Genomic DNA, 72,089 nt, shown 5'->3' with positions numbered 1-72,089 from the left:
ATTGTTTTATTTGGATATAATAAATATATGTTCAAGTCAAGTTTGACATTTTTGAATGAGTTAATTAAAACTTGACGTCGCCAAAGTGACCTCTCTTGTCTAAATTGCTCGTGAAGAATGTCAAATGGCTGTGTATATGTTTATTCATGCGGGTATTGACCGGCCCAAAGGAAGGTTAATATTTGGCAGAATTACATGGTACACCTGCGATGATAAATGTGTGACAATTATTTGGTATACATGTGAGCAGTAAATCGGCCCAAAGGAAGGTTTATTGTTTGACATGTCTTATTGTCAATATTTGATCGTTGCAACAAGAGTACCACTAGCAGTTGGTGTTACTGTCCAAAGACTTGACATCAATGGTGCACTGGGTATCTTGAGATGGGTTAAATTCCATGATTTGAACATATGTATTTATTTATTTATTGATTTATTTTCTTATAATGTGAGTTTCTAAGTTTCGTTCTTTATCTAATTTACAGCATCGGTTGCTTCCATATCTGCAAATTTGAGTTCTATTCCTGTCCTTAATGGGACAAATTTTAAGGAATGGGAAGAGAACATTCTGATTGTTCTTGGCTGCATGGATCTAGACCTTGCATTAAGAATTGATCGACCCTCTACTCCTAAGGACTCTAGTTCTTCTGAAGAAAAATTAGAGTATGAGAAATGGGATTGCTCAAATCGCATAAGTCTTATGATCATAAAGCGTGGGATTCCTGAAGTCTTTAGAGGTGCTGTCTCGGATGAGATAGATACAGCTAAAAAATTCCTTGCTGAGATGGAAAAACGCTTTGTAAAAAGTGATAAGGCTGAAACAAGTTCTTTGCTTCAGAATTTAATTTCCATGAAGTATCAAGGCAAGGGAAATATAAGAGAGCACATTATGATGATGTCCAACATTGCTTCTAAGCTTAAAGGTCTAAAGCTTGAGTTGTCAGATGACTTACTCATTCATTTAGTATTGCTGTCTCTTCCTTCGCAATTCAGTCAGTTTAAGGTGACTTATAATTGTCAAAAGGAGAAATGGACTCTTAATGAGCTCATTTCATTATGTGTGCAAGAAGAGGACAGGCTGAAGCAAGATAGGACTGAAAGTGCTCACTTTACTAGCATCTTTAGAGACAAGGGCAAAAGGAAAAGAATTGAGGAGCCCAAGAACAAAGCTGCTGCTAAGGGTCCAGAACAAAAGAAGCAGACTAAGGATAACAACTGCTTCTTCTGCAGGAGTTCTGGACACGTGAAGAAGGATTGTGCCAAATATCACGCTTGGCGTGTTAAGAAAGGTATGATTCTGTCTTTGGTCTGTTCTGAGGTTAATTTAGCTTCAGTACCTGGAAACACTTGGTGGTTAGACTCTGGTGCAACTACTAACATCAGTGTTTCAATGCAGGGTTGCCTGAACTTCCGAAAGCCTAGTGATACTGAAAGATGGATCTATGTAGGAGATGGGAAGAAGGTAGAAGTTGAAGCCATAGGAAAATTTAGATTATTATTAAGTTCCGGTCATTATTTGGATTTAAAAGACACTTTTGTTGTACCGTCATTTAGACGGAATTTGGTCTCTATTTCTTATTTGGACAAATCAGGATATTATTGTTCATTCGGGAATAAAGAATTTACTTTGTCTTTAAATTCGAATGTTGTTGGAACCGGTTTACTTTCTGGTTATGATAATCTTTATTTGTTGGAAACTGTGGCTAACTATAATGAAACCTTGAATGTGGAATCACGTGGTACTAAGCAGAAAATTGACAATTTCAATTCAGGAGTGCTTTGGCACAAGCGTCTAGGTCACATCTCTAAAAATAGAGTTGAACGACTTGTGTCAGATGGAATTTTAGATTCCATTGACTTCACAGACTTTAACGTTTGTGTAGCATGCATTAAAGGAAAACATACTAAAGATAAGAAATTAGGCGCATATAGAGCTACAGACGTCTTAGAATTGATACATACGGACATCTGTGAGCCATTTCCAACTCCTTCTTGGAATGGTCAACAATGTTTTATATCATTCATAGACGATTACTCTAGATATGCCTACCTTTACCTAATTCACGAAAAGTCCCAATCAATAGACATGTTCAAATCCTTTAAGGCAGAAGTTGAGAATCAACTTAATAAAAGAATTAAAAAGGTCAAATCTGATCGTGGTGGTGAATACTACGGAACAACGTCCGAGACCATTTGCCAAATACCTAGAGGAATGTGGAATCGTCCCATAATACACTATGTCGGGGTCACCCAGCATGAATGGTGTAGCTGAAAGACGAAACAGGACTCTTAAGGATATGGTAAGGAGTATGATTTGTCATTTCACCTTGCCAGAGTCACTCTGGGGAGAGGCATTAAAAACAACAGCATTCTTAATAGAGTACCAACTAAGGCATCGGCTAAAACACCTTATGAGCTTTGGATTGGGCGTAAGCCTAGTCTGAAGCACCTTCATGTTTAGGGATGTCCAACTGAGGCAAGGCCTTATAGGCCGAATGAAAAGAAATTTGAACCCCGAACAATTAGCAACTATTTTATAGGGTACTCAGAAAAATCAAGGGGCTATAAATTTTATGATCCTAATTTGAGAACAATTTTTGAGACGGGAACGGCAACGTTCTTTGAGGATATTGAGTTTGGGGGGAAGATTAAGGTTAAAGATTTTGTCTTTGAGGAAGAATCGGTAACAATTCCAGAACTGATTCTTCCACCAATTGACTTTCCCATTATTGAACAAACTCAAGATGATCTGGTTGTTCAGGAAGAACAAAATCCAGATCAAATTCAAGATCCTCAAGAACAAGTGCCTCAAGAGCCAGCTCCATTGCGGAGATCCACTAGAGAAAGGAAAAATGCTATTTCGGATGATTATGTAGTATTTATCAATGAGGTAGAGGAAAATGTTGGCATGACGGAAGACGACCCGGTCAACTTTCATCAAGCCATGCAAGATTCTCGTTCAGATAAGTGGATCGAAGCAATGAATGAGGAGTACAAGTCTATGCAAGACAATTCAGTTTGAGAACTTATCCCATTACCTGAAGGAGTGAAACCCATTGGTTGCAAATGGATTTTTAAAACCAAGCGGGATTCCAATGGTAATGTGGAGAGATATAAGGCACGTCTTGTAGCTAAGGGTTATACTCAAAAGGAAGGGATTGATTATAAAGAGACTTTCTCTCCGGTTTCATCGAAGGACTCTTTAAGAATAATCATGGCTCTTGTTGCTCACTTTAATTTGGAGCTTCATCAAATGGATGTAAAAACAGCTTTTCTCAATGGCGACATTGATGAGACGATCTATATGGTGCAGCCAGAAAACTTTGTGTTGGGAGACCCAAAGAATATGGTGTGCAAACTAAGAAAATCCATTTATGGGCTAAAACAAGCTTCTCGTCAATGGTACCATAAATTTCATCAAGTAATTCTCTCATTTGGTTTTGAGATGAATACAGTTGATGATTGTGTGTATCATAAGTTCAGTGGGAGCAGACATATTTTCCTGGTCTTGTATGTTGATGACATACTGCTTGCCACTAACGATATAGGCATGTTGCACGAAACTAAGAAATTTCTATCAAAGCATTTTGAGATGAAAGATCTTGGTGACGCCTCTTTTGTATTAGGAATTCAGATACACCGAGACAGATCTCGAGGTATTCTTGGATTGTCACAAAAGAGCTATATCGATAAGGTTCTCAAAAGGTTTGGGTTACAGGATTGCAAACCAGGGGACACCCCAGTTGCTAAGGGAGACAAGTTTAGTCTCAAACAGTGCCCTAAGGGAAGTTTGGAAATTCAAGAAATGCAAAAGATCCCTTATGCTTCAGCTGTAGGGAGTCTTATGTATGCCCAAGTATGTACGCGTCCAGACATAGCGTTCATAGTAGGGATTTTAGGCAGATATTTAAGCAATCCAGGTCTTGACCATTGGAAAGCAGCCAAGAGGGTCATGAGATATTTGAAGAGAACAAGAAACTACATGCTCACATATAGGAGGTCAGACCAGTTAGAGATCACTGGGTACTCTGACTCGGATTTTGCGGGATGCCAAGACAGCTTAAGATCAACTTCAGGCTATGTCTTTCTGTTAGCTGGTGGAGCAGTTTCTTGGCGTAGTGCCAAGCAAGGTCTTACTGCTTCATCAACCATGGCAGCAGAATTCGTAGCAATTCATGAGGCATCTGACCAGGGCATTTGGCTGAGAAATTTTGTCACGGGGCTGCAAATAGTTGAAGGGATTGAAAGACCACTCAAGTTGTATTGTGACAATAGATCAGCAGTCCTGTATTCTAACAATAATAGGAGCTCAACCAAGTCAAAGCACATTGACATTAAGTTCCTAGTTGTTAAAGAGAAGGTACAAAGTGGACAGATATCCATAGAACACTTAAGGACAAACTCCATGATTGCGGATCCACTCACTAAAGGTCTACCACCCAAGGTCTTTCATGAGCATACTGCTCACATGGGTGTGCTACAGTTTGAGGAATCTTGATTTTAGTGGGAGTTTCGTCCATTATGTAATTCATGTTCTATGTTTAATTGTAAAGTACAAATACATTGTATTTGGACTTTCTGATCAGAAATAAAGTTTAAAGTATTCAGTTTTTGGTTACTTTGTACATTTAAGTTATGGTATGATCTCATTCGATAAAGTAGGACCAGTTGAAAATTGACATGCATTGACCAACTTCATGTAATTTTCATGCTACACTTTTCATAATGGGTCTATGTCATTTAGTTGTGTCAGTACGGGTGATCATTGATGGGTTTAGTTATGCTTATTATGACGAAAGCCTCTTTGGTTCCATGTGCTGATATGATTAATGGACGGGACAATTTGGATTATACTCAAGGTAATTATAATGACATTTTTTACGTCATAAAGTCTAACACACTCCTAAGGATACATGTGTGACCAGTGGGAGATTGTAAGATTTATGGGTCACATATGTAATTAATTAATAAAGTGTGTTGGGGTCATTATATAATTAGCCAATAAACTAGGGGTCAAATAATATATAATAGTTTATGGCTAAAGAGCATAATAGTTATGAAAATTAATAGTGTAGATACCAGGCAGTTTCTAATTTAATGAGGGGCTGAATTGGAAATACTGCAATTTGGGATATAACTAATAACAGTTATATATAGGGGTAATGGTCCCCAAGGCAAACACAACTAGACTATTCAGTTTCAAAACCCTAAAGGAGAAAAACTCTTTGGTTCTCTCTATCCCCATCAAGAGAGCAAGGTCTTCAGGGTGTTTTGCTAAGGAAGATCACCCAACCCATTGACTCTATCATCATCATCCCAGGATTTCATCAATGGCAATTCCCACAGGTACGCTTCCGCCCTTGGTTATTCATCATGTAATTGGCATGGATAGTTAACACTTAATTGATGTTGGACACTTTAAAATAGGTTACATGAAATTGAAGAAGAAAAGGGAAATAAAATAAAAATTTAAAATAGTAAAGATAATTTAGTATTTTTTTCATGTTTGTGTGGAGCATTATTTTAGTGTGGTGTATGAAACACTTGTGGAAGACAATAATTAGAATAGTTTATCAAACCTTTAAAATTCAACACTCACAACTTAAAAAAGATTGGTATTGTTTATATGTGTCATTGTGAATAATAATTATTCTGAGACTTTATTCCTTCTACAATAAAGTTATTTTATTTCAATCAACTTAACCTTATAATTACTAGTTTAGCTAATCACCATAGTAAGAAATTGGTACTCAATACAAAGTCTCTGTGACAATTTTTTTATCTAGTGATACAATTGTGCACTTGTTGTAGCTACCAAAGAATCTAAATGTGTAATCTATCATTCTTTCTTCTACACTCCAAATAATAATAGTAGTGATTAATAAAAGCTACTAGCAAAATCATCAAAATCTAGTGCCAATTATAATAGCTAACGCCCACATAGCTGTCAGTCCTGAAAAAAATAAATTATCACATGATTTAGCAGCAACAACCACTCCTTTCCTTCACCAGAAATGTCAGATCCTAGTTCTTCAATTTTTCTGTTTAGAAGCTTGTCAAGCTCCCCGCGTAATTTCTGCATACCCAATGACCATGAGTGTCATTTTAGAAATACACACTTCTTAAAAAGATGATATTATTTCCGCCTTTCATTACAAGCAAAAAAATCTTCTTCTTTTTTCACACTTACCAAGGATGGTAGTAAAAAAGAATACAATTACAAACTCACTCCTAACTATTATGGTCAACTCCCACAATATTAAAGAATTAATGCAATGATAGTTTTGAAACAATTTCATTAAATGTGTATAGATTAGTTTTTTTTTTTTTTTTTGGAAAGACAAAATCCAAAATGTAGATGGATTAATTGACTTTTGTTTATATTAAGATGAACAAAAACATGCACTTTTATGCTTATAAATGAGTCCAGAGAGAGTAGTTATGTTAATTTTATACCCTAACACACCTATATTAACTAGAGTGGTTAAGAGTAGTAGAATATATGTGGTTAAATGAGGGTATTGTTGGAAACAGCAAATAAATGCTGTGTTAATATTTTAAAGTTACAAATAATTTAAGTCAAATATTCTAAATGTGACAGAGAGTATAAAGCAAAAACAATGACACTCTTTGGAAAAAAAATCGAGAGAAATTACTGTTATCAACTCAATGACACTCTTTGAAACAGAAAAATGAAGGTAACCTCCAAGCATCTAAAAAAATTATATTAATAAAATAAAAATAAATAAATTTTATAGAAGAAAAAAAAATATATAAGTAGTTGAGTAGATGTTCCAAAACAAATAAAGTGTTATATTATTTTAATAATTTATTCCTATTTTGCAAATAAATTATCAACTTAATTCTATTTTATTAACAATTTTCTCGTAATAAATAATAATAATAATAAATAATAACATATAATAAATAAATAAATAATTAATTAATTAATTAAATTAATAAAATCAAATAAAATATATTAAATTATTTTTTTGTTTCTTCAATTTTATGTATTTTATTTGAATTTATTAATATAATTTATTTTTTTATTACTATTATTTTTTATTTATTATATCCGGAGTAAAAATAGGAGGGACTTGTTAACAAAATAAAATTAAGTTCTAATTTATTTGTAAAATATAAGGGAATTGTTAAAATAATAAAGCACGTTAATTATTTTGTTACATCTATTCAACTGCATTAACTTTGATGTATTTTTTCTATTATATGTATTTTATTTTATTTTATTAATATGATTTTGTTTTTTAAAATGTTTTTATTGTTTTTTATTTATTAAATTAACTATTATTCTTTTATTAAAATAAAAAAAATTAAATTGTTATAGATGGTTGGATTTGGAGGGTGCAACCTCTTGCACAACAAAAAAATTATTCGATGGTCGATGCGACTTCTTTAAGGTGAAAAAAATAGAACATTTTGATATATAATTTTTAATGTAGAGTATAATAAAGAGTTTTAAATGAAAATATAATATAAATAAATAAAAAATCACCAATTTAGATTGACATCCTCGTGTAAAGTGAAGAACAACTATCAAAAGTAAAAATTTACAATTCAATTTACATATACTTTACTAATTACAATATTTCAGACTTCAACTTAGACGACGATAAATTTAAACGGAAAATTCAACCATCTATTGACATCATATTTGATAGGCTTAATTGCAGTTTTGGTCCACATATTTATACTAATTTACGAAATTGTTTCCTCTATTTTAAAAGTCGACAATTTTGGTTTCTCTCTCATATTTTTGAACTAAAAATAATAAAATAATAACAATTTAAGATATTTTAAATGATGTGACATATAATTATATGATATAGAATAATATAGAAGCATTAATTATTCGTATGTCATCAATTAAATTAAAAATATGAAAAATATCATAAGTTGAAATTTTAGTTTTCACAATGTTTTATTTCAATTTCATGGGTGTTAATCACTCTACATCATCGTATCATATGTCACGTTATTTAAAACATATCACGTCATCATTTTTTAGTTAAAGAATCAGGGAGAAATCAAAACTATTGACTTTTAAAATAGAAGGACTAATTTCGTGAGTCAATATAAATAGATGGACAAAAACTGCAATTAACCCTATTTGATAATATTGCAAAAACTTTTGAAAACATATAGGTTGTTATTAGCATTTTATCAACAAGAATAATGCTTATGCAAAAATTTATGTTTAGGATGAATTTAGATGAATTTTTTTACATTTAATCTATTAAGGACTTTTTTTTAGTATTGTATTTGAAAATAGTAAGTACTCTAAAAATTAACAAATGAAGCACTACTGTTAAAAAATTAATTATGGTAGTTTAGTAAACTAAACTTGTTGGTGAGTTATGTGTAATGATGAAAATAATGTGGTTGACCAAGTAGCAATGCTAGCTGTTTTCTCTTATTTTTCCTTTTACCTTTGAATTCTTTTAACTATATTATTGTTGAGGCAAAAACTTTTTTTATGTATGTTTTAATGACAATAAATCTTATGAAATAAATGATTAAAATTTATGAATTGTGGTCTACTAATGATTTCACTTGAGTTTTTGTTTAAAGAACATGAATTGTATAAGTAAACAAGCAAAAAGTCATTCACTTCATCAAAGTGCATGAGTATCCACTCAATAATGAAATAATCTCAAAATGAATGTATCATATATGAATCATTCAAGAGAATGATTATTACATCTTCAAGATAACATTTTCATGAAAAAGATGATCAAATACATTCGTACAACAATCAATGATCACTCTATGCTATAAATCAGAAGCAATATCATTTGATAAAGCAAGATCAAATTTGAAAAACAAAGAATGTTATGATTATTAAACAGAAAAAAACGAAGAATATTATTGACAACAGTCTGAAGAACGATGATCATTCTGGACAACAGAACGAAGACCATTATGGACATCAGTCTGAAAAATGAAGAATATTATGGTTTTGACAGCGTTGATCCAATAACATTCTGGTTTACAAAAAACAAAGTATTCTTTAATTCAAGATTGATTTGGGCTACGAAAATAAATCAATCTACATTGCAAATCACCAGTATTCATTACAAAGGAACATAACTATATACTCAATATCATTTTGGATAGATTCTTTCCATAAGATCAACAAAAAAGCAAAGGAATGCATCAATAATAAAAAGCAAGACTAATCCCTAAAGTTGATGGTTAAAGTATGCAAGTACAAACTGGACAAAAATGATAAAGTCACTACATCACTGACACACGTACAAAACAGAAAAGCTTGACACACAATAAATGTTAGAAAATTCAAAATCCAGCAAATCACTCAAATAAAAAACGAATAACGTTCTCCGTTTTCATAACTTTAATCCAATAACGTTCTGGTTTTGCAAAATAAAAATCTAGTTATTCTATTTTAAAGACATAATTAAAACATATCACTTTTCACAGTCCAAACCACGATTTAAAGAGTATTAAAACTGCTCAAATCAATGGTGAAACCCAAAACTCGAGCTGAATGCCCAAAGAAGGAAAACAGCCTCAAGATTAATCTCCAAATTAATGAGTTGTGAGCAAGGACACAAGTACATTGTACTTACAATATTATGCAGAAAAGCTCTGTATAACTCTGACATGGAAACAATATCAAAACTGACATTTGACAGCTCACTCACTCACTCACTCATTCACGTTTTCCATCAAACCCAAAAGCAAGAATGTTTTCTGATTGTCAAGAACGTTCTGAACAACAAACAAACACATGTTTAATTGTTTTAAAATATATATAACACTTGTGAAGTGTGCCCAACGACTATATTCATTTTAAAATGAATATTCAAAGTATTTTAACATATATAAATTGAAGATCAATTGGAAGATAATGACAAAAGTTCAATCTAAAAATCTACCAACCCTTGTTCAAGTAAGAACAAGTCAAAAAATCTTTAAGTAAACTTCAGCTTTCTCCACTATATCTTTGGATCATTATTTACTGAGCTTGTCTTTAATTATCTCAAACAAGTGTTGAGAAGTTTCAAGATCTCAAACACTTTTATCATACACATCATTTGTAACTCAAGTTTATCTTTTATGTTAGATTTAGTGTGTTTGTAAAAATCCTTTCATGGCTGAAAGGTGGTTGTAAGAATCATTTCTAGGTTGAAATGTGAAGATTGTAATTGATCCAGTGTGATCAAAATAAAATGTGTGAAGGAGAATATTTTTGGTTTTGAAGTACATAGTGAAAATCTAACGGTTGTGAGGGTTGCACTAGCCCGAGTTAAGTGAACCATAATATATTGATGTGTGAATTCTTTCTCTTTTCTCCATTTATTTATCACTCACTCGACATTGATCACATTGTGAAGTTTTTATTGTTATATTACTAACCAAGAACGCTTTCCGTTTTCATAACCAATAACGTTCTATGTTTTCTATTTTCCCAACCAAGATCAATTTTGAGTTAAAATCTTTCAGTTTTAATAGGAAATTTCAACATAGTGAGTTTACAATTCAAACCCCCTTCCATGTAAATTGACATTGCTACTTCAGTTATTGCACAAATTTGAGACAAATGGAACAAGTACAAGAAGCTCCTAATCAATTTGTTCCACAAGCACAACAAGCTTCATCACAACAAGCACAAGATTTAGACCTCTTATTATTTTCGCCAACTCAAGGAAACGAAGTAACCAAAAGAAAATCTAGTAAAACCTATTCTAGTGCTTGGTTACATTTTAATAAGAGAAATGATATAGGTACATGTAAATATTGTGGGAAAATATTCGCAGCCTCAATATATTTTCCGTATAATAAAAACAGGTTATTATTTATGTATAACCTGTCAACTCAACCCGTTCTTGATCGGGTCGGTTCAGGTTAAATGAAAAAAATACGAATTTATAACTTAATCCAACTCAAAGATAATCGATTAAGTCGAATATCAGATTTTGTCAAAACTGGTATAAGTCAACCCGCGTACACTCTTAGATGCAATAGATGTATAGATGGAAAGAAGATTTTATATTTTATCTTTAACTATAATAATTCTTATAACTTTTGCTTTAAATAGATGTTATAGAAGATCTAAATACTAAATAATAGAGTTGTTGTTGATATAAATACTAGTAAAAAAAACTTAAAATAATTAATCACAATTTTTATGATATTTTAAAGCAGAAAGTATAAGTACTATAAATTTTTTAATTAATATTTATATTAGTTTATCGTTAATTAATTCTGTCAATATCTATATATAGGATATTAAATATTAATTAAATTAATAATACTGTTATATTTATCCATATAATTCAGTCTCTAACAATCATATAAATTATTTATACAATTAAAATTTTCAATTAAAAATCGTGAGAAAACTTAATTAAAAATGTTTTCAAAAAAATCATTTGAAAGTTATAATCATGAAACTACCATCATTATTAAAGTTTGATTCATTAAAATCATATTATTCAATTATTAATTAATTAATTTAATAATACAAAAATATATTAATTTAAAAATATACCGTAACAGTTGAATAATCCAAAAAGTTAAGAGAAAAATAATTGTATTCGAAAAAGAATTGTGTTATCAAATAAAAAATAATTGAAAAAGAAACCTCTCGAAAATAATCAAAACCACTTTGTTTCGTTCCAAGTCCCAACCGATCCCTTGCCTAAACTAAACATTGTAGTTTGAATTCTACTCTTCTTTCCTTGTATTTTTGTATACTATTATTAATTTAGTATTATTTGAGATGGATCCGATCCAATCCAATCCATGAGCAAAATAGAAATGATTTTTTAGCATTCCCTCCATCAATTGAAAAAACAATAAGCAAACAAGTTACTTACTAGCAAGCAGTTTTGCGTTATTTAGGTTACTAGATGGCAAAAGAGCAAGAAAAGCAACACCCTTTTACTTCACCATCATTCACTAACTATTTACAAAGCCAGAACCAAAACCAAAACAACGAGTATCAAGGATTATCGCCTCTCAATGTTACTTCTCGGGTATTCTTTTTCTATTTCAATTCATTCTGCAATTGAAAATGTTTCAAACTTTTTCAATAAAAAATAAAAATAAAATGCAATGAATGCAGGTTTTGTATATGTTGGGAGATATCACCGCAGGACCTGCTTTTATGTTCACTCAATGGCTTCAATCTGTTCGTAAACGCACCTCCAGTTATCGCTCCTCTGGATTCCCTCGCTCTTCTTCCACCATGCCTTCTTGGTTTCTTCTATCTTTCCAATTTTACTCTAATTTCTTATTCTCTTCATTTTAATTGTAAATTTAGTTTTTACATAGAGTGCATATATATACCTTAATATCTAATGTGTACCATAGATGCTGATTCTTTTTTCTTTGAAAGGAGAAGGCTAATTTTTTGTCATGGATTCAATATACTTTCTGAATTGGCTGGTAACTGATTTTAATTGTGTCCAGTGATGGAGATTTTGTAGAGGATGCAGAAATTGATAAGCTTCCTGAGCAAATCGAAATTAGTTTGTGGGATAGGCTTGGTAAAGCTGAAATGTTGGACATTGAATCAACCTCCTTTTCTTGGAATACGCTCTCTTCACTTCACCACACAGAACACACGAGCAACGAACAGTCTGGGGATGAAATGAATAGAGCTTTTGAGGTTACCTGTTTTCCTATAATCATAACACTGTTTACATGCACAAACAAATACCATGCGTATGAAGAATGTTTATTTTCAGACCCCTTGTTTTTAGACCCCGTTTACTTTTTTTTGTTTTGTTTTTAAGATGTTATGTTTTCATTTTCTATAATTATGTTCATTTTAAATTACTAACAAGCAATGAAAGACACGCGAACAATTGTGTTAAAAAGAATATGGAATACATAGTAAACAGGCTCGTATCAGCACTTCACTTATTATTGTTAATGCATTCTTTCTAATTGCCAAATCAATTATATTTCAAGCTGGTTAAGTTTTTTAATCAATGTTTTGTTGCTATAGTAATTGTGTTTTATTTTCCTTTTGTGGTGAAAAAACCTATGTGCATACTGTTTATTTTATTGGCTTCTGTCTCATTTATTCTCATTTGTGTCCACATAGGTGACAGTAAATTCTGGAGGGGTCGTCTTCTTTGCCTTTTTCAATGTCCTTGGGACTAACGATGGTTCTCCAAAAGAAGCAGCAGCTGTCTTAAAGATATCTTCATCAAGAATGGCAACACAGTCTGAACGCCTTGGATATGAATTCGCCAAGTGGTTGGGAGTCCAAACTCCACAGGTTCTGTTGTGTACCTTCTTACTTAACTCAACCAAGACATCTGCAACTTAATTTTTAGTTTATCAAATTTGTTTTTTACTTTACACATGTAAGATACAGGCTAGAGTCATTCACAATACCAATTTAGAATGGCTCCAAATAAAGAATGCTGCAGAAAAAGCAAAGGATGTAGCAAGTTGTGAGAATGATATAATTGGCGTAACGACATGTTCTGAACTTTTGGAAGCACTCGAGCTTAGTCGATGTCTCTTGTTTATGAGGTACAATTGAAATCTAGTTTTCATATGATAAGGTTTTCAACATGGCTCCGATGACAGCATGAGATATCTTTGCTTGCCTTGTTACTTTAGTCACCTCTTGAGGATTTTCTTTTATTTCTGAAAATTTTCATGCTCCACTTTTCATGCTAAGGGCATGACATGATTGTCAATAGAATTAACAGTTTTGTAATCATTAATTGTGTAGATTTGATGATATTTGTAATTATGTAATTATTATTACAATTAATTAGTTAGCCGTTATAGTAAGACCCAAATCATTATGTAACAACATTGTCTAAAGGAGAATTCTCTAATAGAAATGACACAGTTTACAAATAAGAAATTCTGAGTTTGACATGGTATCAAACTAGGTTGCGATCCAAATCAGATTTCTCTGTTTTTTGCGATCAAATCTCGAGTTCCTCGATTTTTTTTCTTCTTGAAATCATAGTTCCTTGCCGACGTCAATCATAGTTTTCCTTGTTGTTTCTGCTCTATTTTTTCTTGAAATCTTAGTTCTTCGCCGCCGACGATCATAATTTCGCTGTTGTTTCTACATTCCCGGTTTTCACGTCTCCTAAGTTCTCTTCATCTGTTTCCCTCGGCATCATGTTCACCGAGAAGCATGATACCTTTTTTGTGCGTCTTAATGGAAAAAACTACTCTACATGGGCGTTTCAGCTCCAGATTTTTGCCAAAGGAAAAGAGCTTTGGGGTCATGTCAATGGAAGCGATTATGCCCCTGAGAAGACGCGGAAGGATGTCTATGCCAAGTGGGAAGTCAAAGATGCACAAGTCATGGCATGGATCATAGGTTCTGTTGATCCTAATATCGTTCTCAATCTCCGACCTTTCGCTACGGCAGCAAAGATGTGGGACTACTTGAAGAAAATATACAGCCAAGACAACGCTGCTCGGCGGTTCCAGCTTGAACATGAAATGCAATTTTTCAACAGGAAAGTCTTTCCATTGCTGAGTTTTATTCTCATTTTATGAATCTTTGGACTGAATACACTGACATTGTCTATAAAGATTTGTCAAGTGAAGGGCAAATCACTGTGCAAAAAGTTCACGAGATTACCAAACGCGATCAATTTTTGATGAAATTGAGATCTGATTTTGAGGGACTAAGGTCCAATCTCATAAACCGAGCTACTGCCCCATCCTTGGATACTTGTCTCAATGAGCTACTTCGTGAGGAACGACGTCTTCTCACTCAAACAACCATGGAACAACAAAAGGTTGTTTTGCTCCCTGTGGCATATGTGGTACAAGGCCGACCTTGTGGGCGAGACACGAGTATTGTTCAATGTTTCTGTTGCAAAGGACATGGACATTTTGCTTCCAACTGTCCTAAAAAGTTTTGTAATTACTGCAAAAAGGATGGTCATATCATTAAAGAATGTCCGACCAGACCACCAAAAAAAACTGCAACAACCTTCACTGCATCTGTTGGTCCTTCTGCAGCTCCTATTTCGGTGAACCAGAATCCGCATTCCACCGTTCCAGCCTTAACCCCTGAAATGGTTCAACAAATGATCATTTCCGCATTTTCTACTTTGGGTCTTTCAGGTAATGTTACTTCCCCTGATTCTCCTTGGCATTTTGACTCAAGGGCATCTAATCATATGACCAACAATGTTGCTGCCTTTACCAATGTTACAAGTTACTCTGTTAATCTCCAAATACAAACTGCTGATGGAAACAGTTTGCCTATTACAGAAATCGGTGATATTTCTTCATCTCTCACCAATGTTTATGTTTCCCCTGGTCTTACTAGTAATCTTATTTCAGTTGGTCAATTAGTTGACAATGATTGTACAGTTGAATTCTCAAAATCTGGTTGTCTTGTGCAGGATCATCAATTAGGGAAGATGATCGCGACGGGGCCTAAAGTTGGACGTCTTTTTCCTCTTTATTCACTGAAGTCCCCATGTTCTTTTATGTCTTTTATTTCTTGTAATTCTCCAATTGTTGATTTTCAAACATGGCATAAGCGTCTTGGTCACCCAAACTCAAATGTCCTTTATGACTTGATGAAATCTGCAGTTCTTGGCAATAAAAATTCCCCATCTCTTAGGGCTATTCAATTTGATTGCATTTCTCGTAAACTTGGGTAAAAGTAAAATTCTACCATTTCCAATTCATCAAACAAATGTAAATCAACCTTTTGACATGATCCATAGTGATTTATGGGGAATAGCACCTGTTATATCTCATGCTCGTTATAAGTACTTTATCACTTTTATTGATGACTATAGTCGTTTTACATGGGTTTATTTTTTGCACTCTAAGGCTGAAGCATTTTCTGCATTTAAATTTTTTTTATGCCTACGTTCAGACTCAATTTTCATCTACCATTAAAATTTTGCGTTCTAACAATGAGGGAGAATACACATCTTCTTTATTTCAGGAGTTCTTGCAGACAAATGGTATTATATCACAAAGGTCATGTCCTTTTACACCCCAACAAAATGGGGTAGCAGAAAGAAAAAACCGCCATCTCCTTGATGTTGTGCGTACTCTCCTGTTGGACTCCTTTGTACCCTCTCAATTCTAGTGTGAAGCTCTCTCCACCGCTGTCCATCTTATTAATCGGCTCCCTCTCAAGCCTTAAACAATGATTCCCCATTTTTAAGGCTATATGGACAACAACCATCTTATAGCAATCTTTGTACCTTTGGTTGTGTTTGTTATGTTCATCTTCATCCCCAAGAACGCACCAAGCTGACAGCTCAATCTGTTAAATGTGTTTTCCTTAGTTACTCAAGCCACCAAAAAGGTTTTATATGCTATGATCCTAATCTCAATAGGATACGAGTTTCTAGAAATGTTATTTTTCAAGAGAATGCATTTTTTTTTCTTCTGCTAACCAAGATACTTATTCTCCTACATCCGCATCTATTTTGCCTATATTTTCTAACAATTTTGTAGGAGAATCAGCACCTAAGCCCCTTTTGGTGTACCAAAGACGTCCGAAACCTCCACAGCCTCCTCCCGATCATTCTCTCGTTGCTGATCCGATACTTCAACAAGAACCAGTAGCATTACGTCGCAGTACTCGCACTCGTAATCATCCAAAAAAGTATGATCCATCTTCACTTTTATCTTTGACAACAACTTTAGCTCCTGTTTCTATCCCTTCTTCATATAAACAGGCTATGGAGCATAAATGTTGGCAAGATGCTATAGAGGCAGAACTTCTAGCACTAGAAGAGAATCAAACATGGGATGTTGTTCCTTGTCCCTCATCTGTTAAACCTCTTGGCAGCAAATTTATATTCACTATAAAGCTTCGTTCAGATGGACCCATAGATTACAAGGCTCGGTTAGTGCTTCTTGGAAATAAGCAAGAATTTGGCCTCGATTATGATGAGACATTTGCACCCATGGCCAAAATGACTACAGTGCGCACTATTCTAGCCATTGCTGCATCTAAATCTTGGCAAATACACCAGCTAGATGTTAAGAACGCATTTTTTCATGGTGACCTCAAGGAGGAAGTTTACATCAAACTTCCTACTGGTATGACCTCCACTTTATCTAATAATGTTTGCAAACTAAAACGTTCTTTGTATGGGTTAAAACAGGCACCAAGAGTGTGGTTTGAGAAGTTTAGAACAACACTTCTTGGCTTTTCCTTCATCCAAAGCAACTACGATCCATCTCTATTTACACAACGAACATTAAAAGGGATTGTAATACTCCTTGTTTATGTGGATGACATTGTTATCACCGGTTGAGATCAAGAGGCAATCCATAAAATCCAACAATTGTTGCATTCCACTTTCCACATGAAAGATCTTGGGCAGCTCACTTACTTCTTGGGCTTAGAAGTACACTTCCAACCAAAAGGCATCTTTGTTACTCAGCACAAATATATTCAAGATTTAATTCATGTAGTCGATCTTACTAACGCCGCTGTTGTTGAAACTCCCATGGAAGTTAATATCAAGTTAAGACGGGATGAAGGTGAACTCATGACAAATCCCACGTTATATCGGAAGTTGGTTGGCAGTCTTATCTATCTTACCATTACAAGACCCGATATCTCTTTTGCTGTCCATACAGTCAATAGATTCATGCAAAATCCTAGACATTTGCATCTTTCAGTTGTACAACGAATCATCAAATACTTATTGGGTACTCCTAGTCGCGGTCTCTTGTTCCCTAATAGTTCAACAATACAACTTCAAGCTTACAGTGATTGTAACACCCTTTTTTTAATTAATTAATTTAAAATCGTTAGTTTTGTTTATCCTTTTATTAATTTAGTGTGACGATAGTAAGATAATTATTCTTTGGATGTTTAATTATTTGATAAAGTATTTTCATATAAAATAATTTATTATTTGGATTTTTATTATTGACTAAGTAAAATTCGTAGAAATATTTGTCTTAGAGTGAACAATGACCAAGCCAATTTAAGTTTATTTATTTTTCATCGTCGATTTTAAATAGAAATGCGGAGGCGGGGTCCTTCTGCTAGGAAAAACTTATTATTCCATTTTTAAGTGAACACTTTCTACAATTAGTGAATTGTCTTTATAAAAATAATAATATCCCATAAATTACATTGTGTTATTTCTTAAAATGAAATCAAACTATTTACTAGAGAAATTTTATTGATCATGTGATGGACTACTTTAAAAAAAAAAAAATTTAATGTTGTTTTTGAAAGAAAATAAATATTTTTAAGTAATGTCTTGGATCAAAATCCGGGGCGTTACAGTGATGCTGATTGGGCTAGCTGCCCAGACACAAGAAAATCTACCACCGGTTGGTGCATGTTTTTAGGTGATGCCCCTATCTCTTGGAAGTGCAAGAAAAAAGATTATGTATCTAAATCCTCTATTGAAGAAGAATACCGTTCCATGTCTGCAGCATGTTCATAAATCATTTGGTTGCGCGGTCTTCTTTTGGAACTTGGTTTTTCACAAACAAAACCAACTCCATTGAATGCTAATAATACAAGTGTCATACAAATTGCAGCAAATCCAATATACCATGAAAGAACAAAGCACATAGAAGTCGATTGTCATTCAATTAGGGAAGCCTATGACTGCAAAATTATTACTCTTCCTCATGTCTCAACATCAATTCAGTTGGCTGATGTCCTCACCAAATCATTGACACGTCAGCGGCATAATTTTCTAATCAACAAATTGATGCTTATAGACTCACCAGCATCAATTTGAGGGGGGATGTCAATAGAATTGGCAGTTTCGTAATCATTAATTGTGCAAATTTGATGATATTTGTAATTATGTAATTATTATTATAATTAATTAGTTAGCCATTATAGTAAGACCCAAATCATTATGTAACAACATTATTTAAAGGAGAATTCTCCAATGGAAATGACACAGTTTACAAATCAGAAATTCTGAGTTTTGACACTGATAGTTTCGAATTTGGTGTGCAAAAATATCATCCTATATATTTGTTACTGCAATGATTCAAGAAATACATTTTTCATATAAAAAATCAGTATAACAGTCACAATTTTTGGCAATAACCAAAAAATAACTAAATTTTTTGTGCTCTTCTCCATGTGTGAATTGTAATATATGAAATTGGGTTAGTTTGAAAACTATGGTTATGTTTCGTTTTGGCATTGTTATTTATTATGAGTAACTAAATCATATTTAATATCACTATTTCTCAGAAAAATAATGAAAGCAATTAATATGGTGTATTTTGCTGTGAATTATTCTCTTGCAAGATAACTTTTGAGATTTGTTCTAATGATTCATAATCTTTTGTAGTTATGTGCATGGTTCACCTTTGCTTGAATGCTCTAGCGCATTTGAATCACAGGATTCGGCCGAAAGAATATCAGCAGGCCTTGGCAGGGTCATGGTGCTAGATCTTATTATCAGAAATGAAGATAGGCTTCCGTGCCATCAACTTAGATGGCGTGGGAACCCTGCCAATTTGTTATTGGCTGAAAAGACAATCTCTTCAAATTTAGATACAATAGGAGAAGCCTTTGATCTTTTAATGAACCGACATGGACCTGGAAAGACTAGGACTCTTCAAAAAGAAAGAAGGTCAACTTCAGTAAATAGCATATTGAGCTCTCATAATCATGGGATGGTATCACAAGGATCTCATCTTTCACAGATAAGAGAATCATCCGATGACATGAGCCTTAAAAGTCAAACATCTGGAGAATCAATGTTTATTGGCTCCAACATTGTGGCTATTGATTCTGTTGTGCCTCGTCGACCTCCTGTTGGAAAACGTGCAGATGATCAGGACAATTATCCTAAGTTTGTTGAGTTACTACTAAATAGCTCTGATTTTTCCTCTAACTTGTTATATGATATAACTGGAGGGAAATTAGGAAGTCCTCTTTTAGAAGACATAAATATAACAGTTGATGTACAAGGAATCGATATAACATTAATAGTTCATGAGTTCCGCTGTGGTTTCCGTGCTGCCCTCAGGGATATGCAAGGATTTCATATATTCCTGCTTACACTTCACCAAAAACTTGATAACTTGTTACGATTGTTTAATAATACTATAAGCAAAATATCATTGGGGGAGCCCGAAAAAGAAGATTCAGTAATTTCTAACTCACCTTCACCTACTACTGGTAGTGGTCCCTCTCCAACAAATAAGGAGAGGCTTTCCATTGATACCCATCGAGATTTTAGCGATTCAGATTCACAGAGATCTGTTCCAAGGGCATCACCATCTTCAGGCAATAGAGATTTTTGTGACTCTGCTTCTCCTATTTCAAGAGAAGGTTGGCATGGTAAATCCTCTAAAGGAAGCGTGGAGCCACTTCATGGTTCCCGCTTTACAGCTAAGCTTCGCGATTTTCATAAATTTGCCAAGGTTTGTCTTTAAGTAGCATTGTTTGTTTACTAGTACATGGCCTTGGTTCTGCTGATGCGTTTATCCAAGTTATTGTTTAACTGCATTGTTTAAATTTTTGTTGTTGATTCATAGCTTGTTGTGCAAAATAAAATTACTTATTGCAGATTTATGTCAACAAAAATAACTTTTTTTGACGATGGCTTGGATGCGCTCTTGTTGGTTGTTGCTTTTCTGAGTGAAAGCATGAAATCTTGGGAAATTTTTCTGATTTTTTTATAGTTTAACTGATGTGGTGTCTTTATCATGCAAAACAACATTGTTTCTACCTTGCATTCTATTTTTTTTTTTTCCTCTTCTGTCTTATACTTAATCATACATTCCAGGTTGATGCAGAAACTTATAAAGAATTGGAGCATTGGAATGAAATGCTTAAAAATGATGCTATCAAGTTATGCCAGGAGAACAATTTCAATTCTGGATTTTTTGAGGGTAGTGACAGCAACACAGTTGTTGATGCATATGAATTGAAGGTATTTGAGTTTAAATGTTATGTAGAATTATTAAGGTCAACTCATTCATAGGAAATACATATTCATAGGAAGTATTTACTCCATTAACTTTCAGGTCAGACTTGAGCATATCCTTGAGAGGATTGCATTGATATCTGAGGCTGCAAATACAGAGAGACCATCCGCCATTACAAATAGCCTGTACATCGGTGGAGCACTATCTGCAAGATCTGTGTACACAATGCAACACTTGGGAATCACTCATATTTTGTGTTTATGTACTAATGAAATTGGACAATCAGATTCTCAATTTCCTGATCTATTCAATTACAAAAATTTCTCTGTAAGTCATCTCATTTTCTTCCTTCTTGTCTAAGTCTTGTTTATATTATTTATTCATGCATTTTCATATAGGACTAATCTAGTTTTTTATTGGCAAATGTTTGTGTGAGAAACAGTTGATTCCTAATGCTGGTGATAACATCTCCACAGTAATATGTATATCAGCCTTGATATAAATGTCTCTCACTGAAATTTTGATATAAAGTCCGACGAAAAGTCACTACTCTAAAAACTAAATCACTTTTGTTGAAAGCTTAAATAAACAGGCCCTTATGCTTGTTATTGTACTCATCAACAAAAATATTTTCTGTTGACTTAAGATATCAAATGTACTCTTGAAATGTACTCTGAGTTCTGCATAAGGAATAAATGTTCATATTTGTTTTCACTCTCCTGTTTGAACAGGTGTGCGACAATGAGAATGCTAACATCAGCAGCATATTTGACGAAGCTTGTGATTTTATAGAAGATGTTGAGCGAACAGGCCAGAGTGTTTTAGTTCATTGCTTCGAAGGGAAAAGCAGAAGTGTCACTGTAGTCCTTGCTTACTTGATGCTCAGAAAGTAAGTAAACCTATTAATATAATATCGCCTAAAGTTGAAACTAGTGTTTTGTGGAGCCAGCCCTCCATAACCAAGTTATGTTGCAATCATATTAAATAGTTTAATCTTAATGACAAATTATACTATTAATTATTTACATGGTTGGTTAGGTGCTTCAAAAAAATTTAAGTATTCTTCAGTATGTATGATAGTAGCAATCATAAGTTTGTCTTCCTTGATATTTATTAGTATAAGTTTTATAGGAACTAAAATTGTTTGTGATGCAGGAAGTTCACATTAATAGAAGCATGGAATGCTATGAAAAAAGTTCACCGTCGAGCGCAGCCGAATGATGGTTTTGCTAAGATCTTACAAGAACTTGATCAAAAACTGTATGGGAAGGTTTCAATGGAGTGGCAGCGGCGGAAACCAAGTATGAAAGTTTGCCAAATATGTGGCAAGAATGCCGGATTGAGCAGCAGCTCCCTTAAGCTACATCTACAGAGATCACATAAAAGGCTATCATCAGGGAGTGTAGATAGTGCCATGACAATGGAAATCCAAAAGGCATTAACCACTTTGAATATTAGCCGTGGTGGGAGTGTTAGCCCCATACAAAGGCAATTTCATTCAATGAGAGATTAATAGTATATTTCTCTTAGGTCATTTCAGATTTATTGCCTCAATTTTAGCAGCATCTTAATGGCCGAGATTGCTTTAGTTGACATGTAATATGAATCATCTGATCTAAAATCAATGGTACTGCAGATAATCGTGTGTATTACAACTGCAAGAAATCCAGATCCAATCTTCTTCTAACATGTGTATAGTAGAAGAGGAGTTTATATTAGCCATGCAAAGCAATTAATCATATTCCGGAGAGTCAGTATGTGATACTGTCACAATTAACCAGACAATGGGCTGTTTGAGTATCCTTACAATATAAGTTTGGGGCAATGAAGCTTGATTTAAGAATAAATAGAAGTTTCATTACGGAATCTGGAATGCTGTTGCGGGGTTGTTTACATGGGAAGCAAACAGCAACTGTATCATTCTATAAACTAGGAATACAGCCCATACCTGAAAAACATGTAAACCTCTCTGTACATTGGAGTACACATATTTCATACATATCTAACTGTCCCGAATTTGTCCTTGTTGTACAAGTATGTCATTACATGTCGAGCAATAAATATGCAATAGTAGTACAGTACTATACAGCAAAGCTGGGATGTTTCATTATAACAGTATCAGTGAAAACATGAAAGGACTCCAGCTTCCAATGAAATAGCTAGTGGATGCACATGTCCAAGGCATAGTAAACTTAGTAAAAATTAAAACTATATGGTGAGTAAAAAGTATACTTAGTAACAATATTGCAACTTCTCATTAAATGTCGGTATAAAACTATTTTATACAAATAGAGCATCTTTATTAGACTCTTAACTATGTTTTTAACAAAATCCAAATTGTATGTACAATGTAAATCATAAAGTAATCTCAAATCTCAATGAATGAAAATTAGGTTGGTGGATGGACTCAAGTTTATGGGAATATGCTCTCATTCGCAACAGTCAGAGGTGCTGCACATGAAGTTCCTTTCTCACAGCCTGAAAGATCACTTGTGTGCTATTCAAATCATTCTTGGAAGGAAGGCCTTTACCTGAAGTTTTCTGACACACTCTTTTCCCTTTTGTTTGTTTTCATATTAATTAGTTCAGTTTGTAAGTAAGTAAGTAAACATTATTATCCTTCACTACAAAAATAATTAGTAAAAGGAATGTATTACTGTGGAGAATGTCAAAAGAAAAGTTTGACAATTTTTTTCATAACTTTTATGGCCTTTTGGGTTTTCAACCTTAGTTGGTGAGTTTTTGTGTGGTTGCTTTTTCTTTATTGAATTGTTAAGTGTACTGAAGAAATTATGTAAAAAAGTTGTTGAATGTTCTAAATTTTAAGGTGAATAATGAGGTTTGAAATCATGTCATTCATTACATATCTAATAAATTAAGTGTTGCATAGAATCTAAGTAAGTAAGATTTTCGTTTCATTTGTTTGATTCACTTTTATGTAAATATATCCGTACAAAAACTATTTTACCTTCAAATTATATTTAAGTAAAATCAATTTACATAAAATTATTTTTTATCACCTTAGAAAATATGTACAAAAAGAAAAAGATATGGTAGAATAATTGATAATTGAGCTAAAGACAGAAAACGTCTATTCAAGAAGGTTGTGCTCAAGTAGTAAGTGTTGGCCTAAAGGAGTAACTTTTGTTCAGAAAGGCAATTCTGATACCATTTGTGCTCTGCAAATATTCCAAAGAAACAGACAATACAAATATTCAAAAAAAATAGATGTGACAAAAGCTAAATAAATGGCATGCCAGAGTTGTTTGGTTTCGTGAATTCAGTTTACAAGCTAGCTCATTTCATCGTACACAAGTGCCAAAAGTAAGATGTCTCATTTGACATCAAAATTTGGATGTTCAACAATCATTTTCCTTTTAATTAACAACCTAGCTCAATGCATACTTGTTCTGTCTTATTTTAGAAAATGTTTTTTTTTAGTATTTTTATTAACAATTAAAAAAAATAGTACAATAAAATTAATATTAAAAATATAGAAAGTTAAAAAAGTAATAGTAATTTGAAGAATACAAAATATATTATTAAACCATTAACAATAATTATTTTTTGAAGAATAAAAAATAGTACAATAATTATTAAACAAAAATTATGTTTTCCCTACCTTTCCCTCCTTTCTTGCTATTTCCCGCTCCCTTTTCACCATCCGCACCCCTCCGGGCCACCCCTTTGAATCTAGTTTTTTAACTTGGGCCCCCTCCCCATTGTTTCATTTATTTTGATTATTTGATTATCTAAAACAAAAGTTGGTGTTTTTAATTAAACATAGCATCATTCCAGCTAAACATTTGATCAATAACGTTCTAATGCTCATGTAACCCTCAAGAAACAAGGGAATAATATGGATGTTCCATTCCAGTTGGGAAAAGTAAGTGAAATATACTATTAAAAACGTGTTTTTAACAGTATACTTAGAATCTTATATGTAAAATTAAGAGGTACGAGTAATGACATATTCTTATTTCAAGGAAGATTCTATTATGCACTTCCACATGTGTATTTGTCACTAAGGATGAGAATATGTTAGGACGTCCGTCAGGGGCCTATGGTCTGACCTATTTAATAAAAAAAACTAGGTTTAGACTATTTTTAAAGTCTATTTATTTAAATAAGTCAGGCTCAGACTTATAAAAAATGTCTAACATATCGGCCTATATATATTTTATTATTTATTAATGTTATTTTTTATTAATAATATTATTTATTATTTTAAAGTATATCAATTAGGCAATCACTCAGTGGTCGTTCCATATTCGATAATCGTTCTAGTAGTCGTCTCATATTTGCTTGAGAGGGTAATAATTGGTGCATTTGTTTCAGGAAAAAATCTATTTTTTGAAACCAAAAATAATCTTTTAGGGTTTAAACGGTGGTTGTTTCAAATTTTTTTAAAATTATTTTGTTAGAAAAATTATTTTTTGTTTAATATATATAACATTTAAATATTTTAATGTTAATAAGACTTTTAAATAGGCTTTCAGGCTAGGTCATACTTTTAAAAATGTCAGGTCAGGCTGAAAAAAAGCCTATGACAGGCCGTAGATCAGACTTAGGCCTAAAAAATTAATCATAGGCCAATCTCAGGTCTTTCAAAGTCTGGTCTGACCTAACATATTCCCACCCCTATCTATCACCCCCAAGACACATGAAAAGTCAATTTTACCCTTTTAACAATTTATAATAAGTTTCAAAATTGATAGATTCAGAAGTTTCAAATTTTTTAAACTTTTGAAAGTATCAAATTTTCGACATAAGGATTAGATTTTGAAAGTTTCCAAATCTGAAAAGTTTCTAAATATGAAAATTATCGAAAGTTTTCAAATATGGAAAGTTTCGAAATTTTCCTATTTCAAAAGTTTTGAATTATTCAAAAAATTTAAAATTATGGAATTTTCTATTTCTGAAGTTTTGAATTGTTCAAAAGTTTCAAAAAATTTAAAAATTGTCATTTCGAAACTTTTGAAACTTTCGAATATTCTGAAAAATTTATGTTTTGAAACTTTAAATTTTTCGAGTGTCACTTGCTTTTGATTTCGAGGATTTTGAAAGCTTCGAAGGTTAAGGTGATTTTCTAAAAATTCGAAAGAAGGAATGAAAAAATGAGAAGTTAAAAAAGTTGCAGTTTTTATATATGGTTACAATGACAAAATTGTATTTTCATTTTGATTGAAGGGTGACAGGTTTATATGTAAAGTGCAGGGTATAATCATCTATTTCGGATAATAGATTAATTGTAGATTGATCTAGATTATTATAATCGGTCATTTAATTGGCTTGGCAACAAAAACGTTTCATATTGTTCTATATGTATTTATTTAAATAGGTTAACTAGTCAACTATAAGAGAAATGACAAAAACTTTGAAAACATGTAAGTTGTTATTAGCGTTTTAAATCATAATTATCAAGAAGAAGGAAAAAAAAAAAGTAAGAAATTGAAATTATTCAACGGTATCAAATTAAATTACCAATTAAAAAATAAAATAATTTTAAAATGAATTAAATCAAATAAATATGAATATAAATCAGCTAGAGATATTTTGACTATGCATTTATTGAAATGTCTTGTAAAGAAAAATGTATTTAGTGAGATATAACGTATCAATTTTGTATTTTAGTTGTGATCAATTAAATTTAAAGAGAGAAAAATTAAAGTTTTAAATCTGATGATTCGTATAGCTGAATTAAATAGATGTTATAAAAGATTTAAATACTTAACAACGATAGAGTCGTGATTGATTTAAATGCTGTTAACAAACTTAAATTAATTAATGACAACTTCTACAGTATTTTAAAGAAAAAAAAGTATATCGATCAAAGTTTTAACTAATATTTTTATTAGTTTATTACTAATTAATCTACATCAACGTTCGAATATTGAATATTAAAAATTGACTAAATCAATAAAACATGATATTTGTTTATCTAATTTAGTCTCTAATAATTATATAAATTATTTATGTAATTAAAAAATTTAATTTAAAATCATGACAAGACTTTATTTAAAAGTGTTTAAAAAAAATCATTTGAAAGTTATAATCACAAAATCATCGTCATTATTCAAGTTTGATTCATTAAAGTCGCGTCATTCAACTATTGATCAATCTACTGTAATATATTAAAACAAACTATCAACTTTATTGAATGATACATCAAACACTTATGTGTCATCATAACATTATGTTCCATATCACTTATATTCTTACGTGACACGCTTCTACAATTCATCATACATATTTTATTTTTTAATTTAGTTTTGGCTTAATTGTAGTTTTGGTCCCCCTATTTTAGCTGAATCGCGAAAGTAGTCCCTCCATTTTGTTTCTCTCCAGTTTTGGTCCTCCTAACAGAATTTTTGTCCAAAACTTGATGAAATTTCATTTTTTTTTTTTTGCATTTATTTAAGTCACACAATGCCTCAAGATCTCATTTGCAACAATTGTACCTGAAATCTATTATCATAAATGGTTAGTACGGCTTTAAAAAATTACTTTCATCAAGTTTTAGACCAAAATTATGTTTTGGGACCAAAACTGATGAGAAACAAAATGGAGAAACTACTTTCGCGATTCAGCTAAAATAGAGGGACCAAAACTACAATTAAGCCTGTAGTTTTTGTATCTTACACATTGTCATATCCATATGTTGAGAATTCACACACAGAAGATCTTCGTGAAAATAATTATTTTACTATTTTCTCCCTCCATTTCTAATTTTGTATATTCAGATTGGTTGATAACAAAATACATCTAATTTTATGTTATTTCAATAACTATTCTTTCGATTCCTTCTTAAACTTTGGTAGAGAGCATACTTTAGATACAAAATTTTGTTGTTTACACGACATTAAATCTTAATAACTTCTCAATTTTCACTCAAGTATTAATGGAAAATGTGAGATTGTGTAATCTCTTGGTGACTTGCTCAACTGGGTCAAATCATGTCATTTTCTTTCTCCAATTAAATTTTTATCTATCTTATATTTTTCCTATTTTTATCTACGTAGAGTTCTAATGTAATATGATTTCTCAATTCTCAACTCAAATATTAATGGAAAATATGAGTTTGTGTAACATTTTCGACGATTTTATAAAAGGAGTAAAAACTTATGTTTATGTCATTTTCTTTCTCCATGTAATATGATTTCAGAAGTAACAATACTTATTTAATTACAAACTCTACAATTTCTTATATCACATTTAGTATTCTTATAAATTTACCTATTTGTAAAATTAATACATTCATAAATTATATACATCACTTTCAAAAAATATAAAAGAAAAATAATTTTATTCGAAAATCAAAATAACAATTTAATATAAAAAAAAATAATAGTTGAGAAAAGAAGTCTTACGAAAATAATGAAAAGCAGCATGTTTCGTCCCAAGTCCCAGCAGATCTTCCCTTTGCCTCAACTCAACACTTGCAGTTTGAACTATACTCTTCCTTCCTTCATTATATGTTTGTTCTTAAAGCTTTATAATAATTTATACATACTATTATTTTAGTATTATTTAAGATCCATCCAACTCAATCCAGGAGCAAAACACAAATTATTATTACTATTATAGGATTTTCTTTTTCTTTTTCTTTTAATAATTTTTATCTTATTTAAATAATTGTTATTAATTATTTAACAAATTAAAAATAATTAAGTTATTTAAAAAATGAAAATATTAATAATTAAGTATAATAAAATACATTAATAAATAATAATAATAATTATTATTATTATTATTATGATTAAAAATGATTATAATTAAAAATAATTATAATTAAAAATAGTCAATTATATTATAAATTTAAAAAAAAAATACATTAGAAATACAAAATACTAATTGGACAATTGCTTATTTAATAAATTAAAACTGATTATAATATTTAAAAAAACAAAATACTAATAAATGATAATAATAATAATAATAATAATAATAATTTGCTACTTAACAAATTGTACAATTTGTAATTAATTAATTTGCTACTTACTAAATTATACAATTGATTAAGTTTCTCATTAACTTTCTCATTTAATGGTAAAATTAATGATTAATCACAAATTGCTAAAATTAATTTTCTCATTAAATGTGATTTGGTAAATTGATTAATTTTCTTATTAATTTACAAATTGATTTAATCGCAAAAAAATTAATTCGTGCGATTGGTAAATTGAATCTGCATTACCTTGTTTATTTTGCCACATTTATTCAACCGATTTAATTTTGATATATATATTTTGTCACATTATCAATCACACAAATCAATTTTTTTTATATATTGAGATAAAATCAGGTAATATATTGTATACTAATGTATTGTTAATTTATCTCAAAAGCAAAAATTAAATTAAATATATTCATATTCCAAAGGTATTTTAAAAATATCTATATATAAAATAATTAGATTAGGTTCATTTTTTACTTTTATTACTTTTTGCAATCACACGAATCAATTTTTTTTATATTAAATCAATTTGTAAATTAATGAGAAAATTAATCAATTTATCAAATCATATTTTATGAGAAAATTAATTTTAGTAATTTGTGATTAATCATTAATTTTATCATTAAATGAGAAAATTAATCAATTGTACAATTTGGTAAGTGACAAATTGATTAACCACAAATTGTCCAATTTAGTAAGTAGCAAATTTGGTAAGTATTAAATTAATTTTAGCAAATTGATTAATCACAAATGGTACAATTTGGCAAGGAGCAAATTTGATATATAGCAAATTATTATTGTTATTATTATTATTATTATTATTATTATTATTATTATTATTATTATTATTATTATTATTATTATTATTATTATTATTATTATTATTATTTATTAGCATTTTGTTTTTTTAAATATTATAATTAGTTTTAATTTATTAAATAAACAATTGTCCAATTAGTATTTTATATTTTTAATGTATTTTATTTGAAATTTATAAAATAGTTTACTATTTTTAATTTTAACTATAATCATTTTTAATAATAATAATAATTATTATTATTATTTATTAATTATTAATGTATTTTATTTTACTTAGTTATTAGTATTTTTATTTTTTAAATAATTTAATTATTTTTAATTTATTAAATAATTAATAACAATTATTCAAATAAAATAAAAATTCCTAGTACGAGGTCGCTCCCTGGACCTCCTATGAAAAAAGGACTTCAGATGATCGCACATTTGGCCAGCGACCAACTGAATCCAAAAAGTAGGACAATAATATATTTTGGGAGTGTGACATTTTAGTAAAAAAAAATATATATATATATATATATATATTTAAAAAAAAATCTGAAACATAATAATAATAATAATAATAATAATAATAATAATAATAATAATAATAATAATAATAATAATAATAATAATAATAATAATAATAATAATAATAAATAAATAAATAAATAAATAAATAAAACAAACCAACCTCTTATCTACTTCATTTTCTACCTCACCTTTTTCCTCCTTCCTCTTCTCCCTCTTACACCAACATTCACCTTCCTTATTTTTATTTTTTTCTCCTCTCACTCCACAACAGAAACAACATAAATCCACACGTCAATAATCCTTAAAATAAATTTAACATCTTAAAAAGTATAACTTTTTAAAATATTAATGATATTTGTTATATAATATGGTATTAGTTTAATTTATGCATGAGTGATAAAATATTTAAATATTCAATTCATTTTAAAACTATTATATAAATTAAGATTTAAAATCAAATCTTTTTTTTATTTTAAAATCGATTATGATTAAATAATTGATTTCGACAAATCTAATTTTAAAATCGATTTTTTCTCACAATCAGTTAAAATTTGAATATTTGTAATTTGATTTAAAAATATGATATTGTATACTAAAAACTTGATATAACTTCTTAATTTTAAGAATTTGATGGATTATAAAACTATGACGACAAAACTACGAAAAAGTTTGCATTACGGTTAAATCAAAGAAAAAATTATTGTATTAAATGAGAGAAAGAGAGTATCTTGTTAATTTAATTTAAATTATATGTAAATTACAATTTAAAAAAATGAATTAGGATTCTAAGAAAGATTTAGGATTCAAATTCAAAAATAAAATATGTCGCAGAAAATACATATCCATAAATTGGATATCCAATCAATTGATAAATGAGTTGGATTATAAACTGGATATCCAATCAAGAAGAAGAAGAAGAAGAAAAGAAAAAGAAAAAAATGAAAAATGAAAAAATGGGGGGGGAGTGGGTAGGGATGGGAATAGACTAGACCAGACTTTGCAAGGTCTGAGCTTGGTCTACGATTAATTTTTTAGGCCTAAGTCTGGCCTACGGCCTATCATAGGCTTTTTTACGGTCTGGCCTGACCTTTTTAAAAGTCTGGTCTGACCTGAAAGTCTAATTAAAAGCCTTATTCATATTAAAATATTTAAATGCTCTCTACATATCAATATCAATATCAATATCAATATCAATGTACATATCTATATATATTAAACAAAATATAATTTTTCTAACAAAATAATTTTTAAAAAATCTGAAACAAACATCCTTTAAACTCTAAAACATAATTCTTGGTTTCAAAGAATATATTTTTTTTTTTTGAAACAAATGTACCAATTATTACCTCTCAAACAAATATGGAAGAACTACTGAGTTGTTGACTAATTGAATGGCTACCGAATATTGAATATGGAACGACTACCAAATATGGAATAGCTACCGAATATGGAATGACTACTGAGTAATTGTCTAATTGATAGAATTTAAAATAGGAAATAATATTATTAATATAATAATAAAAAATAATATTAATAAATAATTAAATATATATAGGTCGGTCTGTCATGCCTAATAGACTTCTTTATAAGTCTGAACCTGACCTATTTAAATAAATAGGCTTTACAAATTGCCCAAGCCTAACCTTTTTATTAAATAGACCGGACCAGGCCATAAGTAGGCTAGATTATAGGCCCCTGTCGGACGGCCTAGCCTAGCCTATTCTCCCTGTCGAACAGCCTAGCTTATTTCCATCCCTAAGAGTAAGGTGGAGAGAATACTGTGAGAGAGAACAGGAAACGAGGGAGTGAGATGAAAGAGAGTGGGATTGGGTTTGTTTTATTTTATTATAAAGTAGTGTCTAACCCGTGTGTCGCACGGAAACAAACGACGATCTTAATAATTAAATTGTTAATTTAATATATATATATATATATATATATATATATATATCAATTTTCATAAATTTTATTGACATTAAATACACAACTTGACTTACAAAAATAATTTACAATGAAAAAAATAAAAAAAAATTTAATCATAACCTAACTTAAAAACTACTTTCTTACAAGATCAATGTTACTTATCAAAAGCATGACTCCAACACCACTCTTTAATCTTGATGATGCCTTATTTTTTTATTCTCCAAAGAATCTTTTTTTCTTTCCAAAAAAACTTATTATAAAATAATACTTTTAATTTTAAACAAATAAAAACAATAATTATTAAAAAAATTAAATAATTAGATTAGATGAAATAATAATTTTTAAAGTAATGGACATGACATATATAAATTAAGTAAATTAGTAAATATAAAGATAAGTAAGTAACTTAATAATGAATTTTTATTTTTATTATTCAACATAGTATGTTATTTATATGAAATACATGACATTTAAGAATTCATATAAATTTTGGTGTTTCTAATGGCAAAATATCTTTCATTTCGGTGCTACTGATAAAATACTACAGAGAAATAATCTTCCCATTACAAAAAAGTTACAATACACGTAAAAACTATGATTATCTTTTATATTTGAATGAATCCTTTGAATTCTTTTATCTTTGAATGAATCCTTTGAATTTTTTTGAATTTGCATTATATTTAAAAATAAATTTTGAATGTAAAATGTATAGTATATTAGTAAAATTAAAATGTAACTATTTAAAATAGTAGTTTTTGAAAAATTATTATACACTTTCACATGACTGTGAACTCACTCATCAAATCGTGACGTAATAGATTGGTTAAAGTAGCGTTTGAAGATCATGATGTAATAGATTTGTTAAAGTAGCGTTTGACGTTCGAAAAACCACTACTTTCAATAAAAACTGTCGTAAATGTAATGAATTGTATTTTTTTTTTAATTCCTAAATAAATTTATTTTTCTTTTAATCTTTTGGAAATAAGCCTAAATAAATTTTATATTTACTTAAATAAATTATTATTATTTGACATAGATCTACAATATTTTGAGACAAAATTTAGAAACATAAACAATAAAAAAATATATATATAACAAAATAGTAATATTTTTTTATAAATAAAATAAAATAATAATGTCATATTGAAATAAATTTACCATAATTCATGTCAACATATTTACCAAATTAATTGATGTCAACATTTTGAATTGATGTCTATGTACCATTTTGCAGCAAATTCAATGTGAAATAGTGTCCGATTGTTCCATATATCCCAGAAAGTTTGTCATAGACAACCCAGTAAAATTGTACATAGTTCCTTCGAGAATATTAATATCAAATGGAGAAAGAAAACCAAGGTTGCTTCAATTTTATCACCTATAAATATAAATATGAAACACATTTAATACACAACTAATATAATTTAAAATTTGAATTTATAAATGAAAGAATTAAACCTTGTCATCCATCAAACCATTTCCATTGCATAAAATTTATGTTTAAACCAAAATCGATGACTCATTTCTTGGAGAAATTGAAGCAACAAAATCTGAATTTTTTTCAAGATATTAGAGAAAGATAAACACACACAAAAAAAGAATGATATGTATAAGGGAGACCCAAAAAATAAGAGATTATCGAAGGAAAGTCTGATGACACTAAAAAAATTCGTAAAATAAAATAATTTTTTTAATTAAATTAATTTAAAGCGGTGGTTGTTAGAGTAGTGTTTAAAAAACAATTACCTTAAAAACAATGTTTTAAATTTCTGGGAATGAAATCAATGAGTATGGAGAGGCTGTGAGCAAACTGATTTCTAATTTTTAGACCATTGTACTATTTTGCAAATTCAATTTGAATTGGTGTCTGGTTGGTTGTTCTGTATGCTCCAGAGTTAGACGCAATACCAAGAGAATGAAAGTTGTACACAACTCTTTCACGAATAGTAGTCTCAAATCGAAAAATAAGAGTTTTTCGCATTGTTGCTTGAATATTATCACCCTAACAACATGAAACACAATTTTGTTAAATTAATAACATAACAAATAAGTTTGTGTATAATTTAAAACTTGTCATCCATCAATACCATTTCCATAACATACAATTTATAGATCATGACAGAAATATAGCACAGCTCTAACAACCAAATTCCATAACTCATTTTTTTGGAGAAATTGAAGCATCTGATTTTTTGTTCAGACATTGGAGAACGATAAAATGAGAGATTATTGAGGAGAAAAAATAAGAGATTATTGAGAAGCTCCTTTTTTTGGAGAAATTGAAGCATCTGATTTTTTTGTTCAGACATTGGAGAACGATAAAATGAGAGATTATTGAGGAGAAGAGATTATTGAGAAGAGGCCGTTACCTGAGGACGAAATTAACAAGGAAATCTGAAGACATCAAAAGAATTATTAAAAAAAAATATAAAATAATTTTTTTAATTAAATTAAGTTGAATCGGTGGTTGATAAAGTCATGTTTAAAAAATAATTTATTTTTAATTTTTAATTGGCCACTAAATTCTCAAGGTGTATTGTATTTTATTTTTAATTTATTATTCTTATTTTTTTAATTGACCATTAACTTCTCAACGTACGTATGATGTGTAAAGTCCCGATGAAATGCAACTTTACTTTTATTGTAAAAAAAAAAAATCTGCACAATGAGTTATTATTTCTATTAATAGAAACTTAATATTTTCTTAACAGTCTGTCTAACTACACGTCTCATGCCAAATTGTCAAGTTTACTTTATTAGAATGTATAGATTAATTATTATTATTATTTAAAAAAAAAACGGAAATGTCGGTTACTAAATGGCAAAAGAGCAAGAAAAGCAACAACCCTTCTATTTCAGCAGCATTCACTAACTATTTACAAGATCAAAACCAAAACAACGAGTATCAAGGATTATCGCTGCTCACTGTTACTTCTCGGGTATTCTTTTTCTATTTCAATTCATTCTGCAATTGAAAATGTTTCAGACTTTTTTAATAAAAAATAAAAATAAAATGCAATGAATGCAGGTTTTGTATATGTTGGGAGATATCACCGCAGGACCTGCTTTTATGTTCACTCAATGGCTTCAATCTGTTCGTAAACGCACTTCCAATTATCGCTCCTCTGGATTCCCTCGCTCTTCTTCCACCATGCCTTCTTGGTTTCTTCTTACGATTTCCAACTTTTATTATGATTTAATTCATATGCACCGTTGCGTACATGCTCATGATTGCTAATTCATTTAAATTGTGTCCAGTGATGGAGATTTTGCAGATGATACACCAATTGATGAGTTTCTTGAGCAAACACATATTAGTTTGTGGGATAGACTTGGTAAAGCTGAAATGTTGGACATTGAATCAACCTCCTTTTCTTGGGATATGCTCTCTTCACTTCACCATACCGAACACACCAGTGAACCTTCTGAAGATGAAATGAACAGAGCTTTTGAAGTTACTGTCTCTCCATTTTTTATATTTTATATTTTTGAATTACTAACGAGGTGAAAGACATTAGTGAACAATTGTCTTAAAACAAAATATGAAGATTACATTTTTAAAGTTGGTAAAAATGCTATATATATTTTCTTTTTTTCATTTATTCTCATTTGTGTCCAGGTGACAGTAAATTCTGGAGGGGTTGTCTTCTTTGCCTTTTTCAATGTCCTTGGGACTAATGATGCTTCTTCAAAAGAAGCCGCCGCTGTCTTAAAGATATCTTCATCAAGAATGGCAACACAGTCTGAACGCCTCGGATATGAAGTCGCCAAGGAGTTTGGAGTCCAAACTCCACAGGTTATGTTGTGTTCCTTTTTATTTAACTCAACCATGACATCTGCAAGTTAATCTGTAGTTTATCAAATTTGTTTTTTACTTACATATGTAAGATACAGGCTAGAGTCATTCACAATACCAATTTAGAATGGCTCCAAATAAAGAATGCTGCAGAAAAAGCAAAGGATGTAGCAAGTAGTGAGAATGATATAATTGGTGAAACGACATGTTCTGAACTTTTGGAAGCACTCGAGCTTAGTCGATGTCTCTTGTTTATGAGGTACAATTGAAATCTAGTTTTCATATGATAAGGTTTTCAACATGGCTCCAATGACAGCGTGAGATATCTTTGCTTGCCTTGTTACTTTAGTCACCTCTTGAGGATTTTCTTTTATTTCTGAAAATTGTCATGCTCCACTTTTCATGCTAAGGGCATGACCTGATAGTTTCGAATGTGGTGTGCAAAAATATCATCCTATATATTTGTTCCTGCAATGATTCAAGAGATACAATTTTCATAAAAAAATTCAGTATATCAGTCACAGTTTTTGGCAATAACCAAAAAATAACTAAATTTTTTATGCTCTTCTCCATGTGTGAAGTGTGATATTGGAAGTTGGGTTGGTTTGAAAACTATCATATTTAATATTGCTATTTCTCAGAAAAACGATGAAAGCAATTAATATGACATTTTTCTGTGAATTATTCACTTGCAACATAACTTTTGATATTTTTTCTAATGATTCATAATCTTTTGTAGTTATGTGCATGGTTCACCTTTGCTTGAAAGCTCTAGTGCATTTGAATCACAGGATTCTGCCGAAAGAATATCAGCAGACCTTGGCAGGGTAGTGATGCTAGATCTTGTAATAAGAAATGAAGATAGGCTTTCGTGCCATCAACTTAGATGGCGTGGGAACCCTGCCAATTTGTTATTGGCTGAAAAGGCAATCTCTTCAAATTTAGATACAATAGGAGAAGCCTTTGATCTTATAACGAACCGACATGGACCTGGGATGACTAGGATTCTTCAAAAAGAAAGAAGGTCAACTTCAGTAGATAGCATATTGAGCTCTCATACTCATGGTATGGTATCACAAGGCTCTCATCTTTCACAGATAAGAGAATCATCCGATGACGCGAACCTTAAAAGTCAAACATCTGGAGAATCAATGTTTATTGGCTCCAACATTGTGGCTATTGACTCTGTTGTTCCTCGTCGACCCCCTGCTGGAAAACGTGCAGATGATCAGGCTAATTATCCTAAGTTGGTTGAGTTACTACTAAATAGCTCTGATTTTTCCTCTAACTTGTTATATGATATAACCGGAGGAAAATTAGGAAGTCCTCCCTTAGAAGACTTAAATATAACAGTTGATGTACGAGGAAGCGATGAAACATTAATAGTTCATGAGTTCCGCAGTGGTTTTCGTGCTGCTCTCAGGGATCTGCAAAGATTTCATAAATTCCTGCTTACACTTCATCAAAAACTTGATAACTTGTTACGATCGTTTAATAATACTATAAGCAAAATATCATTGGGGGAGTCCGAAAAAGAAGATTCAGTAATTTCTAACTCACCTTCACATAATACTGGTAGTTGTCCCTCTCCAACAAGTAAGGAGAGGTTTTTCATTGATAGCCATCGAGATTTTGGCGATTCAGATTCACAGAGATCTGCTCTAAGGGCATCACCATCTTCAAGCAATAGAGATTTTTGTGACTCTGCTTCTCCTATGTCAAGAGAAGGTTGGCATGGTAAATCCTCTAAAGGATGCGTGGAGCCACTTCATGATTGTCGCTTTACTGCTAAGCTTCGCGATTTTCATAAATTTGCCAAGGTTGGTCTCTAAGTAACATTGTCTGCTGATGCGTTTATCCAAGTTATTGTTTAACTGCATCATTTGCCTTTTTGTTGTTGATTCATATGCTTGTTGTGCAAAATAAAAAGACTTACTGCACATTTATGTCAACAAAATTAACTATTTTTGACAATGGCTTGGATGCGCTCTTGTTGGTTGTTGCTTTTCTGAGTGAGAGCATGAAATCTTGGAAATTTTTTCTGATTTTTTTATTATTTAATTGATGTGGTGTCTTTATCATGCAAAACAACATTGTTTCTACCTTGCATTCCATTTTTTTTCTCTCTTTTGTCTTATACTTTATCATACTTTCCAGGTTGATGCAGAATCTTATAAAGAATTGGAGCATTGGAATGAAATGCTTAAAAATGATGCTATCAAGTTATGCCAGGAGAACAATTTCAATTCAGGATTTTTTGAGGGTAGTGACAGCAACACACTTGTTGATGCATATGAATTGAAGGTATTTGAGTTTAAAATGTTATGTAGAATTATTAAAGTCAACTCATTCATAGGGAATACATATTCATAGAAAGTATTTACTCCATTAACTTTCAGGTCAGACTTGAGCATATCCTTGAGAGGACTGCATTGATAGCTGAGGCTGCAAATACAGAGAGACCATCCGCCATTACAAATAGTCTGTACATCGGTGGAGCACTATCTGCAAGATCTGTATACACAATGCAACACTTGGGAATCACTCATATTTTGTGTTTATGTACTAATGAAATTGGACAATCAGATTCTCAATTTCCCGATCTATTCATTTACAAAAATTTCTCTGTAAGTCATCTCATTTGTCTATTCTTTATCCCCGATAGTTCTACTGATTTATTTATCGAGGTTTTTGCATAAGAATCAGCTGCCTTCCTTCTTGTTTAAGCCTTGTTTATATTATTTATTCATGCATTTTCAAATAGGACTAATCTAGTTTTTATTGGCAATTGTAGCAAATATTTTTGTGAGAAACAGTTGATTCCTAATGCTTGTGATAACATCTCCACTGTAATATGCATATTAGCCTTGATATAAATGGCTCTCACTGAAATTTTGGTTTTCAATAAAGTCTGACGAAAAGTCACTACTCTAAAAACTAAATCACTTTTGTCAAAAGCTTAAACAAACAGGCTCTTATGCTTGTTGTTGTACACATCAACAAAAAATATCTGTTGACTTAAGATATCAAATGTACTCTTGAGCTAGGAAGAAATCTTCGTATTTGTTTTCACTCTCCTGTATGAACAGGTGTGCGACAATGAGGACGCTGACATCAGCAGCATATTTGACGAAGCTTGTGATTTTATAGAAGATGTTGAGCGAACAGGCCAGAGTGTTTTAGTTCATTGCTTCGAAGGGAAAAGTAGAAGTGTCACTGTAGTCCTTGCTTACTTGATGCTCAGAAAGTAAGTAAACCTATTAATTAATATCGCCTAAAGTTGAAACTAGTGTTTTGTGGAGCCAGCCCTCCATAACCAAGTTATGTTGCAATCATATTAAATAGTTTAATCTTAATGACAAATTATACTATTAATTATTTACATGGTTGGTTAGGTGCTTCAAAACAATCTAAGTATTCTTATAAGTTTTATCGGAACTGAAATTGTTTGTGATGCAGGAAGTTCACATTAATAGAAGCATGGAATGCTATGAAAAAAGTTCACCGTCGAGCGCAGCCGAATGATGGTTTTGCTAAGATCTTACAAGAACTTGATCAAAAACTGTATGGGAAGGTTTCAATGGAGTGGCAGCGGAGGAAACCAACTATGAAAGTTTGCCCAATATGTGGCAAGAATGCCGGATTGAGCAGCAGTTTCCTTAAGCTACATCTACAAGATCACAAAGGCTATCATCAGGGAGTGTAGATAGTGCCATGACGATGGAAATCCAAAAGGCATTAACCAATTTGAATAGTAGCCGTGGTGGGAGTGTTAGCCCCATAGGCAATTTCATTCAATGAGAGATTAGTAGTATATTTCTCTTAGGTCATTTCAGATTTATTGTTCAAAATTTTTGTAGCATCTTAATGGCTGAGATTGCTTTAGTTCACATGTAATATAAATCATCTGATCTAAAATCAATGGTCAATATTGATTACTGCAGATAACCGTGTATATTACAACTGCAAGAAATCCAGATCCAATCTTCTTCTAAAATGTGTAAAGTAGAAGAGGAGTTTATATTAGCCATGCAAAGCAATTAAGCATATTCCTTTGAGAGCTAGTATGTGATACTGTCACAATTAACCAGACAATGGGCTGTTTGAGTATCCTTACAATATATAAGTTTGGGGCAATGAAGCTTGATTTAAGAATAAATAGAAGTTTCATTACGGAATCTGGAACGCTGTTGCTGGGTTGTTTACATGGGAAGCAAACAGCAACTGTATCATTCTATAAACTAGGAATACAACCCATACCTGAAAAACATGTAAACCTCTCTGTACATTGGAGTACACATATTTCATACATATCTAACTGTCCAGAATTTGTCGTTGTTGTACAAGTATGTGATTACATGTCGAGCAATAAATATGCAATAGTAGTACAGTACTATACAGCAAAGCTGGGATGTTACATTATAACAGTTCAGTGAAAACATGAAAAGACTCTGGCTTCCAATGAAATAGCTGGTGGATGCACATGGCCAAGGCATGCCATACACGGCTCTTTTTCATCATTCCCACACCCTTTTTAGTTTTCCCCTATACCCCCTGTTCCTGCAATGTTAACCCCTCAAATTGATTTTGCTAGGCTTCTAAGGGAAAACATAACTGCGCCTATCAGTAATAAATTAAGAGATTTAGGTTTATTGACAAGTAAAACATACTATGACTATGCTTTAAATAATTCAAGTACATACTTCATAGAAAAGGTAACTACTTTATACAGGAAGAGCCTCTGGTAATGACTCCGGGTTTCCGCTGCTACCATTGAGAACAATCACATTCCCGTCAGAATCAACATCTACTATAACAGAGTCACCCTCTTTGATCTCTCTAGCAAGCATCTTTTCAGCCATGCTATCCTCCAAAAGCCGCATTATAGCTCTTCTTAGAGGCCTAGCTCCGTAACTAGGATTATAACCTTCCTCAACCACCCTGTCCCTAAATCTTTCTGTTACTTGAAGTTCAATATCTTTGGTCTCCAGTCTCTTAAACACCTCCTTGAGCATTATGTCTGCTATATCCTTCACCTCCAATTTTGTGAGTTGCCTGAAAACAATCATTTCATCCAACCTATTTAGAAACTCTGGCCTAAAGTATTGTTTTAGCTCCTCAGTCACCAAGCTCTTGATTCTATTATAACTGCTGTCTTTCTCATCATAATCCAGATCGAATCCAATTTTGCGGCCACCTTTCTCAATCACACTGCTTCCAACATTTGATGTCATTATAAGAAGTGTGTTTTTGAAATCCACAGTTCTTCCCTTACTGTCTGTTAGTCTTCCGTCTTCAAGGATCTGTAGCATCATGTTGAAAACATCAGGATGGGCTTTCTCAATCTCATCAAACAGTACAACAGTGTAAGGACGACGCCGAACTGCTTCAGTCAATTGACCACCTTCGGTGTAACCAACATATCCAGGAGGTGAACCAATAAGTTTGGAGACAGTGTGCCTTTCCATAAATTCACTCATGTCAAGACGAATCATGGCCTCTTCAGAGCCGAAGTAGTATGCAGCCAATGCTTTGGCCAACTCAGACTTCCCCACACCAGTTGGACCAGAAAATATGAAGCTGGCAATTGGACGATTAGGGTTCTTCAATCCAACCCGGGCTCTACGGATAGCCCGACTAATGGCTTTCACAGCTTCATCCTGGCCAATGATTCTCTTGTGTAAAGTATCTTCCATCTTGAGGAGGCGATCAGATTCATCTGCTGAGACTTTGTCAACCGGTATGCCCGTCCAGGAGGACACAATATGTTGTATGTCAACTTCAGTTACAAGAGGACCTTCATCTCCAGCCTCACTCTCTGCTTTGTTCATCTCCTTGCCTTTCTCTACAACTGATGAGATCTGTGCCTTTAGATCCATTTCTTTATCACGCAGTTCTCCAGCCTATTCAGAAATTCATGTGTCATCAAGTCACAAATTATTGACCAAAAAATTGTACATTCGAATCAGGAACATACCACTGGGGTAACACTAAACCGTTCTTTGAACTCAACGAACTAGAAGCAGAGATTATTCTAGGCCAACAGTAAAATTTCAGGCATTCTTCTTATATTTACTCAAGCACGAGTATTATTTTTCATAGACAAACAACGCATTAGATAAAGGTAGTTGACAATCTTCCTGAAATGTTTGATGTTAAAACTTTACAAGTTAAATCTTCGGTGAAAAAAGTTACCTTTTCAAAGTCTTGGTTGCGAACAGCTTCCTCTTTCTCCTTGACAATCTGCCTGACTTCCTTGTCAAGTTCTTTTGCCTCTTCTGGCAACTGGAAGCACATAATAACCCAACTAGCTAAATAATAATTGAAGCTAGAACTTCTAGTTAAAGGGTAGACAAACAAAATACCTGAGCATGTTGAAGACGGACTCGTGAGCCAGCTTCATCAATCAAATCTATAGCTTTGTCTGGCAGAAATCGATCACTGCAAGGGACAAACATTATTATACGCCGGGAATCACTTTGAAAAGATCAGATGAGCATTTTGATTAACATAGATATTAATCAAACAGCTATTAGAAGTCCAACTTATGAAGCCCATATATTTATATGACATTGGCACAACATGACATGCATATGGAAAATTCTTAAAATTTAAAGACATGATTCAGCCTAAATACATTAACATGAAACATATTTTACATAGATGCATGTGTGAAGAGAAATTGACTATTTTTCATTAAAATAATATCTATACCAGCATAAATGACATGGCAAAATGAATAGAGGAGGAGCAAATAGACGAATCATGACAAACCTGATATACTGGTAAGAAAGTTGCGCAGCAGCTACAAGAGCCTCATCGGTATAGCGGAGCTTGTGGTGAATCTCATAACGTTCTCTAAGTCCTTTCAGTATTTGTATGGTTTCATCCACAGTTGGTTCTGGTACTTTAACTGGCTGGAATCGTCTCTCCAAAGCTGGATCTTTTTCAATGTGCTTCCTGTATTCGTCCAATGTTGTGGCTCCAATACACTGCAGAAATATTTCAAGTCAATACTGTTTAGTACAATTTTACTATAAACAACAGAGAGTGGATTCCATCAAATCGATGAATTTACAAGATGCTCGTGACAGTGAGAATAATGTGGACATAATGCACTTCCAAATGTGTCTACATTGACCATTCTGTAATCCCTTATTGACCAAGACTGAAACAATAGAAAATGCCAACACTTGAATTTTTAGATTTAAAATTCCAATACTAATTGAATACTTCAGCATATATTATTTAATTCTGGCCCCAGCCACAATTTGTGACCACACTGAACAACCGGAAGACGGATCATATATTATTTTCGTATAATGTGCAGTTTCTATAGAAACTTTATGAACAGAGAAGGTTACTTTCTCCTATGAAAAAGTTCAAGAGTGGTGCTAAATGCCTAATACATCCAACAACTAATAACCAATTCATTCATCCTCCTGGATATAACACAATGACTTCAACCTTCAAGGACAGAGTCAACAAGCAATAAATCCATTTTGAGAAAAATCCTACCTGTAGTTCACCTCTTGCTAGAGCTGGTTTTAGGATGTTAGCAGCATCAATTGCACCTTCAGCTGCTCCTGCTCCAATTAGAGTGTGCACTTCATCGATAAAAAGTATTATTTCATCACTTTGTTTGATTTCTTCCATCAGTTTCTTCAACCTTTCCTCAAACTCACCACGGTATTTGGTTCCAGCTACAAGCAGACCCATGTCAAGGGTTATAACCTAGTTCATGTGAACAAAGCATATTATAAGAATACGTTGGCTGAATAAAATCATTCATTATCACATGCTTTCAAATAACAGTTTAAGATTTTGGAAAAGTTGATAATAGCATGGCATCAAAGCCTCCTTCGCCAACTTGTGAGGACTTCGAACCTTGACAGTCATTTTTCTAAATAAAAATTGAATTTCAGCTTATGGTAAAAGTGAAACAACGCATTAATGACAATTCAAGCCTAAAGGACTCTTCACAAAGGGGTGTGTCGGGAACAAATATAATGGAAAAGATATCAGTGGTTAATTACTCAATCAACATATATGACCCCTTGAAACAGCATTGATGTCAAAAACAGACTGTTGTATGCCAAATACAATTGAGCTAAGCCAAACTCATCAAAATCATATTACACTCCCAGAAATCCAGCAATTAAAAAATACAATACCTACTCTACACTTAAATGTTAATATGAAATTAATTAATAATGGAAACCATGTGACTGAAATGCAATAGCACTTCCTAGATACTAGCTTAATCATCCAGGTGCCCTAAACAATTTTGTCAACACGTAAAATTCCACAGAGAAAAATAAAAAACGATATTTTCATAATAACTTGAATACAACAAAAACGTTCAAAGTGACAATGGTACTCAAATATAGAATAACAAATCATCTAAATGGAACGCAATTTTTAAATGGTAGAGGTTAAATGTTTTCTTTCTATTAACCTTTTTTCCCTCAATAGTTTCAGGTACATCACCATTTGCAATCCGCTGAGCAAGACCTTCGGCAATTGCGGTCTTGCCAACACCAGGTTCGCCAATAAGACAAGGATTATTTTTGGTGCGCCGGCCTAAAATTTGGGTGACACGTTCAATTTGTGGCTGCCTTCCCACAACAGGATCCAACTTTCCCTAAGGGACAGATAACAAACAATTTAGCTTTTATGCACCAAGTAGTATCACCCACCACCAGTAATGAAGAAAACTAGGAATTGTCATTACCTCTTCTGCTAACTTTGTCAAATTGGTACCATACTCCTCCAAAGTTGGCATCTTATTGTTACTACTTCCAGAGCCAACAGTAGCAGTTACACTGTCAGCACTCTCACCCACCATGCGAATAACCTGTATGCCCATTCCGTGGAAATTTTCAGATAATGCAAATTAAGAAAAAAAACTAATGTAAATATTATCATTTAGTAAAAAAATATAAATGAAGGCATAATACTAGCCTGTGTGCGAATATTAGTAGGATCAGCGCCTAGGTTTTCAAGAACACGTGCTGCTACACCCTCACCCTCTCGAAGAAGACCTAGAAGCAAGTGCTCTGATCCAATATAATTGTGACCTGAAATTTTCATGGTGTAAGAGTCAGAGTTTTAATAAGCTAAGACTTATAATTGAATATAAAGTTTATTCCAAACACAAGCCAACCACTAAAAAAATCCTAGATAGGCTCCAGCTCAATTTTCGAACGCAATCAAAGCAAGATAGTAACTTTCCGGTCCTTTTTATAAGAAATATAAGACCAAATCATCAAGGCCAAGGAAAAGCATTTAAAGGAGTTTCATTTTTTCCAAAAATACCCATAATAATCATTAAATGTATCCACTTGCATAGGGACTATGTCAGTTTCTAGTTAACATAAATCTCACAATAAAATAAGGATGTAAAAGGAATTTCAGCAATTGATACACTTAGCTCTACGTTTCTTATAATTAGACCCAAAAAATAGCTCAATTGTTTCTTATAAAAATGACTGAAGGGAGTACCATCTAGTGGTGGCACACCATGTATTAAGGGTTTGGAGCAATCGCATGGATATAAGTACAAGGGATAGGCAAAATATCTTTATGGTTCATGATTCCTTTTACTTTTTTCTTTAACATTTGATACAATAATCTGGCAGCTTATTAGATTCTCTACTCTTGCATTATGTTCTTCCTCCTCTATAAGAAAACAAAACTGAGACGAGTCCTCATCTTCTCGAGTAAAATAGATAAATGTATCAAACCCAACATAACCAAATCACCTCTACATTATTTCAAGCTACAATTACACGACATCAATTGCAGGGAAAACTGCTAAGTGCGAAAAACCTCTATTAAAGATACAAATGCTTTCTGCAACTTATTAATTAGGTACTAAAATATAATAGAGGAAGGTGAAGAAATGCATACCAAGTTGGCGAGCTTCCTCCAGTGAAAGTTCCAAAACACGCTTTGCACGGGGAGTAAACGGAATCTCAACAGCAACAAACCCACTACCCCTTCCAATTATCTTCTCCACTTCCACACGTGCATCTTTAAGGTTGATTCCCATAGACTTTAAAACCTTGGCGGCGATACCAGTGCCTTCACCAATAAGACCCAAGAGAATCTGCTCTGTTCCAACAAAATTGTGACCAAGACGTCTTGCTTCCTCCTGAGCTAGCATTATCACTTTGATTGCTTTCTCTGTGAAACGCTCAAACATGGCTTTGGGTATGCATCTGGTAGCCCTTGCTCGCCGTGAAGAAGAAATTGCAATTGATACCTTTGAGTGAAAATCTAGTCCAGGTCTCAGCATAGTATCTAAATGATTGAAAGTACGAAGTCCTGAGAAACCTGGCATTCTTAATCTGTTTGTTCGGAAAGCACACATCATTTTGACTGATCTTTTTGATTTTCCCGATGCCTTGTGTTGGTTTTGCCTGTGCCCAGCCACTAAGCCAGGAACATTAATTGGCTGAGCCAAAACCCTAGCCATGATTCCTGAGTAGCTGCATTTATTATTAATAAAACATATTAGCCAACAGTTAATACTCTTGAAGCAGTAGAATGCATAGGCATGTGAGATAAATCTTTTAAGATTAAAAACAAAACAAAAAAGTCCTCATAACCAGCATGGTGTAGCCAAAACCATGAATGACACTTCAAGTAACACACTAGAGTATAAAGGAAAATAAACACTCATATAGATACTCAATAAAATGCATGTCCAACTCCCTCCTCAGTCCTCACACCAAAAACTAATATATTTCAGTAAAAATTGTTATTGGAGCACAATATATAAACGAAGGTTCAAGTAAAGAAATTTGCCAGCGTAGTTTAACAAACCAACAAATGCCAAGAATCAGAGTTTGTTTTGAAATGACTCCTAAGCTACTATATAGGAATGAAGTTCAAAAATATGTTTAGTGCCTAAATTAATTAAGTTGGACGAATTTGAGAGAGGAACAAAGAGTTGCTTCAAATGACCCCGTTAAACATTCTTTTAATTTAACATAAGATAAGGTAAGATATATTGAGTGATTTGGTGGTGCAAGGAAGTTGAGTGCATGTAATCCATACTCCATTCTGCTTCCTAACTTGTCAAACTCCATTTTCTTCTTTTCATTAAAATCTAACCAATAAAAAAATCACAGGCAATTTCCACTTTGAAAGGTTTCAGCGATTTCTATTAAAAAACAATATTAATTTAAATTCAGGTATGAATGCAGGACTAAAGTAAAAACAAACAACATACTCGGAGCCAGGAAAAAGTTAATGTTTAAAAATTGACAAGAAAAATAAAATTCATCTAATATTGATATAGTTCCTTATAGTTTTCCCCCAAAAAAAATATAAATTAGTGCTCCAATATTACTATAAAGATAAATAAAATAAAATAAAAAAAAAAAAAACAATTTATAGTAGTTGCAAATACTAGAAGAACAAACAACGATTAAAAAATATATAGGATAAGGAAATCACTAAGCAAACGCCAAATAACTCCAAAAAAAACCTAATTGAAACAGTTTTTTCAGTTATCAAAACCCCCCAAAACTAAAGTAATAGTAACACGCATCATCAACGAACGAAATTGAGCAAAATTGAAAGGAAAAAAAAAATACTGACCGTAAGCACTTCCCCCAAATAAACGGATAAGATAGAAGGATTTCAACCAAAAAGTTTGATAGTAAAAAACAAAAAATAAAAGAGAGAGATACTTAAGGAGCTGAGCTGGTAAGGGAGAAGAAGCTGTTTATATATAATAATTAATTATTTAATAATAATGATAAGGGGAAGCAAAGAGGAGGAAGGAATAAAATAAAATTGTGGTGACAAATTGGCTCAGTGGACAAGTTAAATAACACACACATACACAAGATAATTAAATATCTCTTTCTTTTTTTATCTTTATGTTTCTAATCTGGTGCTATACTGTGCCTTCCTGTACCTTCTCCCACTGAATCATATATTCCAAGTTTGATCTTGATGATATAAATGTACGTCGATTGATTCGAGTTTGTGTTTATATACGTGACACGTGCCGGCCGCCATTTCACTTCACTAGTTATGGCCCCACCAGATTAATGATTGTTTTTTTACATCAAAACTACTTCTCTTCCCCTTCGTTTGTATTTTTTTTATCGACATATCTCTTTTTTTAAAAACTTAATTAAAATGACCCATTTTAAAAAATAATATTACTAAAATGTTTTATAAATCTTACCTTAAAGATGCGATCAAGTGAAGAACTATTTTTTTCAATAAGAATTTCATCACGAAAAATGACCAGCTACTTCGTTTATTTATTTTTTTAATTTTAATTTTTGAAAATTATTAATTTAATTAATAAAAAACAATTAAAATATTTAAAAATAAAATTATATTAATAAAAACAAATAAAATATATTCAATTGAAAAATAAAATACATCAAATTTAATACGGTTGACTAGATGTGTCAAAACAAATAACATCTTCATAATATTTTATAGATAAAATAGTAATACAATTTTAGTTTGTTAACCACCCCCTCTTATTTTTACTTCGATTTAATAAATAAATAAAAAATATAAATAATAAAAATAAAATACTGTTAATATAATTCACAAAATAATAATAATAAAATATTTTAAATAAATCAAAATACATTTAATAGAAAAAAATAAATCAAACTTAATACAACGGAATAAATGTGCCAAAACAAATAAGTGTCATTTCTGTATATACTAACAACTTAATTCAATTTTGTTAACGACTTCTCCTGTTTTTTTTTTTTTTCCAGATCAAATAAATAAAAGATAATAATAATAAAGTAAGTTATATTAATAAAATAAAATATATTACATTAATAAAAAAATACCACAGATTGAAAAAAAAAAAACATCAAATTTAAATCAATGATTTCCATCTAAATGTCATCCAGTTTCGCACCTAAGCGGCCGTCGAACTCGTTTAGCGATTTGAACCAGTTGAGGTTGTAATTTTAATCATTATCCTATAAGTTGTACGTGAATTAGAACCACTACCAACTGTTTCTCTGTATAATTTTGAGTTTTAGGATTATACATAGAATCAAAAATAGTATAAGTCGACTCAGGAGTTTTGTGATGAGTTCTAAACAAAGAGAAAATCCTGCTCTCTATCAGATAAACAGGGTTGATATTTTTTGCACTGACGAAACGTAATATGGAACTTCTGCAGAGGCATGCGGTAAGGTGATGATAAAGACGGTGTTTGATGCATGGTTTGTTGTCGTGAGGTTGATTGAGGGGTTGAGTGTGAGGATACGATGAATGTTGCAAACGTGAATCACACATATATTGTTCCATATATATATATAATTTGGTGCGACGTCTAAATCAATTCATATATTCTTTATTGTGGCGTAAAACCCCTTCTACGAATTGACCTTGCAATACGTAATTATCACGTTCATTCCAATGTTTTATCTCTTCTTTCCAAGCTCAATTCTGATTATCATCAATGTCACGCCTCATGTTGATCTCATGCTAGATTTTCATGTCCTTTGGTAGTTGTGGAATTTGTTGATGGAAGCCGAACTGAAGTGTGACTCTATCTGTATGATGTTTTTTCATAATCTGATAATAGTGCAAATAGGTATCTGCAGTTCATGTGTTCATCTCTTATTCGGAAATCTCGTACAAGGTGGAAACAGTACTAAAAATCTACGACAAAACGTTCAAACCTATATCAAACCAATGATATTGACCAGAATATCAAGGTGATAAGGTGTGTCACAATACTCGAATGCGGAGAGTCAAGAAATGTCGCTCAAGAAATAGACACTACAGAAAAAAGTATGTGCAAATTATATCGGGTATCTGGTAATATTAAGAAACATTGTCCAAACGCTGCTAGCATATTTACTTAAATTTGATATGTTTTTTTCTTTTGTTTTAATGTAGTTTCTTTGACATTATTAATATAATTTATTTTATTATTATTATTATTATTATTATTATTATTATTATTATCATTATTATTATTATTATGATTATAATATTCGGAGGAAAAATAAGATGGACTTGTTAACAAAATAATATTTAGTGCTAATTTAATGGAAAAACATGAATGAATTATAAAATAATATAAGACATTATTTATTTTAGCACATCTACTCAACCGTGTTAACTTTGATATTTTGTTTGATTTTATTATTATAATATTTTTTTAATTCTATTATTATTTTTTATTGTATTAACAATATTTTATTTTTAATTTATTATTAATATTTATTTATTAGATCGGAATAAAAATAGGAGAAAGTTGTTAACAAAATAAAATTATTTAATTTATTTATTTATTTTTATTAATATAATTGTGTATTTTTTAAATATTTAACTATTTTTTATTAATTAAATTAATAATTTTGGTTAAGTTGTTTTAAATAAAAGGATATATTGATAAAAAAATCATAATTTATTTTATGTTAACGTGATATGTTTAGAATGAAACAGAAGATATTAAGATGAAATCACTCACTTTATATAAAAAAAATAAAAAATAAAAAGACAGATATTATCTAATCTCTATTAATATCATTTGATGAGATAAATATAAATTTATTGAGTATTTAATTAACCTTAAAATCTTTTCTATCTTAAATTTATATAATATCCTCTCTTCCTAAAATTTTCTTGATCGAAAAATACAAAATCAAAATGGACTCACTCAATTTTGGCTTAATGTTCGGCTCCTGCCCAAAAAATATAAATATTGAGTTACTCACTATAAATTTTTCTTACACTTTTAAGGAAAATAACATCAACAAACATAATTAGATATATGAGTAAACTCTGATTATTAAATATAAAATTATATACCATTCCCTCCACAAATGCACACATGGGAATATATTACCTTAATTAGTTATTTGATTACTCTCTGGCATTTACTATTTGTACCACTTTGGCAATTATATTGGGTCAGCGTTTAATTATGAACTGTGTATCATACTTAAATTAATTAGCCTATTATTAGTTGCAATGTTGTCTTCCTAATCACAGAAAAGCACAACATTATTACAACAAACTAAATTTACCATACTCACAACGAAGCTATAAGCACCCTAGTGTTGCCTATATATTATTTATTTGCATTGAAATGTTACTTGTGTCTTTAACAATTGTTTTCTCCTGAGAAGGATTTTGGGTTTAAGAAATGGGGATAGTAAATATAAACGAAACGTTATTTGTATCAATGACTAATATCAGCCAAACAGCTAATATTACACTTTATAATGTTTGTATTTCCGCCCCACCCCATATTCTTTCAGATGGCATTTGGGGAGGACACACGACCGAAAGGGGTCCCTTAAAGTCATCTTTTCCGGTATTTCTTCTTCAAATTATTCTAATTTATGGCACAACAAGGACTTTACATTTTCCTATGAAAATGTTGGGTTTTCCTGTGCTCATTTCACAAATGATGGTAAGCATTTAATCTCACTAGTTAAATTTTATTTGTCTTCTCAATTCATATATTGAATTAATGGTAATTGCATGTTTGTGAAGGCTGGACTTATTTTAGGATCATTTGTGCCGATATTTGAGGAGTACAAGAGAATGTTATTTCCTTATGGAAGTCAAGATACACTCGCATCAATAACAACAATTGGTTTTGTATTCTTCCTGTTTGAGACAGGGGTAAAAATGGATTTTGACATGATCGGACACTCAGGAAAAAAGGGATGGATCATTTCTCTTTTTGGGGTAATAACATCATTGATTGTGGGTGGTATTTCTCGTTCTTCGGAGTTTTTTAGTGTTTTTAATGGCTCAATTAGTGAAGCTAATGTTATATTGATAGGACATAATACAACTTCATTTGCAGTGATTGTTTCTCTATTAAATGATCTTAAACTCTTAAACTCTGAACTTGGAAGATTAGCATTATCTTGTGCTTTGGTTGGTGACGTAATAAGCAACCTTATTGTAACTGTAATTTCAAGTATTGCAAATAACAGTTACGGCATTCCACTTGGGGTTAGGTTGGGATGTTTATTTGCAATAAGCTTATTCATTTTGTTAGTCTATCGTCCTGCAATGTTTTGGGTTATTGAACACACTCCTGAAGGAAAAGAAGTTAAGGATATTTACATCAATATTGTAATTGGGATTCTGTTTTGTTTGTGTTGGTTATCAGGAGTATTAGAGAGGGGTCCTGTGTTTTTACCTTTTATTTTTGGATTAGCTACACCCGAAGGATCTCCATTAGGCTCTACTTTGATCAAAAGGATTCATTTGTTAGGCATTAAATTGTTTTTGCCAATCTTCATGACCACTTGTACAATGAAGGTGGAGTCTTTGGACATATTTGATTTTACACCATCATCATCAACAACACTTAAAATTGCTTTGTTCGTTTTTGTTTTTGGTTATGTGGTCAGAATGGTAGCTAGCCTTGTATCTTCACTCTTTTTCAATGTGCCTTTAAAGGATGCTATTTCTCTTGCCCTCATTTTGAACTGCAAAGGTGTTGTGGAAGTAACAATGTACTCTACTGCATTGGATAGAAATGTAAGTGGAAAATAACTGTTTGTATAACTTGGTATATATTTTTTCGTTATTTGTACTTTCTTATAATTAATACATCATTTATTTTCTCTTATGCAGGACATCCAATCGAGAACATATTCAATAATTATAATGATAATGATGGTTTTAATATGCATTACTCACTTGTTGGTAAAACGTATGTACGATCCTTCGAGGAAATATGTTGGGTTTCAAAAGAGGAATATGTTCAGTTTGAAGCCAGACTCAGAACTGAAGATACTAGTTTGCATTCATAAACAACACCATATAAGTCCTATTATAAAAGTTATTGATCTATGTTATCCAACAATAGAAAATCCTATCATTGTAGACGCTTTGCATTTAATCGAGCTAGCTGGGAGGTCCTCACCAATTTTCATTTCTCACAAGAAGAAGAAAGTTGTTTCCTTAAACTTGAATGATTCTTACTCTGATACTGTTGTTCTTAATTTTAAACTCTATGAAAATGACAAACAAGGTGCAGCAATAGTGAACCCTTACACTGCCATATCTCCACTTAACTTAATGCATGAAGATGTTTGTCACCTTGCATTGGACAAAGTTTCATCAATTATGATCCTTCCTTTTCATAAAAAATGGTCTAGTGATGGAAAAGTAATTGAATATGATGACAATAACATAAGGTCTTTAAATTGCAAGGTATTGGAAAAATCTCCATGCTCTGTTGGAATTTTAGTGAGTCGTATGAATGTTCATTCATCAAATCTTCGATTAGGTTTGGTGTTTTTGGGAGGAAAAGATGATAGAGAGGCTTTGTGTTTGGCTAATAGAGCAGCATGTGATTCTAGCATTGAGCTTGTGATATATCACATTTTAGATAAAAATTTGGATGAAAAAGACAAGGAAAATTTGGAGACAGCGCTTGATAAAGCTGTGTTAAAAGAATCTAAGCTAGAACATTCTAGTAAGGGCAATATTGTAACTTTCAAAGAAATAGAAGTGGAGGGTGGGTCCCAAACACTTGATGTTCTTCGTCAAATGGTAGATGAACATGATTTTATTATAGTTGGGAGAAGACATGGTGTCAATTCTCCTCAAACATCTGGGCTTGAAGAATGGAGTGAGTTTCCTGAGTTGGGTTCAATTGGAGATTATTTGGCTTCCTCAGATCTTGATTCCAAAACATCTGTTTTAGTGGTGCAACAACAACAATTGTGCCTATAATTGTAGATACATATCTTAATTGGTTACATGAAAATGCAATTTAGATTGTTTCTTTCTTCTTTTATTTCTCTGATTTTATTGCATTATAATTAAAATTAAATATATTCGAAATTTTAATTTACACACATTCAATCTATTTTTAATATTAATAGAGTATTGATTTCAAAATCAAAATCCAAAATTTATACTAATTCGGTTACAAAATATTAATTGTCAAACAATTATAAGTAAATATCAAATACAAACAATTATAAATGAATTACTTTAATTACATGTCAATTAACACTATAAAACAATAAATAAAATTTAATTAATTTCAGTAAAATAAAACTGACCAAAATTCAAATAGACATGACTTTGTCCATCATTTCTAAATATTTATATATTATATATATTTACCAATATTCAAAGTAGAAATTCAAATACAAATATTTTTTGTTCTCTCACTCGATCATTTTAATCATCGATATTTGTGGTAATTGTAATTTTTTTTATTTTAAATCAGATATATTATAATTTTATTTTATAAATTTTCAAACTATTATTAATATTAATAGAGTAATCATAATCATTAATATTTTGATTTTAAAACCGAAATCGAAATTTTATAACAATTCGGTTACAAAATATTAATTGTCAAACAATTATAAGTATACATGAAATACAAATAGTTGCAAATGAATTACTTTAATTTCGTGTCAATTAACACTATAAAACAAAAAATTAATGTAAGTAAAATAAAACTGACAAAAATTCAAAGAGACCTGATTTTGTCCATCATTTTTAAATATTTATATATTTACCAATATTCAAAGTAGAAAATCAAATACAAATACTTTTTTTGTTCTCTCACTCACATAACAAAAAAACTCCACATACCTGAAATACAAACTTTGCAAAACAAATTCAAATGGACTAAACTTATCAAAGTTCGAGTTGTGTATTGTCTACGCCATACAAAGTGAGGATGAATCAATCTCATTAGACATGATTTTGTTGGATGAAAAGATATACAATCACAATGATTAAAGATTCTTATTTGCATTCAATTCCGTATATATATATATATATATATATATATCAACTTTGTTTTCATATATTATTTTTTTGAAAATCAAATATATTTAAACATTTTTGAAAGATCAATTCTAAAATTATTTGACTTTAACTCATGAAACACTTTTGCATAACAATCAAGAAAGAATTTCTCTCATATTTCAAAAATAATATACAAGAAGGTGATATATACAACATAAAAAATCTAAAAATATCACCAGCAAATGATTTTTACAGACATATTGTAGGAATAAAGAAGACATTGTTTTTGACAACTACTATTTTAACCAAAATCCAAGATCCAAAAATTATCATTCAAAATTATTACTTTGAGTTTACTTCTTTCAAATCATTAGCACAAAGATTGAGAGATAAAGTAAATCTAACGGGTAATAATTCTTTCAATACAAATTCAACTTATAAACTATCAAATAAATATAATTTGGTACTAACTATTTTTTGGACATGAAAAACAAGTCTACAAGTCACCAATGATGTCTGCAATCCAAAAAATAGTTAGTACCAAATGATTTCTTTGACGATTTAGAAGTTGAATTTTGTATTGAAAAAATTATTATCCGTTAGATTTATTTTATCTCCCAATCTTTGTGCTAATGATTTGAAAGAAGTAAACTCAAAGTAATAATTTTGAATGATAATTTTTGGATCTTGGATTTTGGTTAAAATAGTAGTTGTCAAAAACAATGTCTTTTTTATTCCTACGATATGTCTGTAAAAATCCTTTGCCGGTGATATTTTTAGATTTTTCATGTTGTATATATCACCGTCATATACTATTTTTGAAATTTGAGAAAAATTTTTTGTTGATTGTTGCATGCAAAGGTGTTTCATGTGAGTTAAAGTCAAATAATGTTAGAGTTGATCATTCATACGGAAATGAATGGAAATAACAATATCGTATATCTTTTCATCCAACAAAATAATGTATAAAGAGATTGGTTCATTCTCACCTTGTATGGTGTAGACATTACACATGCGAATAACTCGAAACCAATTGTGGTACTGATCATTAATTTGGTCTGTAAAGCGAATGAGAGAATAAAAATATTTGTATTTGATTTTCTACTTTGAATATTGGTAAATATATATAATATATAAATATTTAAAAATGATGGACAAAGTCATGTCTCTTTGAATTTTGGTCCGTTTTATTTTACTGAAACTAATTAAATTAAATTTATTGTTTTATAGTGTTAATTGACATGAAATTAAAGTAATTCATTTGCAATTAATTGTATTTAATGTATATATATATACTTATAATTGTTTGATAATTAATATTTTGTAACTGAATTGTTATAAATTTTGGATTTTAATTTTGAAACTAAAATATTAATGATTATGATTACTCTATTAATATTAATAATAGTTTGAATGTTTGTAAATTAAAATTCTAATATATCTATTTAAAATATAAAATTTCAACATTACTACAAAATCGATGAATAAAATGATCGAGTGAGAGAACAAAAAATATTTTTATTTGATTTTCTACTTTAAATATTAATAAATATATATAGTATATAAATATTTATAAATGATGAACAAAGTCATGTCTCTTTGAATTTTTGTAAGTTTTATTTGATTAAAATTTATTAAATTTAATTTGTTGTTTTATAGTGATAATTGACATGAAATTAAAGTAATTCATTTACAATTATTTATATTTAATGTACACACAATTCATATTTTGTAACCGAATTGGTATAAATTCAAAATAATGTAGAAACAACTTGTTGAGCTGAAATCGTGAAATTCAAAATTTTAGGTGTATATGAATGGTATGAATAACCAACTTGTTGAGAATAGTAATATTTTGTGATGACGACATAACCCAGAAGACAATAGTATATATATGTCCCATACTCACGAGGTTAGTGGAGAAATAATAAAGGATTTTCCCTTCCCTATACCCACAACCTGCAACTTATTTAAGATTCTTGTCCCTCTTTGATCGGTTTCTAGTAACATTTTGAGCAAATCATAACAGTTTTAATTCAATCTCAATTGCATTCAATTTTGGCCCAGTTTTACACATGCATGATGTAAATACAATTACATTTTGTGGACCCAATTTTCATTTCCACTTTTTTCTATCAAAATCGTCGATAAAGTTTATCTAATACTAGTACTCATTTTATTATTGTGCATATATGAGTACGTTTGATTAGTTTCCCGTTACACTTACACATAAAAAAGAGAAATAAAAATAGTTGTCTTCTTCGTATTTAATGAATTTTTTTATAGAATTGAAATTTGAAACCAATACTATGAGGATAGTGTGAGATTAAGAGAAGGTGTATGATATTGATGTTTAGTTTCGATTGGGTAGGAACTGCGGTGACCAGAAAAGGTTCACGAGATACTTGGGACTTTATATATTTATATACTTCATATATTCACTTCCCTACCATAATTCTCACTGCTATTTGTTCCCTAAAATCAATGTTATACAAAGACAAAAAAAATTAATTTTAGTTACTATTATAAATAAAAATTAATTATTTTTAACTCATTTTATATTACTGTTTTTAATATATTTTTTATTTAATTTAAAATATTTAATATTAATAATTAAACATTTGATATTTAAAATAAATAACTTATTAAATTTAACTTGTATTTTACATAAAACTTAAAAAATTAATTGTAATTAATTATGTTTCTTAATACCCGTAAAAGTTTTATTTTTCTTTTTTATAACAGTAACATGAGCGAGTATATACTTTAGACTTTATATATTCTACCATCTTCCTAATACTTCCTTTCTCCCCTATCATATCGAACTAATTTAACACATTAAAGAAACTACAAATAAATGAACAAATATAAAATTGTTATTTTTTTTATGAATGAAAGAGATTCCGTCTCAAAGAAAAGGCTTTAAACTTCTAGAAAAGGAAATGCGCAAAACATTTGACAATAAAAAACGAGAAATGAAAACACGAGGAACATAAAAAAATCATACTTTGCAAAAATATCAACAACTTAATTAATTTATCTAAAAATATGGGTCCAAATTATATGAGTTGAATCACCATACACTTAGTGAACAAATTCCACAAGAGAGCATACTATTTGAGTATTGTTGCAGCCTTCTCAAAGCATGTGAATAATATAGTGAATGCATCTGAATCTAACGAAAACCTCTACTACAAGCAAACATCAAGCCATAGAGGATAAACCATACCCCATAATTCAGCCACAAGAACTAAACTAGAATAGAGAATAACTACAAATGCCACAATAAAATTGTCCCGTCTCCTCTAAAATCGCCTCCACAAGAAGCCAAATAATTACCACCATTCCTCGTAACAGACCCATCAATATTAAACACAACCCAACCAAAATTAAGAAACATTTAACTAATATCTTTAATGCCATTGGTATTATTCTTATTAGCCATTTGGTATTGACTATTTTGATACATAAATGTAAAGTATAATAGATTTAATACTTATGTTTGATAATATTTTTTGACAAAAGACTTATGTAGATAATATTAATTTTGAACTATAGTTAGAATTAAATAGTTTTATTATAATGAACAAAAAGTTATGATAAACTAGTTAATGTTACATAAAAATATAAAGAACATTTATTTTTGGCATTTTTTGTTATTTAATATTTGATAAAATAGAAAACATGGCACTCCATATAGGACATATGGAGTACTTATAAAAATGTCAATATCACAATTATTGTATCTCTAGCCCTTCACATTTTAGTTCCAGGTCATTTAGCCTCTATTCGGAACAAAAGAAATTAATGACAGACCAGGAAATGATAATAACACACAAATCTATTTTTTTAAGTTTGATTTTTAACTATAATAGAAAATAAAGGGAATTTTTAATTAAAAAAAAAGCAAAGAAAGGGAAAAAAGTGTTGTGAATATACAGAAACGCAATCTTATTTTTTTTAAAGAAAAGCGGACGAGGAACCAAATTTGAAAAAATTGAAAATCAATCCTCGAAAGGGTAAATGTCGAATAAAAAATTGCAAAAGATAAATTTTTATGTTTTATTTTTAATTTTATCCTTTTATTTTACTTTTGTAAAAATTATTATGTCATTTTGTAATTATATCCTTTTATTTTTTACGCAATCAAACAAGAAAAATAAAATGTGTTTACCTTTTATTCATTTTATCTTCTCTTAAATCAAACAACTAAAAAATATGGTGGTACTTTCTGCTCTCTTTCTTTAGTTCTTTTCCCTTTCTTTTCTAAACTAAACAACATTAATATTTAAACCAGTCCTTTTTGCTGCCAAAAAAAAAATTCAAAAAAATTCAAATGAAGCTCATAGATAAAAATAATTATTTTATATTTAATTTACTTTTAATCAAAATTAGTATTACTTCATCCATTTATTAAAATGCAATTTTTATCCTACTGATGAAATACCCACCACGTGTCAAATCGTCACTTAGAGTATCTCCTATGAATGGTTATTACCTAATAGCAAACATCACATTTTGGGTACCCCTAATGGAGTAATAGAAAAAATGGGTAGCTATTAGGGAGCGTAGCTATAAGCAATAGCTCTTGTCATTTTTCTTGGGCCTCACTTCAAAAATTATATTAAAATAAATAAATATTATTAAAAATGTAAGGATATGGAATTATTGATGAGACTTGATTAATAATTTTTTTGAAGTGTTAGGTCGAAGGATTCAAGTGTTTATTAAGTACTAAAAATAAATAAGATGTAACTTAGACAATCTAATAGAGAACTCGTACTATTTTAGCACTATCTACGTAATGAATCATAAACAAAAATAATAGAATTAAATAAATTTTTTGTTCTTATAAATTATTGAAATTTTATTTTTAATATTTATAAAAAAATAACATATTTTAGTTTTTATAAATTTATTATGTAAGCAAAAAATTGCTTCTCTTGAAGTATAAATATATATGTCTAAATTATTGTTTTATATATATATGTTTACAACACTATAAAAAATTATTCTACAAAAAATAAATTCAAAATTTGATTTCTAGATCTATATTTTAATAATTTTTATCTTGAACAAATGACATTTAAAAAATTCATATTTAATTCATCCTAATTTAAAAGATTATATATTTGTACGGATAAATTTTTTAATAATATTTTAAACATGCTTGCAAAAAATCATTTAAAAATTTAAAAGTAGTTGAAGTGTGTTTCTTGAAACAACTTGTAGAATAATTTTGTAAGAAATAAATTATGTGATTTTTTTACGTGGACTAAAAACAAAATTTAAAAAATTTATAGAATTAAAAATTTATTTAACCGTAGATTAAATTATATTTATTAAGAAAGGTAACTGATCTCTTTTAATCTATATAATCACAATAAAAATTTAAATATATTTTCTTTAAAAGTTAAATTTTTTACTTAATGTTCGTTTTGATTATTTATCTTTTTTTTATTCATTTTAATTATTTATTTTTTATAAACTATATATTTTAGTCCTTATCACAATAAAAAAAAAAGTTATAAGAACATTGATTCATTAGAATTGCTTTTAATAATTTCAATACGTATTTAATATAATATTCTTTCAATAAAGAAAAATATCCATTTAATTTAATAATAAATTTGCATTTGAAAAAAAAATCTTTTTGCATGTTTTTAAACATATATAAACTAATTAAAACGAAAAATATTTATCAAAATTTACTACATTTTTCATCACATACTTATTAGGATTGTATACTTGACCTTACAAGTGGTCTAAGATTTGATTTCATTAATTCATGACAATAATTATACAAGTGTTTGTAAGAGTTATGATGAAAATGACTAAAATACACCATTTATAAAATATAAATGATCAAAATAAATTAAAAAATAAAAACTTTAAATGATTATTAATTAAAAGATAAATAATTAAAATAATATTTAAAAGAAAATTAAATTAAATAAATATTAGTATTTTAGAGAAGCTGTGATTTTAATTCTAAAAATGTAAAGTAATTTGGTTTGTAAAAGTACGTTTCAGATAGAGTATACGGGTGTATAACATTATACTACATACCATTCAACGTGAGAGAAAAAAGAGTAGTAATTTGGTTGGAGATGGGTGTAAATTGTAAACAAACAGAAAAAAGAGTGTTGGTTTGATTGTATACGCAAAAGGTCATCTTATGGTTTTGCTTTGCAGTCATATTTCTGATTGGTTAGTGACTCTCTAACGTTCCAAGGTTATGCTTATACAATCAAACCAACACTCTCAAAACCCTCTAAAATTAGTTATAGTAGTTAAATATGTATTTAGTTTTATTAAAATTAAAATTAATTTTAAATAAATTAATTGTATAAATTTATTTTACTTAAAAATAAATTAATTATAAAGTAGTTTATATTTACATATATTAAAATAAAAGTAAACTAAACAATAAATTTAAATATAAAAATCACAATTACAAATTTTAATTTTAAATTAAAATCATTTCTAAGAGCAAAATTAAATTTTAACTACTCCAAAGCTACTTATTTTACACGATAGTTACTATTGAGAAGTTCAAATAACTGTTTCACGTAAATTTTAAATTGATTTACATTACAAGCATCTTATTTTTGTTTTAAATAAAATTAAAAAATACACTGAATTTAATAAAGTTCTGTTATAGAAGAAATATTAAGTGTGTAGAAAGCAATAAGGGTGTGATTGTTTGTGTGCGTTGCTCTCATTCCATTCCATTCATGATGGCTTTGCAGCATGTTATGGGGAATCGGTGCTTGATTCCTCTCTTCTAACGTTCCAACCTCATGTTGCTGCCTCTCTCTGCCAAAAACCGCAATCTCAAAATAACAATAAAATAGTCTTTTTCTTTTTATTTTCATGAAAGAAAAACAAAAGTGAATGCCCTTTTCCTTCTGCAACGTCCTTTTTCCCTTTCTCTCTCTCTCTCTTTCTCACCTCTCACACACACTCAACCACAAATACTTTTCTCATAATTCAAAAAACAAAAAACCATGATGTCCAGAATGAACAACAACAATAATGCTTGGATTCAAGAAGAAGAAAACAACAACACTAATACTTCACCTTCTTCATGGCCCACAAACCCAAATTCAAACCCTAACACTCCTTCATCACCTTCACCTTTTCTTCAAAACTTCTCTTCTTTCAAACCCATGCTTGAAATGGATCATGAAGAAGAATGGTACATGATGAAAGACATGGCTTTTTCACCTAACTTAGATAACGTTCTTCTCCAAACCGTTGATTCCGTTTCTTCCTCTTCATGTTCTCCTTCTTCCTCCATTTTCAACACCCTCGACCCTTCACCATCACACCTTCAGCAGTATTTTCTCTCTCCAAATCATAAACCTATGAACAACGTTTCTTCTCTTCTCAACAATAACAACAACAACAACAACAACCCTTTTGATATCCCTTGTGAAGTTGGTTTTCTTGATCCTCAAGCTTCATCTGTAGCTTCTTCGCTTCTGGGTAGTTTTGTTGATTTCAGTTCCAAAACCCATTTGAGCTTGCCCCATTTGCCTCAAAACAAAGCCAACTTCATGGGATTTCAGAACTCTGAAGAGGGTTCTGGAAAGTCGGTTTTTTTGAACCGGTCCAAGATTTTGAGACCGCTTGATTCTTTGCCACCTTCTGGAACACAACCTACTCTGTTTCAGAAGAGAGCAGCACTGAGAAAAAACATGGGATTGGAAATTGGTGGTGGTGGGAGTAGGAGCAAGTGTGGAATTAGTGAAGGGAGTGATAAGAAAAGGAAATTCAGTGGTGGGGATGAGATTGAAGATTTGAGTTTTGATGGGTCTGGTTTGAACTATGATTCTGATGATTTGACTGAGAGTAACTATAATAATGGTAAGATGGAAGAGAGTAATGTGAAAAATTGTGGAAATGCTTCCAATGGTAACAGCACTGTCACTGGTGGTGTTGATCAGAAAGGGAAGAAGAAAGGAATGCCTGCTAAGAATTTGATGGCTGAACGTCGCCGGAGGAAGAAGCTCAATGATAGACTCTATATGCTTAGGTCCGTTGTTCCAAAGATTAGCAAAGTAAGGATTTAATTTCAAATATTTTCCTTCTTGATTGTTGTTTGTGCTATATAATAATAATAATTCACGATTCTTAAAAGAATTTGATTTGTGAATCATTGTTAAGAACTAAGATACTAACTACTCATTTTGGTAATTAGCTAATTAAGATAACATAATATGTCATAAAAGTTTTTGAGTTTGGTATAATTTGAGCGAGTGCCACTATGATTTTTTGATGTTTCAAAATGTAGCTTATGTCAAAATTGCGGTTGCTCATTGTGATTCTGTCAATCTCACCGTGAATCCAAATATGTTGGTGTGGTTTGTGGTGGATCTATGGATTCTATGACATGTTTTTGGTTTGATAGATGGATAGGGCTTCAATTCTTGGGGATGCAATTGAGTATCTGAAGGAACTTCTGCAAAGGATCAATGATCTTCATAACGAGTTGGAGTCGACACCTGCTGGCTCTTCATTGACACCTGTTTCAAGCTTTCATCCTTTGACACCGACTCCACCTTCGTTGCCGAGCCGTATCAAAGAAGAACTATGCCATAGCTCATTGCCAAGCCCCAATGGCCAACCTGCCAGGGTAATGTTGCTTGTCCTTTTGCTTAGATATTTGCTCAAATTCGCATTGCTTACTTTATGTTCCTATAACTAGAAATAGTGGTGTATATATTGACAGCTAGCAATTTGTTTGTGTGCTTTAAAGTGGAACTGAATTTCTGTTTGATTTGGGATGGAAATTAAATATGAGTCTTATTTACCATGTCTAGACTTATCAAATCAATCTTTGTTTGACTCTAGGTTGATATACACATTCGAGCTATATTGGTTGTTATTAGAATATGATTTAATAGAAAGATTTCTTGATGCCATTGTTCAATCGTTGATTTCACTTTTTGTTTAGGTTGAGGTTCGGTTGCGGGAAGGAAGGGCTGTAAATATCCACATGTTTTGCGCCCGCAAACCTGGTCTGTTGCTTTCAACCATGAGGGCTTTGGATAACCTTGGGTTAGACATTCAGCAAGCTGTTATAAGCTGTTTCAATGGATTTGTTATGGATATTTTTCGAGCCGAGGTAAAAAAAAACTTATTCTGTTATCAGCACCTACACCACACTTGGAAATTTATTCTGTTGCATGCATTTAACTTAGTAATAATACAACTATTTTCCTGTTTCTTACAGCAATGCAAAGAAGGTCAAGATGTTCATCCGGAGCAAATCAAAGCAGTACTCATGGATTCAGCTGGCTTCAATGGAATGATCTAATTAATTAGTTTTGGCAACAATCAAACCAGTACTTCCATTTCAAACAGTCAATTTAGCCAAGTTTTTTTACTTTTTAATGGCTACCATTCAAGTGTATTGTGACTTCAGTTTAAGTTAAATTAGAAGAAATTTTCACATGAATGAATTTTTCCTCTTTTAACAGCATTTACACTTTGCCTTGCCACCTTCTACAAGTTGATGGATGAAGTCTTCAAGTTCAATTTTTTTTAACTATCTTCTTGGTGGAAAGTATCACTTACTTTACCAATGATTAATCTCTGTTGAAGAACCTTGGAGAGAGCACCTTTAGTAGAGTCTTCTCAGTCAACCACACTTTTTTTCATCCACAAAACTCAAATCCGAGACTTTGTTTGAGGGGGTAATACCTTTTGATAAGAAGTTTATCTCCTTTCAGAAAAGACACAACTTTAAAGTGACTTGCTTTTTTGTGTATAATAACAACCCCAATTTAAATGTGGCAATAACAAAGTTATTATATATGGTATCCTTCCTTTTGAAGGAAAAAAAAAAAGATTGAAAAAGAAGAAATACGTATATGATATAATGATTGCATCAGCAACAAAATTGGCAATATTAAAGGTATTGGCTAACACACAATATTCTAATTTCCGAAAATGAAAATTGAAAATAAAGGTTACTACTAATGCAATAATGACACTACTTTGTAGAGTAGTTGGCCGTAGATAATTAATAATTTATGTTCCCCTAGAGGTGGCTTCTTCTCACATACTAGTACTCTCCATAAATATCCAAGGAATTAAACAAGGACCACATAACCATTTACATGCTTTGGATGGAAGGATTTTTTAGAAAACTTTGCTTTTCTAACTGAAAAAAAAAAGGAGAACAACTAATTGTCTTTGAGTTCAATTTATTTTACATTTACTTTGTATTTATTTTTTAAAAATCCAACTCATTTGTGTTAATCTAATGGATAAAACTTAGATGTTCTGTTTGTGTTCTCAAATTATAACATGCCATGCCTATTATTTGGTAAATTTGTGCTTAAGCTTCTTACAAATGTAAATCATTCAAAAGTAAATAAATACTATATTGCTATATATTATAATTTATGAGTTTATTCCTTTCATTTTTTATAAGATTAAATATTTTAGTTACTAGTATAGGAGATTATTTAGTTGGTTAAATTTGATTTTTAGTTAGTTTGTTGGTTAAACATAAGTAGTTAGTTGGTTAAATTTGAAATTGATGGTTTATTTTTTTTTTTTATAATTGTAAAAGCAAAATTATATATGATATATTTTGTACGGAGAAGTCTATTCTTTTTATGTGAAATGACATGGTTTAAATTTTTATTTATTGATCTGTATAGAGAACTAAATTGCAATATAAAAACATATCATATATCTAAAATAAAGAATAAATCCAAAATATATTCTAAACAAAAATATAAATTATATATCCTAATGATATCTTATTCTAATCTTAAATATATTTAAATTCAAATCTTAATCTAAATATAATAAAATCCTCTAAAGATATTTAGACATATTTTCAATAGAAATATACTCTATAAATAGAACTGTTATACTCATTAGTTTAATATATTTTTAATTATGAATATCAAATATTCTAAAAAAATTTCTTTTGTATGAAACTCTCAAACTTATTTTTAATATGAGATTCATCTTCAACTCTTTGGTACCGTGGTTTCTAACGATTTCAAAAAATTGTGAAAAGAATTAATTAAACTTATATACAACCCCTGTATAACTTTGATCACATGATAAATTCCCAAAAATTTGTAAAGAATGAATCTTACAAAACTCAGACTCTAGTTGAAAATTGAAATGGATGTGATGAACCATTAAACATCCTATCCCATTTTACAACAAAAGATGATAACCACAAACATGTGGCATAGCAAAACAACCTACCATCTCCAGGCTCCTCGTGCTAGTTGCTCCTCTATATGATAGTATGAATTACTAGTTGATCCTCAATTTTCTGTACAAATGTTGCATATGGATTTTTTTGATCCCTTATGGTAATTGGGAGGAATTTTTTTCACTCACAAGGTCACTTCAAAAGCACACATCTAAAGAAAACACATATTTTATGTCGTCCAAGAATATATTTTTCGAACAAAAGCACAATGTTTTCTCTGTCTGGATGTGTACTCCTGGAATCATGTGTATAGTTTTTTTAGAAACGTGAGGTAGATAAAGTTGCTATCGGTAAGTTTTGTGAGCATGTCATCTGCTTGTTAAGAGAGTAAGAATGTCTTTGCCAATAGCGCTGGGTTCTGGTGCAAGCTTTAGAGGAGTGTTGCCTTCTTTATCTACAGCAAGTGGATTTGCCCCCCTGAAAATAATTGTACTTGATCAAACATAGCACTTTAATTATGTGCTTAAATGTTTAGCACATACACTAGATTTTTTTTATATCCATTGAGAAAACAAATTCAAAGGCATGTATGTATAGAATTTACTGACTGTTTGATGAGCCTTATGGCAATTTGGATATAGAATCCACTGATAGAGAATATAGACAACTTTGTAACGTAAGGAGAAAAATTGGAATATGTAGAAGCCCTCCAAATAATAACTACCTTGTAATAAGCAACTTTGAAGTTGTAGTCTTCCCTCTCATAATGCAGTAATGCAGCGGTGTCCGACCTCTTGAATCGATAGCATTTACATCTGCGCCGTACTGTAAGAGCAGTTCTATCATCCCGGCATCACTCGTTAGGCATGCCAAGTGAAGCACATTAGAACCCTCTTGTATGTTCTCCATTAGCCGACTTTTACTTTTAGAAGATGTGTTTGAATCACTTGGAGACATATTAGAAAAAAAGCCTGTATAGAAATTAATTATTTGTATCCTGCTTTTTCAAATTTCAACAGCAAAAAAGTTTCCAGAAGTTTGGACTTTTTTGGATTAGAAGACATACCGGATAATGCTTCTGCACTAACAGCATTGACATCCGCATCCGATTTGACAATATGGCGGTACACGGCTTTCTTGTCATTGGCATAGATGCATTCCAACACTTGTTGTCCCACCGAAAGAAGATGGTGGCTTTTAGGAATCCGTCGAACAAAGACTTTCTCAGAATACTGTGATAAGAGAAACAAATATCAAATCTATCTCCAAGACGTTACTTTATGATTTCACTGTTGTAACATGGAAAAAATAGCATAATCTCCAAGCACCAAAGTTTGAGTTGGCAAAAGTAATATTGCTTTCTAAGTTAGAAATAACTAAAAATAAGCATTAGATTACCTTTGCATGAATGAATTTCTCCTTTATTGAAATAGGATCATCATGTTCTGGTTTTTTTGCATGGCATAATTTGTTTCTATCAACTTTTGATGAACTGAAATGCAGGATGCAAAATCTTAGCGAAAATTTAGACAGTTAATCCTATCAATATCAGCAATACTTACCCATAAGGAGTTTCATCAATTTGTGAATTACTTGTTGAATGCAAAAGCTCCTCCCAAACCGAGTTTGCGAATAGATTTCCCAACGATTGAAACATTGTTAATACAGAGTAATCCCACACTTTTACATCAAGTTTCAGTGATCTTATCTGCGAAAAATGTCATCCCATCTTAGTTGCAAGAGTGAGGACTGAAAACAGAAAGCCTTAATACCAATAGAAAAAAAACAAACAAAACAAAAAGATTCTGATAAGACATGAAACATATAGATATAAATATGCAGCGTGAACTACTTACTTTTGATATATGTACACCAAGATTACGATGAACACCGGAACATTCAATGCATACTAGGATTCCAAGGTTTAAGGATGCCCAGTCTGGTTCAGGTTTACCACAATCAGCACATTTGTCGTTCCCGCTAACCTTTCTTAGAATATCAATTGGCTGTTCAACTTTTACAATCTGCTTATTCTTCTGTAACTCTTCAGATAATCTATTAGTGGTGGAATTCTTGGATGCAAAATCAGCACTCAATAATCGATCATACTCTTGAGAACTTTGTAACAAGTCGAAGTTGCTGGAAGAGTCGCTGTCCCTGCTTTCTGAGTCAGCTGATATAGACTGTCACATAATTGTTTTTTATAATTATAATAGTCACAATTAATGCATATGCATCAAAGGATGTGTGTAAAAGAAGAGGATTGTATACTAAGGAATTGGATAAGGAGCATGTAATGTAATTTGATTTTATAAGACAGGAAAAGCATCGTCACATTTTGAAGTTTCACCTAACCATGTTAAATTTTAAACCTTATATAAAAAAAAGCTAGTTAACTTCTCAGAGATAAATAAAGTAACCGATGTCACGCTCCCCAACCTGTGTAGATGCACATGTATTTTACTAGTTAGAAAAAAGGAAAAAAATCACTGCGTACCATTCTACCTAGTGTCTGTACAGACAACAAGGAGGCAATGACTCCATTTATCTTTTCCATCCAATCCATCTGGTCAAGAGCATTTTCTGCCTGAAATTATTGTCCAAAGCACAGTGAAGAGCAATGATAAATACCAACTATATGTTAATAAATCCAATTTATTGAATGTGCATACCTGCAAAGTGTACATCTTTGAAGGTGAAATAATCCTGAAGCAGAACCTTAAATCTGACTGCTCAGCATCAACCTTGATTGTTGATGTCAGCAGATTCACTGTGTGACGCGCTACAGATTTTTCATCAGGAACAACTTCATGGTAATGTGAAGAAAGCAGCCTACTCAGAATGCCAGCACTGTTTTCTCCAGCACAATTCCTCTGTGTAGATTGCTGATTGAGACTCTGAAATGGTAAGGTACATGCTAAACATTCAGTAACAAGATATGGTGAAAAAATTGGCATCACCTAATATACGATACCAATACTTAGATACTAATTTAACTTTTAGTTTGACTTTGATACTTACACTTCCATGTAATGGTTTACGATAGTAGTAAAGCATTCCGCGACTATCAAGAACGAAAAACCTTCTCTTCCAGTCACCCCTCAAATTGGAGGAACGTTTGGAAAGAAAACCTTGTCGAATGACTCGAACCTACACATATGTAGTGCTCAACTTATGAGATAAGGGGATGGCAATGCATGTAACTCGGGATTGTAATGAAGTAAAGGGAAACATCATATCCTGAAATACCTTTCCATTTGCAGCTGATTCAGCTACTGCATCTACCACACTATTTGATCTCCTAGAAAAGGGTTGCAGATGCGCACCTTCCCCTCTGGGAGAACCATAAGGGCCATTCAAGGACAACCTACTTTCTTGATAACTTAGTTTTTTGTACTCTACCATTCTTTCACAAAGAGAAATCTGCTCCTCATTGTAACTTTCTCTTGCTTTTTGTGCATAAGCCAAAACCTACAACACACAGCAAATACAAGAAAGAAAATCTTCCATTCAGTCAATGTTAACTATATCTTCGAACCAACAATTTTGCTCGATACACGACACATGCCATTTTTGTGTTGCAAATGAGTTTCAATGCTTTCACATCTCAAGTTATCATAGATTTTGTGTTTTGAGGAAGTATATTCATTCCAAATGCAATAAATTTAAACATATAATCAAAAGAAAACTAGATAAGTATCTGCGCCATTGAAGTGTTTCCTAACCTCAATAATGAAAGGCTCCAGCTCTTGTAACTGCTGATATCCCTGCAAGAGAAAGAATTTTTAAAATTGGCATAAGATCAAAATTGTATATGGAAAATGTAATATATGACTATGCTATATATACCTGCTGAAAGTATCGAAGATGAGCGTCCATAACTCCGGTGACAGCCTCCAAAAACTCAAATCTCTTCTTAGCCTCAATATTATGAAGAGCACCAACCTAGAAAAGAGGATGAAATATGTTTCGTAGTTAAGAGCTGAATACATGAGTTCCATACTCTTATGCTTATTAAAAGCAGTATATTCTTTTATTCCACTAATATTACCAGATTGAAACGAGCTTCCTCAAACGTTGTTCTTGCATTGTGCAATTCCTGGAATGTCTCTCTACCAAATTAGATTAAAAAAATCATGGTAACCCATGACAAGATTATATATAAAATGTTTGTCAATACAATGTCAAAGATGTACTACTGAACGTACCTCTTCTATGACAGCAGCAACATCAAACTTTGTGCTTTTTCTTAATGACATAAACTTCTCTCGTGCCTGTAGCATGAAATCCATGTTGTATTTGAGTTATGCTTCTTCCATAAAATAAATTGTATGGCTCAGGACACTCATGCAGTGGAAGGAAAAGAAAAACATGGTTGCAGAGATCATTATATTATGCAATTTTCATAAGCACCTGATCATATAGAAGGGAAGCTTTATCAAAACGCCTCCGAGCTTCCTGCAAGCATCACTTGAAATGTTAAATTATGACATATCATCAGGTATGATGACTTAGCATACCACATGTTTCGCATAAAATAATCAATACTATTAATTATGTATGAACATTTAAAATAATTAGGCTACTCACTATATACCTTGACATCAAGGATTTCGACATTTAGGATGTTTAGTAACCGGTCATTCAGCATATGCTCCACCTTAGAAGCCAAATCAAGTATAGTCAGGTTAGCAATATTAACTAGAACAATTATTTCTAGATGAGTTACTCCACAAAACATATTAGCAAAGGATTTTCAACAATATTATCTTGTAGTTTAATCCAATTTAGAAGGATCATAAATAGACAATAGGACCACAGACACTTTGTTAGACCTAAAAGCATAAATAGCTGAAAAATAAGAAAGAAAGTGACTATACAAGTTGGCATATCATTACCTGTGACCGAAGAAGTTCCTTGTGTGTACTGATTTCCCTCAAAGCAATAGCAAATTTGGTCATTACAGGTCCTGCTCATTCCATTTGTTTGGATCAAAACCCAGTTAGAAAAGGGCAACTTTTTTAATGGAATATTTGAATGAAGCGCATTGGTTAAAAAAAATGGGAATAGACTAAATAAAAGTAGTATGATGTAGACTAAAATATCTGGATTATAGAGCTCTAAACATATCATGCACACAATCCCTATGAAGGCTTTAATACAAACACATATATCAGACAAGACACAAACACGTAGACATCAATAATAATTTAAAAAAATAGAAGTGAATGTATGTAATCACAAGTGTCAGTGTCATGTCGCACACTGACACATGTCAAAAACTCATACATGTCTTCTTTGATGTGTCAATGTTACATATATTTAGTAAAAGTATGACTTGTTAAGTTTTTATGCTCATTCAAAATCTTCATGTTGGGTCAGAGCAAATATATAACCGAAGGTATTTTACCTCCAAAAAACACATATCTCCATTCAATGCCTCTTATTAACCAACAAGCATACAGCAAAGAAATCATTTAGGTTTATTTTATAAGAAAAGACAAGAGAACAATAAGAGTTACCTCCCAAAGTTACAAATAGAGGATCACTATGCCCTCCCCCAAAATTTTCAAGGGCAGTTGCAAATGCAATGTCTCCATCATATGCCTCTCCAAGCCCTTCCCTAAATAAAGGTTGAAGGTATTAAGACATTAGAAGTTTAATAACATGAGAACAGTAATTTTATGTTATGCCACTATATACAAGAGGAAGAGTCTATGAACAAATTCTACAAATTGCAAAGTTCAACAAAAAGAAAATGAAATGAAATGGCATAGTATGGAAAACTCACGTGTACTTTCGACATCCTTTGTAGAATTTCCAGCATCTAGAACGTAACGATTCTGAATTTTCTTCCAAACCCTGAAGCTGCATATAAAATTATACGTACCCATAATTAATGATACATAATTAATTAAGCAATCAATTCACACAAATTCATGATGCATAAATAACTCAGCACAGCAACAACAACGAACTGTATAAAGCACGTGACATTAATTACATGACCCGCTTCTAAATAAAAAATGAATCAACCATGCAAATAAAAACAACTAGCATTTTTACCTGTGTAAATAATCAAAGAACAACAACACGACACAATGTTTCAACGAACATAAAATTAAAAAAAAAACACAGAAAAAAACCTGTTGCCGAAACATGGGAGAATCGTTGAGTTTTGCAAAATACATAGTGAAGAACAATGTTATATATTCTTTTTTTAGTTGTTGTCACGTTGT

General features: G+C 31.1%; 6 protein-coding genes across 10 annotated transcripts in view; 4 read left to right on the top strand and 2 right to left on the bottom strand.

The window, feature by feature from the left end:
- The first annotated feature begins 11,641 nt into the window (after positions 1–11,641).
- Positions 11,642–22,607, top strand: LOC101489100 (dual specificity protein phosphatase PHS1-like). The gene is made up of 10 exons (XM_004501687.4): positions 11,642–12,020; positions 12,110–12,243; positions 12,457–12,655; positions 13,097–13,273; positions 13,373–13,533; positions 19,302–20,382; positions 20,748–20,894; positions 20,989–21,216; positions 21,621–21,778; positions 22,045–22,607. Exons 1-10 carry the CDS (start codon positions 11,895–11,897, stop codon positions 22,400–22,402), a joined length of 2,769 nt encoding a protein of 922 aa, XP_004501744.1. The 5' UTR covers positions 11,642–11,894; the 3' UTR covers positions 22,403–22,607.
- A 12,296-nt stretch (positions 22,608–34,903) lies between these two features.
- LOC101490179 (dual specificity protein phosphatase PHS1-like) lies at positions 34,904–40,956 on the top strand. The gene is given in 11 exon segments (XM_012716150.3): positions 34,904–35,037; positions 35,127–35,260; positions 35,357–35,552; positions 35,718–35,894; positions 35,993–36,153; positions 36,634–37,714; positions 38,052–38,198; positions 38,294–38,521; positions 38,984–39,141; positions 39,354–39,568; positions 39,571–40,956. Coding segments are annotated over 10 exon segments (2,613 nt in total). The 5' UTR covers positions 34,904–35,037; positions 35,127–35,135; the 3' UTR covers positions 39,696–40,956.
- LOC101489433 (chaperone protein ClpC, chloroplastic) lies at positions 40,152–47,666 on the bottom strand. 3 transcript variants are annotated; one of them, XM_004501689.4, is made up of 11 exons: positions 47,505–47,666; positions 45,807–46,387; positions 44,859–44,974; positions 44,629–44,751; positions 44,353–44,538; positions 43,413–43,628; positions 42,669–42,886; positions 42,260–42,335; positions 42,090–42,179; positions 40,598–41,797; positions 40,152–40,514 (listed from the first exon to the last, which is right to left on the bottom strand). In XM_004501689.4, the coding sequence occupies exons 2-10, from the start codon at positions 46,372–46,374 to the stop codon at positions 40,619–40,621; spliced, it is 2,772 nt and encodes a 923-aa protein (XP_004501746.1). In that variant the 5' UTR covers positions 46,375–46,387; positions 47,505–47,666; the 3' UTR covers positions 40,152–40,514; positions 40,598–40,618. The 3 variants fall into 3 exon arrangements, with proteins under 3 accessions (XP_004501746.1, XP_004501747.1, XP_004501745.1); XM_004501690.4 differs by having other exon boundaries at positions 40,618–41,797; XM_004501688.4 differs by having other exon boundaries at positions 40,152–41,797.
- Positions 47,667–51,009: 3,343 nt separating this feature from the next.
- LOC101490502 (cation/H(+) antiporter 4-like) lies at positions 51,010–53,636 on the top strand. The gene is made up of 3 exons (XM_004501763.4): positions 51,010–51,327; positions 51,411–52,415; positions 52,512–53,636. Exons 1-3 carry the CDS (start codon positions 51,058–51,060, stop codon positions 53,616–53,618), a joined length of 2,382 nt encoding a protein of 793 aa, XP_004501820.3. The 5' UTR covers positions 51,010–51,057; the 3' UTR covers positions 53,619–53,636.
- A 7,725-nt stretch (positions 53,637–61,361) lies between these two features.
- On the top strand, positions 61,362–64,146 carry LOC101490178 (transcription factor ICE1-like). The gene is made up of 4 exons (XM_004501691.4): positions 61,362–62,722; positions 63,073–63,297; positions 63,619–63,789; positions 63,898–64,146. Exons 1-4 carry the CDS (start codon positions 61,667–61,669, stop codon positions 63,979–63,981), a joined length of 1,536 nt encoding a protein of 511 aa, XP_004501748.1. The 5' UTR covers positions 61,362–61,666; the 3' UTR covers positions 63,982–64,146.
- A 1,559-nt stretch (positions 64,147–65,705) lies between these two features.
- Positions 65,706–72,089, bottom strand: part of LOC101490501 (ADP-ribosylation factor GTPase-activating protein AGD1-like) — a 6,755-nt gene continuing 371 nt past the window's right edge. The window contains exons 1-20 of one of the 3 annotated variants that reach the window (XM_004501692.4): positions 71,997–72,089; positions 71,642–71,718; positions 71,373–71,473; positions 70,749–70,819; positions 70,448–70,510; positions 70,264–70,308; positions 70,059–70,124; positions 69,902–69,949; positions 69,700–69,795; positions 69,576–69,617; positions 69,100–69,321; positions 68,872–69,000; positions 68,523–68,747; positions 68,348–68,437; positions 67,707–68,033; positions 67,413–67,558; positions 67,249–67,342; positions 66,917–67,082; positions 66,575–66,821; positions 65,706–66,327 (exon numbers count right to left, since the gene is read on the bottom strand). The exon at positions 71,997–72,089 is cut by the window's right edge and continues 214 nt beyond it. In XM_004501692.4, coding sequence (XP_004501749.1) covers positions 66,219–66,327; positions 66,575–66,821; positions 66,917–67,082; positions 67,249–67,342; positions 67,413–67,558; positions 67,707–68,033; positions 68,348–68,437; positions 68,523–68,747; positions 68,872–69,000; positions 69,100–69,321; positions 69,576–69,617; positions 69,700–69,795; positions 69,902–69,949; positions 70,059–70,124; positions 70,264–70,308; positions 70,448–70,510; positions 70,749–70,819; positions 71,373–71,473; positions 71,642–71,718; positions 71,997–72,041 — 2,409 coding nt within the window. In that variant the 5' untranslated portion in view covers positions 72,042–72,089 and the 3' untranslated portion in view covers positions 65,706–66,218. Of the gene's footprint in view, positions 66,328–66,574; positions 66,822–66,916; positions 67,083–67,248; positions 67,343–67,412; positions 67,559–67,706; positions 68,034–68,347; positions 68,438–68,522; positions 68,748–68,871; positions 69,001–69,099; positions 69,322–69,575; positions 69,618–69,699; positions 69,796–69,901; positions 69,950–70,058; positions 70,125–70,263; positions 70,309–70,440; positions 70,511–70,748; positions 70,820–71,372; positions 71,474–71,641; positions 71,719–71,996 lie in introns of those variants that run through there. The other 2 variants (XM_073368178.1, XM_073368179.1) reach the window with 2 other exon arrangements.

Source organism: Cicer arietinum, chromosome 5 (assembly GCF_000331145.2).
Source record: "Cicer arietinum cultivar CDC Frontier isolate Library 1 chromosome 5, Cicar.CDCFrontier_v2.0, whole genome shotgun sequence".
NCBI classification, from domain to species: domain Eukaryota; kingdom Viridiplantae; phylum Streptophyta; class Magnoliopsida; order Fabales; family Fabaceae; genus Cicer; species Cicer arietinum.
Note: the sequence above shows the minus strand (reverse complement) of the source record. Positions and strands in the feature narration are given on the sequence as shown.

What these genes read in the sequence shown, in the direction of transcription:
- LOC101490502 (XM_004501763.4), top strand. Translation starts at nt 51,058, where the DNA reads ATGGGGATAGTAAATATAAACGAAACGTTATTTGTATCAATGACTAAT. An exon ending in TGCTCATTTCACAAATGATG is followed by an intron (nt 51,328 to 51,410) that starts GTAAGCATTTAA and finishes ATGTTTGTGAAG; the next exon opens with GCTGGACTTATTTTAGGATC. An exon ending in CTACTGCATTGGATAGAAAT is followed by an intron (nt 52,416 to 52,511) that starts GTAAGTGGAAAA and finishes TCTCTTATGCAG; the next exon opens with GACATCCAATCGAGAACATA.
- LOC101489433 (XM_004501688.4), bottom strand. Translation starts at nt 46,374, where the DNA reads ATGGCTAGGGTTTTGGCTCAGCCAATTAATGTTCCTGGCTTAGTGGCT. An exon ending in GGAGGAAGCTCGCCAACTTG is followed by an intron (nt 44,975 to 45,806) that starts GTATGCATTTCT and finishes TGAAAATTTCAG; the next exon opens with GTCACAATTATATTGGATCA. An exon ending in AAACTATTGAGGGAAAAAAG is followed by an intron (nt 43,629 to 44,352) that starts GTTAATAGAAAG and finishes CACATGAACTAG; the next exon opens with GTTATAACCCTTGACATGGG.
- LOC101490178 (XM_004501691.4), top strand. Translation starts at nt 61,667, where the DNA reads ATGATGTCCAGAATGAACAACAACAATAATGCTTGGATTCAAGAAGAA. An exon ending in TTGTTCCAAAGATTAGCAAA is followed by an intron (nt 62,723 to 63,072) that starts GTAAGGATTTAA and finishes TTGGTTTGATAG; the next exon opens with ATGGATAGGGCTTCAATTCT. An exon ending in TGGATATTTTTCGAGCCGAG is followed by an intron (nt 63,790 to 63,897) that starts GTAAAAAAAAAC and finishes TGTTTCTTACAG; the next exon opens with CAATGCAAAGAAGGTCAAGA.
- LOC101489100 (XM_004501687.4), top strand. Translation starts at nt 11,895, where the DNA reads ATGGCAAAAGAGCAAGAAAAGCAACACCCTTTTACTTCACCATCATTC. An exon ending in AAATGAATAGAGCTTTTGAG is followed by an intron (nt 12,656 to 13,096) that starts GTTACCTGTTTT and finishes GTGTCCACATAG; the next exon opens with GTGACAGTAAATTCTGGAGG. An exon ending in TGGGAGTCCAAACTCCACAG is followed by an intron (nt 13,274 to 13,372) that starts GTTCTGTTGTGT and finishes TGTAAGATACAG; the next exon opens with GCTAGAGTCATTCACAATAC.